The sequence below is a fragment of the Hordeum vulgare genome, chromosome 2H (assembly GCF_904849725.1).
Source record: "Hordeum vulgare subsp. vulgare chromosome 2H, MorexV3_pseudomolecules_assembly, whole genome shotgun sequence".
In the NCBI taxonomy this organism is placed as follows: domain Eukaryota; kingdom Viridiplantae; phylum Streptophyta; class Magnoliopsida; order Poales; family Poaceae; genus Hordeum; species Hordeum vulgare.
The window spans coordinates 119,649,596-119,721,684 of record NC_058519.1 but is presented as its reverse complement, the minus strand read 5'-3'; the positions used below and the strand labels follow the sequence as shown (position 1 = coordinate 119,721,684).

At 43.3% G+C, this 72,089-nt stretch overlaps 2 protein-coding genes across 2 annotated transcripts; one reads left to right on the top strand and one right to left on the bottom strand.

Annotated features, from left to right (window-relative positions):
- Positions 1–29,399: 29,399 nt before the first annotated feature.
- On the top strand, positions 29,400–32,558 carry LOC123425461 (vesicle transport protein GOT1-like). The gene is made up of 7 exons (XM_045109166.1): positions 29,400–29,525; positions 29,779–29,849; positions 31,218–31,309; positions 31,400–31,480; positions 31,576–31,673; positions 31,821–31,902; positions 32,109–32,558. Exons 2-7 carry the CDS (start codon positions 29,819–29,821, stop codon positions 32,145–32,147), a joined length of 423 nt encoding a protein of 140 aa, XP_044965101.1. The 5' UTR covers positions 29,400–29,525; positions 29,779–29,818; the 3' UTR covers positions 32,148–32,558.
- Positions 32,559–33,089: 531 nt separating this feature from the next.
- LOC123425460 (zinc finger and BTB domain-containing protein 4-like) lies at positions 33,090–34,789 on the bottom strand. The gene is made up of 2 exons (XM_045109165.1): positions 34,047–34,789; positions 33,090–33,460 (listed from the first exon to the last, which is right to left on the bottom strand). The coding sequence occupies exons 1-2, from the start codon at positions 34,692–34,694 to the stop codon at positions 33,374–33,376; spliced, it is 735 nt and encodes a 244-aa protein (XP_044965100.1). The 5' UTR covers positions 34,695–34,789; the 3' UTR covers positions 33,090–33,373.
- Between the last annotated feature and the right edge of the window lie 37,300 nt (positions 34,790–72,089).

The window sequence follows — 72,089 nt, the reverse complement described above, 5'->3', positions numbered from 1 at the left end:
TCTATGAAGGGTTTGTCAATCCCTTATAGATTGTTTGCAAAGTGAGAACTGAAAGCAAAAAAGTAAACAAAGCAAAGTAAAAGTAAAAGCGGAGATGATAATTTTGCGTAGACCCGGGGGCCGTAGTGTTCACTAGTGGCTTCTCTCATGAAAGCAAGTAGACGGTGGGTGAACGAATTACTGTCGAGCAATTGATAGAACCACGCAAAGTCATGACGTTATCTATGGCAATGATCATACATATAGGCATCACGTCCAAAACAAGTAGACCGATACTCTCTGCATCTACTACTATTACTCCACACGTCGACCGCTATGCAGCATGCATCTAGTGTATTGAGTTCATAAGAACAGAGTAACGCCTTAAGCAAGATGACATGATGTAGATGGGCAATCTCAAATCTATGATGAAAGCCCATCTTGTTACGCTTGATGGCAACAACACGATGTGTGCCTTGCTGCCCCTTCTGTCACTGGGAAAGGTCACCGCATGGTATGAACCCAAAACCAAGCACTTCTCCCATTGCAAGAATCATAGATCTAGTTGGCCAAACAAAACCCAAGACTCGGAGAGACTTACAAGGATATCAAATCATGCATATAAGAAATCAGCAAAGACTCAAATATAATTCATAGATAATCTGATCACAAATCCACAATTCATCGGATCTCGACAAACACACCGCCAAAGAGGATTACATCAGATAAATCTCCATGAAGATCATGGAGAACTATGTATTGAAGATCCAAGAGAGAGGAGAAGTCATCTAGCTACTAACTACGGACCCGTAGGTCTGAAGTACACTACTCACGAGTCATTGGAGAGGCAATGATGTTGATGTAGAAGCCCTCCAGCTCCAAAGTCCCCTCCGGCAGGGCACCGGGAAGGGTCTCCAGATGAGATCTCGCGGAAACAGAAGCTTGCGGCGGCGGAAAAGTGGTTTCGTGGACGCCCTTATTTTTTCTGGGATTTTAGGGAATATATAGGCCAAAGAGCTAGGGCAGGGGAGCTCCACAGAGGCCACAAGCCTGGTAGCCGCGGGCCCCCCTGGCCGCCGCTACACGGCTTGTGGGCTCCCTGTGGGCCTCCTGCCTTGGCCCTCAGGTCCCCCGATCTTCTTCTGTTCTGGAAAAATTCATTTCGGGGATTTTATTCCGTTTGGACTCCGTTCCAAAATCAGATCTGAAAAGAGTCAAAAACACAGAAAAAACAGGAACTGGCACTTGGCACTGAATTAATAAGTTAGTCCCCAAAAAGATATAAAAGGTATATAAAACATCCAAAGTTGACGAGATAACAACATGAAACCATCAAAAACTATAGATACGTTTGAGACGTATCAGAAACCAACCTCTAGAATGCCACCGCCAAGAAAACTGAGTTGGAGCAGTTTGTTGAGGACTTCAGTGTACAACTCTGCGAGAAGCTCCAAGGTGCGTCGAATGTTCTAATGTTTTTCCACGATCATTCTGAAGCCTTTGACTGACATTACTCATGCTTTGTTTTCTATCGAGTGTAGCCTTTGCTGCTGACACTGAGCAGGAGACATCCCAGATCGAGAAGGAGCTCGATCCCAAGAGAGGACTCCTGAAGGATAGCGCTGCCTTCTCTCTCCTCCGACTCGAGGAACGCGTCGGATATGTGGCTTCTTGTTTCAAGCTGCTTCAGTTGGCTGTTGGAGAGATCGACCAGGAGAAGGCGCCTGAAGACGCTCCTGTGAAGGATGCTCAAACCATCGCCAGCCGAGTGAAGGTCATCCCTGGTGAGCTCAAGTCATGGAAGAAGTCATCAGCGAGGGCCAGAGCCAACATTGCCCTCTCGCACGTCCACATCCATTGCAAGGGAGTGGACGAGGAGAAGTTGAAGAATCTTTGGGTCGTGAACCGCACGAGCGCCAAGTTTGAACACTTCATGGAGATGTTCATGTCGGCGGCCACACGGATCACGGAAGGCATCGACCTTGATACCTTCATCGAAGCGATGGAGAATTCGGCCTCCGGTTGAGACTCGGAGGAAAAAACATTTAAGTATGAATTTACCTTGGTATGCCGACTGGTTTGATGTAACCCCAAACTCCGAGCGGGCCCTGGGTCTGCTCTTTTGTTCACCAATCAGTTGAACTCCATCTATTTTATCTGCAATTGGTCTCGGATTACATCTGCTCTGATTTGCTTTTGTTTGGGGTTGTTTATACTCAGCCGAATGTGGGTTCGTGCTCTAGTCCCTGATACGTCTCAAACGTATCTATAATTTTTGATGGTTTCATGTTGTTATCTTGTCTTCTTTGGATGTTTTATGTACCTTTTATATCTTTTTTGGGACTAACTTATTAATTCAGTGCCAAGTGCCAGTTCCTGTTTTTTCTGTGTTTTTGACTCTTTTCAGATCTGATTTTGGAACGGAGTCCAAACGGAATAAAATCCCCGAAATAATTTTTTCTCGAACGAAAGAAGATCAGGGGTCTTGAGGGCCAAGCCACGAGAGCTACAGGGGGCCCACAAGCCCTGTAGCCGCCACCAGGGGCGGTGTCTAGCAGGCTTGTGGCCTCCCTGGCGCCCCCCTGACCTAGCTCCTTCGCATATATATTCCCTAAAATACAGAAAAAATCAGGGAATCCACAAAAACACTTTTCCGCCGCCGCAAGCTTCCGTTTACGCGAGATCTCATCTGGAGACCCTTCCCGGTGCCCTGCCGGAGGGGACTTTGGAGTTGGAGGGCTTCTACATCAACATCATCGCCCCTCCAATGACTCATGAGTAGTTCACTTCAGACCTACGGGTCCGTAGTTAGTAGCTAGATGGCTTCTTCTCTCTCTTGGGTCTTCAATACAAAGTTCTCCATGATCTTCATGGAGTTCTATCCGATGTAATCCTCTTTGGCGGTGTGTTTGTCGAGATCCGATGAATTGTGGATTTGTGATCAGATTATCTATGATATATATTTGAGTCTTTGCTGATTTCTTATATGCATGAATTGATATCCTTGTAAGTCTCTCCGAGTCTTGGGTTTTGTTTGGCCAACTAGATCTATGATTCTTGCAATGGGACAAGTGCTTGGTTTTGGGTTCTTACCGTGTGGTGACCTTTCCCAGTGACAGTAGGGGCAGCAAGGCACACATCGTGTAGTTGCCATCAAGGGTAACAAGGTGGCCTTTGTCGTAGATATGAGATTGTCCATCTACATCATGTCATCTTGCTTAAGGCGTTACTCTGTTCTTTTGGACTTAATACACTAGATGCATGTTGGATAGCGGTCGACGTGTGGAGTAATATTAGTAGATGCAGAAAGTATTGGTCTACTTGTTTTGGACGTGATGCCTATATATATAATCATTGCCATAGATTACGTCACGACTTTGCGCGGTTCTATCAATTGCTCGACAGTAATTTGTTGACCCACCGTCCACTTGCTTTCATGAGAGAAGCCACTAGTAAACACTATGGCCCCCGGGTCTATTCACACATATCGTTTCCACTTCGCTTTTACTTCGCTTTGTTACTTTGTTGCTTTCAGTTCTCACTTGGCAAACAAACTATAAGGGATTGACAACCCCTTCTTAGCGTTGGGAGCAATCTTTTTGTGTTTGTGTAGGCACTTGTGATACTCCTTCACTGGATCGATACCTTGGTTCTCAAAACTGAGGGAAATACTTACCACCACTGCGCTACATCACCCTTTCCGCTTCGAGGGAAAACCAACACAAGGCTCCAAGGCCGCGGGGAAATCCTTTGCATATTTGCCTAGGAAGTCCCTAAAGGCGTAGCCGTAGCAGAAGGATTCCTGGTGCCGTTGCTCAGGAGTATCAAGACAAGAACAGTCTCCCGTTAGCACGTGTTTCTGGCACCGTTGGAAGGTCTTTTGTTGCAGTAGCAATCCCCGAGTGTGGAGGTTATCCAGAATCGTGTATGTTTGTGACTTAGGCGAGAGCTGGTTCGCAGTTAAGCCTCTGAGTGTGGAGGTTGTCCTCACTCGGACCTGTTTCTCCCTTGGCGAAAGCGGAATTGTAGTTTGGGATGATTGTCCTATTCATCTTGGCGCTCGAATGGAGGTCTTGCCTCTCACTCGAAACCCCTTTGACTTAGGCGAAGGCTGGTTTGCGGCTAAGCCTCCGAGTGTGGGGGTTCCCACGATCACTCGGGGTAGGGTTCACCTTAGGCGAAGCAGGTTCGCTACCATGAAATGATCGGGATGTTCATCTTGGCGCTTGCATGGAGGTCTTGCCTACATTCGGAACCCCTCTAACTTAAGCTAAAATTGGTTCGCCGCTAATCCCCCGAGTGTGGAGGTTTCCTCAATCACTCGGGGTAGGGTTCACCTTAGGCAAAACAAGTTCGCTACCGAGATGATAGTTCTTGCAAACTCACTGATGGTCATGTCCATCAAGGTATCCGAACGAGGATCATGACTTCGTTCAGAACTATTTTGACACAGGTGAAAGCTGGTCTGCAGCTATGCCCCTGAGTGAAGAGGTCATCTTCACTCGAGGCAGGATTTTCCCTAGGAAAAAACAGAATCACTGCTAAGGAATGATTGTTCTGTTCATCTTGGCGTCCGAAGGGAGGTCTTGCCTCTCACTTGGAACCCCTTTGACTTTGGCGAAGGCTGGTTCGCGGCTAAGCCCCCGAGTGTGAGGATTCCCACGATCACTCGGGGTAGGGTTCACCTTAGGTGAAGCAGGTTCGCTACCAAGAAATGATCGTCTTGTTCATCTTGGCGCCCGAATGGAGGTCTTGCCTACATTCGGAACCCCTCTAACTTAGGAGAAAACTGGTTCGCTGCTAAGCCCCCGAGTGTGGAGGTTTCCTCAATCACTCGGGGTAGGGTTCAGCTTAGGCGAAACAGGTTCGCTACCAAGATGATAGTTCTTGTGAACTCGCTGATGGTCCTGTCCATCAAGGTATCCAAACGACGATCACGACTTCGTTCGGAACCATTTTGACTTAGGCGAAAGCTGGTCCACAGCTAAGCCCCCGAGTAAAGAGGTCATCTCCACTCGAGGTAGAATTTTCCCTAGGAGAAAACGGAATCACTGCGAAGGAATGATTGATTTGTTCATCTTGGTGTCCGAATGGAGGTCTTGCCTCTCACTCGGAACCCCTTTGACTTAGGTGAAGGCTGGTTCGTGGCAAAGCAGGGTTCACCTTAGGCGAAGTAGGTTCGCTACCAAGAAATGATCATCCTATTCATCTTGGATCCCGAATGGAGGTCTTGCCTACATTTGGAACCCCTCTAACTTAGGCAAAAACTGGTTCGCAGCTAAGCCCCCGAGTGTGGAGGTTTCCACGTTTACTCGGGGTAGGGTTCGCCTTAGGGGAAACAGGTTCTCTACCGAGATGATAGTTCTTGCGAACTCGCTGGTGGTCCTGTGCAATAAGGTATCCGAACGACGATCACGACTTTGTTCAGAACCATTTTGACTTAGGCAAAAGCTGGTCCGCAGCTAAGCCCCCGAGTGAAGATTTCGTGTTTGCTCGAGGCAGGATTTTCACCTTAAACAAAGACAGGTTCACGGTTAAGGTTTTATGCCCATTGAGGGTGTGTTTCATCGGAGTGAAGTATTCGAAGATAGTCAAAAAAAGTGAGCACTTTATTCTTCTATTCATTCGGATTCATTATAGGAATGAAGAAAGTTCTAAGTGTAGAACTTGTGGAGCAGGTCCGCGTTCCAAGCTCTCGGTTCCTCCGTGTCATTGTCGATGTTGTACAGTCAGTAAGCCCCATTGTGCAAAACTTTGGAGATGGCATATGGCCCTTGCCACGGAGGCGCCAGCTTGTGGGGTCTCTGTTGGTCCGGTCGGAGGACCAGATCCCCCTCTTGAAATGCTCGGGCCCTGAATTTTGTGTCATGGTAGCATCGAAGGTCCTGTTGGTATGCCATGGATCGGATGAGGGCTAGCTCCCTCTCTTCCTCTAGAAGATCAAGGTTATCTTGGTGCGTTGCTTCAGCTTTGGCTTCATTGTACTACTCCACTCGGGGGGAGTTGTGACGCAGGTCACTCGGCAGGACGTCTTCCGAGCCGTACACCAATAAGAAGGGAGTTCGCCCGGTGGAGCGATTTGGAGTCGTTCGCATACCCCACAAGACGGATGGCAACTCCTCGACCCAGGTGCCAGTGTCGTATTTGAGATCCCTCATCAGCCGGGGCTTTAGGCCCTAGAGTATCATGCCATTCATCCACTCGGCTTGTCCATTCGACTGCGGGTGTGCCATGGAGGCATAGTTAACCCGAGTGCCCTGGGAGTAGCAGAACTCGCGGAATTCATTCGAGTCGAAGTTGGACCCGTTGTCGGTGATGATATCGTGGGGGACTCCAAATCGGAAGATGATCTGCCGAATGAAAGTGACGGCGGTCGCCGAGTCCAAGCTTTTGATGGGCTTGGCCTGGACCCACTTGGTGAACTTATCCACCGCAACTAGCAGAATCCACTCGACCCGATGCACAGAGGACCGACCATGTCGAGGCCCGATACGTCGAATGCCCAAGTGAGTGGGATCGTCTTCAGCATGGATGCAGGCTTGTGCGACTGGTTTTTGTAGAACTGGCATCCGACGCACAAGTCCACCATGTCCTTTGCTGCCTGATTGGCGCGGGGCCAATAAAAACCCGCTCGGAAGGCCTTTTCCACCAAGGTCCGAGAGGACGCATGGTAGCCATAGGTTCCCGAGTGGATCTCGTGCAGCACTTGAAGCCCTTCCTCCGGAGAGTTGCACTTCTGGCTGACTCCTGTAGCACTACTTTTGTATAATTTGTCCCCGAGTACTTCGAAAGCATTAGACCACCAAACGATCTGGCGGGCTTCCTCCTCATCCTCAGGAAGCTCTTGCCAGAGCAAGTAAGCTAAGTAAGGTTCTGCCCACTCGGGAATGATGATCAGCATCTCGTGGATGAGGTCGACTACGACCGGGACATCAATCTCAGTCGGATTGAACGGACCGATTGCTTGTGGGAGCTCCTCGGTGAAAGGGTCCTCCTTAACCGATGGGCGCGTAGGTGCTCGAGGAACACGCCCTTTGGAACAATCCTTCGAGTGGACCCGATCTTCGCCAAGTCGTCAACTGCTTGGTTCTTGGCTCGGCGCACATGGTGTAGTTCCAATCCTTCAAATTTCTTCTCCAGCTTCCTAACCGTGCTACAGTAGGCTGTCATAGCTAGGCTTCGAATATCCCATTCCTTCATGACTTGGTTGATGACGAGATCCGAGTCACCATAAACCATCGATCGGCGGATTTCGAGTGAGATGGCCATGCAGAGCCCATATAGGAGGGCCTCGTACTCGGCCTCATTGTTGGACAAATTGAAGTGAATCTGGAGCACGTGGCTGGGGGGCGAGAACCACCCCAGCCCCCGAGACATGGAGCATCTTAGATCCATCAAAGAATATAGTCCAACGCTCGGGGACGACTGGAGCGGGCTTCTCTTGCTCTACCCACTCGGCGAGGAAATCTTCCAGGGCCTGAGACTTGATTGCTTTCTTGGCTTCAAACTTGACCTCCAGCAGTAGGAGTTCAATCGCCCCTTTGGCCACTCGGCCAGTAGCGTACTGATTGTGCAGAATTTCTGCTAGGGGAGTGTCGCTGATGACTATGACCTAATGATCTTGGAAGAAGTGGACCACCTTCTTCACGGTCAGGTAGATCCCATAAACTAGCTTTTGATAGTAGAAGTACCTTTGCTTTGAAGGGATCAACACTTCGGAAATGTAGTATATTGGTCTTTGTACCTTGTGAGCTTTGCCAGATTCTTTCGGCTCCACAGTGAGTACGGTACTAACCACTTGGCTAGTGGCAGCGATGTACACGAGCAAGGACTCCTGACTGCACGGAACAGCCAGCACCGGCTGGGTGGAAAGCAGGGCCTTGAGTTGGTCGAATGCGACCTGCGCCTCATCAGTCCACCCAAACCTGTCGGATTTCTTCATCAGTTGGTAGAGAGGCAAGTCCTTCTCATTGAGTCACAAGATAAACCGACTGAGGGCCTCTAGGCTGCCCGTAAGCTTTTGCAAATCATGAATGCGCTTCGGCCATCTCATCTGGACAATGGCTCTGATCTTGTCGGGGTTTGCATCGATCCCTCGCTCGGAAACGAGAAAATTGAGTAACATACCAACCGATACACCGAAGGTGCACTTGGCCGGGTTGAGCTTGATCCTGAAGCGTCGAAGGTTAGTGAAGGTTTCGGCGAGGTCAGCAAGAAGTTCGGAACCTTTCTTGGACTTGACCGTGATGTCGTCCATGTACGCTTCGACATTCTGACTGATTTGTCTCTGCAAACATTTTTGAATCATACGTTGGAATGTAGCCCCAGCATTTTTGAGACCGAATGGCATCGTGATGTAGCAAAAACACCCGAACAAGGTGATTAAAGCTGTTTTTATTTCATCCAGTCCATACATTCGGATCTGGTGGTACCCGGAGTACGCATCCAGGAACGACAAGCGTTCACATCGGGTAGTATAATCCATGATTTGATCTATGCGAGGCAAAGGGAAGTGATCCTTCGGGCAGGCCCGATTCAGGTGCTTGAAGTCAATACACATCCGGAGTGTATTGTTCTTCTTTGGCACCATGACCACATACGCCAACCACTCGAAGTGGTAGACCTCACGGATGAACTCGGTAGCTAGGAGCCGAGCGATCTCCTCGCCAATTTCCTTGCACTTCTCCATGGAGGAGCGGTGCAGGCGTTCCTTGACGGGCTTGATCTTTGGGTCCACACGAAGGCGATGCTTAGCCGGCTCCGTGGGGATCCCTCGCATGTCAGAAGGCTTCCATGCGAAGATGTCCTAGTTCTCATGGAGGAACTGGATGAGCTCGGCTTCCTATTTGTCGTCGAGTGAAGTGGAGATGTTTGTCGTAGATGCACTCGGATCGGTTGGGTGGATTTGAACCTGCTTCGTCTCGCTAGCCGACTGAAAAGCGGATTCAGGAGCTAGCCGCTTTGACTTGAGCAGATCTACAGCGTCCACTTCCTTCTTGTAACCATCCAGCTCGGCTGCCAGGCCTGCTCGTTGGCGATCTTAGAACCTTGCTCGAGGCACTATTCGGCAACCTTCCGATCGCCGGTCATTGCTACCTCTTGAGCTTGTGTTGGTTTTCCCTTGAAGAGCAAAGGGTGATGCAATGAAGTAGATAAGTATTTCCCTCAGTTTGTCGAGAACCAAGGTATCACCAGTAGGAGAAACAAGCAAGGCCTCAATAGTAGTACCTACACAAATAATCAAACACTTGCACCCAACGCTATAAAGGGGTTGTCAATCCCTTCATAGTCATTTCCAAGGATGAGATCTGATAGAGATAGATATAAAAGATTGCGGAAACAAAAGTAAATAAATTGTAGCAAAGTATTTTTGGTATTTTTGGTTTATAGATATGAAAATATAATATGGAAAATAGACCCGGGGGCCATAGGTTTCACTAGAGGCTTCTCTCATAAAGGAAAATAATAAGGTGGGTGAACAAATTACTGTCGAGCAATTGATAGAAAAGCGAATAATTATGAAGATATATAAGGCAATGATTATGCATATAGGCATCACGTCCGTGTCAAGTAGACCGAAACAATTCTGCATCTACTACTATTACTCCACACATCGACCGACCCCTGCCTGCATCTTGAGTATTAAGTTCATGAAGAAAAGAGTAACGCATTAAGTAAAATGACATGATGTAGAGGGATAAACTCAAGCAATATGATGAAAACCCCATATTTTTATCCTTGATGGCAACAATACAATACGTGCCTCGCTACCCCTACTTTGTCATTGGGTGAGGACACCGCAAGATTGAACCCAAAACTAAGCACTTCTCCTATTGCAAGAATTACCAATCTAGTTGGCCAAACGAAACCAATAATTTGAAGAGACTTGCAAAGATATGAAATCATGCATATAAGAATTCAGAAGAGACTCAAATAATATTCATAGATAATCTGAGCATAAACTTACAATTCATCGGATCTCGACAAACACACCGCGAAAGAGTATTACATCTCATAAATCTCCATGAAGATCATCAAGAACATGGTATTGAAGATCAAAGAGAGAGAAGAAGCCATCGATCTACTAGCTATGGACCCGTAGGTCTGTGGTGAACTACTCACACATCATTGAAAGGGCAATGGAGTTGATGTAGATGCCCTCCATGGTCAATTCCCTCTCTGGAAGATTACCGGAAAAGGCTCCCGGATTGGATCTCACGGGAACAGAGGCTCCCGATGGCGTAAAAGTATTTTCATGGCTCTTTTTGGCGATACGTGGATATTTGGGCATTTATAGGCCAAAGAATAGGGTTAGGAGACCTGTAGGAGGCCCAGAAACCAGGGGCGCGCCCTACAGGCTTGTGGCCTCCCGGCAGGTGCCCTGCCCCCTACTACAAGTCTCGTGGGTGTCTTATGGTCCAAGAAAAATCTTTCACGAGATTTTGTTCCGTTTGGACTCTGCTCAATATTCCTTATCTGCAATACTCAAAAACATGAAAAAAAAAGAAGCTGGCACAAGGCTCTAGATTAATAGGTTAGTCCCAAAAATAATATAAAACAACATATTAATGCATATAAAACATCCAAAATAGATAATATAATAGCATGGAACAATAAAAAATTATAGATACATTGGAGACGTATCAGTCGTCGTGATCATGCGCTTCGGACCTGGCATCTTAAGTTTAACATACAGTAACATGAGCGTGCCATGAAACGTGCGTAGGCGGGCCTTCCCGGGATGGTGTGATGGGCACTGCGAAAGTCGACCACCTGGAAGGTCAACCTCTCCTTGCGAAAAAAAATCTCATTGCCGAATACCACACTCAGAGTGATTTGACCGAGTGACTCGGCTTTCTTCCCGGGGATGACCCCATGGAGACACATGTTGCTCTTGCTAAGCCGGGACAACGGGATGTCCATGGCTTGGAGAGTGTCCATGTAGATGATGTTGAGGTTGTCGCCTTCGTCCATAAGTACTTTCCGCAGTCCGGACCCGCTGACTTCGGGGTCGACCACCAGTGCCTGCCTCCCACGGGTGGCTATCTTGGCCGAGTGGTCTGACTGATCGAAAGTGATGGGTATTTTTTCCCAGTCGAGGTACTTCGTGACAGCCGGAGCTGCCATGTTCACCTCCTGATTGATGGCTTTCAATCGGATCTTGCTCTCGACGTCGGCGAAGATCATGAGGGTCGCATGAATGTTAGGATACCCGGAGGCATCCATAGGGTCGTCCCCTCCTCTTTGTCTCGAGAGGCCTCTCCGCCCATCTCCGTCCGGAGTAGTCGGCATTCACGAGCCGTGTGCTTGGCAGGGATAGTTCCCCCTTCCTCGTCTTTGCGAGAATGGATTGGACATGGCTAGTCTAGCAGAGTGCTCTTCGACTCGGCTTTCTTCTTGTCAGACCAATCATTTTTCTTCTTGGATTTGTTTTGGCCCTGTCCTGGGGCAGCAGCTACTTCGGCTTTACCCGATGGGTCACCTTTTTGCTTTTGCTTCTTCCAAGCGTTGCCCGACTGAAGGGCCTCGCTGGCTCGGCCCTTGCCTCTGCGGAGGCGGTCTTCTTCCTCGCCATTCGCGTACCGATTGGCGATCTCCATGGCCCTATCGAGAGACAAGTCTCCCGATCGTCCAAACTTGAGGATAAGCTCTCCATACCGAGTGCCTGCTTTAAAAGCGCACACGTCCTGGTGCTTAGTGACGTTCTCAACGCTGTTGGGAGACTGGTCTGATACAACTCCAACGTATCTATAATTTTTGATGGTTCCATGCTATTATCTTGTCAAACTTTGGATGTTTTCTATGCCTTTTATATCTTTTTTGGACTAACTTATTAACTCAGTGCCAAGTGCCAGTTCCTATTTTTTCCGTGATTTTGACACTTTTCAGAGGAAGATTTTAAACGGTGTCCAAACGGAATAAAACTTCCAAAAAGATTTTGTCTAGAACAGAAGATACGCATGGGACGTGAGAACCAAGGCAGAGGCTACCACGGGACGCCACAAGCCCCCTAGGCCTGGCCAGGGGGCCGCGCCTAGCAGGCTTGTGGGCCCCCTGTGGCTCGTCTGCCCTACCTCTTCTGCCTATAAATTCCTGAAAAATCCAAAACTACGCAAAAGATCCACGATAATACTTTTCCGCCGCCGCAAGCTTCTGTCTCTGCAAGATCCCATCTGGGGCATGTTCTGGTGCCCTGCCGGAGGGGGGATTCGGATACGGGGGCTTCTTCATCAACACCATGACCTCTCCGATGATGCATGAGTAGTTCACCATAGACCTTCGGGTCCATAGCTAGTAGCTAGATGGCTTCTTCTCTCTCTTGGATCTTCAATACAAAGTTCTCCATGATCTTCATGGAGATCTATCCGATGTAATCTTCTTTTGCGGTGTGTTTGTCAAGATGTGATGAATTGTGGATTTATGATCAGATTATCTATGAATCTTATTTGAGTTTCTTCTGATCTCTTATATGCATGATTTCATATCCTTGTAATTCTCTCCGAGTTGTGGGTTTTGTTAGGCCAACTTGATCTATGATTCTTGCAATGGGAGAAGTGCTTGGTTTTGGGTTCATACCATGCGGTGACTTCACCCAGTGATAGAAGGGGTAGCGAGGCACGCATCATGTTGTTGCCATCAAGGGTAAAAATGTGGGGTTTACATCATTGGTTTGAGTTTATCCCTCTACATCATGTCATCTTGCTTAAGGTGTTACTCTGTTCATCATGAACTCAATACACTAGATGCATGTTGGATAGCGGTCAATGTGTGGAGTAATAGTAGTAGATGCAGAAAGTATCAGTCTACTTGTCTCAGACGTGATGCCTTTATGTATGATCATTGCCTTAGATATCGTCATGAATTTACGCGGTTCTATCAATTGCTCGACAGTAATTTGTTCACCCACCGTAATATTTGCTATTTTGAGAGAAGCCTATAGTGAACACTATGGCCCCCGAGTCTACTTCACATCATATTTTCAGCCTTACACTTTTACTTCGTTGCACTTTCCACCTTCAGATCTCACTTTGCAATCAATCTTGAAGGGATTGACAATCCATTATAGCGTTGGGTGCAATCTCGTTGTGTTTGTGCAGGTACTCTGGAGACTTGGCTTGATTCTCCTACTGGATTGACACCTTGGTTCTCAAACTGAGGGAAATACCTACTGCTCCTGTGCTGCATCACCCTTTCCTCTTCAAGGGAAAACCAACGCAAGCTCAAGAGGCAGTGATACGTCTCCAACGTATCTATAATTTTTTATGGTTCCATGCTATTATCTTGTCAAACTTTGGACGTTTTGTATGCCTTTTACATCTTTTTTGGGACTAACTTATTAACTCAGTGCCAAGTGCCAGTTCCTGTTTTTCCGTGTTTTTGACCCTTTTCAGAGGAGAATTTTAAACGGAGTCCAAACGGAATAAAATCTGCGGAATGATTTTTTTCCATAACAGAAGACACGCGGGAGACTTGAAAACCAAGGCAGGAGACCTCAGAGAAGGTCACAAGCCCACTAGGCCCGGCCTAGGGGGCGGGCCTAGCAGGCTTGTGAGATCCCCGTGGCTCCCTTGCCCTAGGTTTTTCGCCTATATATTCCCTAAAATCCCAGAAAAAATCAGGAGATCATCGAAAGTACTTTTCCGCCGCCGCAAGCTTCTGTCTCCGCAAGATCCCATCTGGGGCACGTTCTGGTGCCCTGCCGGAGGGGGGATTCTGATACGGAGGGCTTCTCCATCAACACCATGACCTCTCCGATGATGCGTGAGTAGTTCACATGGACCTACGGGCCATACCTAGTAGCTAGATGGCTTCTTCTCTCTCTTGGATCTTCAATACAAAGTTCTCCATGATCTTCAAGGAGATCTATCCGATGTGATCTTCTTTTGCGGTGTGTTTGTCGAGATCCGATGAATTGTGGATTTATGATAAGATTATCTATGAATCTTATTTGAGTTTCTTCTGATCTCTCGTATGCATGATTTCATATCCTTGTAATTCTCTTCGAGTTGTGGGTTTTGTTTGGCCAACTAGATCTATGATTCTTGCAATGGGAGAAGTGCTTGGTTTTGGGTTCATACCGTGCGGTGACCTCACCCAGTGACACAAGGGGTAGCGAGGCACGTATCGTGTTGTTGCCATCAAGGGTAAAAAGATGGGGTTTTCAATTGGTTTGAGATTATCCCTCTACATCATGTCATCTTGCTTAAGGCGTTACTCTGTTCGTCATGAACTCAATACACTAGATGCATGCTGGATAGCGGTTGATGTGTGGAGTAATAGTAGTAGATGCAGAAAGTATCGGTCTACTTGTCTCGGACGTGATGCCTATATGTATGATCATTGCCTTAGATATCGTCATGACTTTGCGCGGTTCTATCAATTGCTCGACAGTAATTTGTTCACCCACCGTAATACTTGCTATTTTGAGAGAAGCCTCTAGTGAACACTATGGCCCCCGGGTCTACTCCACATTATATTTTCAGCCTTACACTTTTTCTTCGTTGCACTTTCCGCCTTCAGATCTCACTTTGCAAACAATCTTGAAGGGATTGACAACCCCTTTATAGCGTTGGGTGCAAGCTCTTTTGTGTTTATGCAGGTACTCTGGACTTGACGAGATTCTCCTACTGGATTGATACCTTGGTTCTCAAAATGAGGGAAATACTTACTGCTCCTGTGCTGCATCGCCCTTTCCTCTTCAAGGGAAAAACCAACGCAAGCTCAAGAGACGTTAGAAGATCTCTATCGTCGTAGCAGGCAGCATAGTCCATCGCTGAATGTACTCTCGGGGAGTCTCGTTGGGCTTCTAGACGCAGTGTTGCAGCTCCGTCAGTCCGCCTGCGCGTTTGTACGTGCCCTCGAATGTCTTGATGAATACTTGGGTGAGGTCGCCCCAACTGTGGATGCTGCTGGAGGGTAGCTGGTTGAGCCATGCCCTCACGGACCCCTCCAACATGAGCGATGCTTCATCACAATGTAATAGTTTATGCCGCCGATCTAGACATCCACTCGGTAATCTTCCAACCAGATCTCTGGCTTTGACTCGCCATTGAATTTGCTGATCCCCGTGGCAAACCTATAGTTCGAGGGGATTTAGGCCTCTCGAATGTGTCGGCTGAAGCACTCGAGATCGGACACTCCCCGACCTGCTCGCGATCGATCGAGCACCTACTGCGTGATGATGGATCGAGCGTTGAACTCGGGGGCCCGGTAGTCACCGCCCTCGTGACCCAATCACCGATTGGGGCTTGATACGTCTTCAACGTATATATAATTTTTGATTGTTCCATGCTATTATATTATCAACTTGGGATGTCTTATATGCATTTATAAGCCATTTTATATAATTTTTGGGACTAACCTATTAACTCAGTTCCTAGTGCCAGTTTCTGTTTTTTCCGTGTTTTTGACCTTTTTCAAAAAAGAATATTAAACGGAGTCCAAACGGAATAAAACCTGCGGGATGATTTTTTTTCATAACAGAAGATACCCAGAAGACTTGAGAACCAAGGCACGAAGTATCGTGGGAGGTCACGAGCCCCCTAGGCGCGCCCTAGGGGGGCGCGCATAGCAGGCTCGTGGGCCCCCCTTGCCTCCTTTGCCCTACCTCTTTCGCCTATAAATTCCCAAAAATCCCGAAACCAACACGGAGAGCCACGAAAATACTTTTCCGCCGACGCAAGCTTCTGTCTCCACGAGATCCCATCTGGGGACCATTCTGGTGCCCTGCCGGAGGGGGATTCGGACACGGAGGGCTTCTTCATCAACACCATTGCCTCTCCGATGATGCGTGAGTAGTTCACCACAGACCTTCGGGTCCATAGCTAGTAGCTAGATGGCTTCTTCTCTCTCCTGGATCTTCAATACAAAGTTCTCCATGATCTTCATGGAGATCTATCTGATGTAACTTTCTTTTGCGGTGTGTTTGTCGAGATCCGATGAATTGTGGATTTATGATCAGATTATCTATGAATATTATTTGAGTCTCCTTTTATTTCTTATATGCATGATTTCGTATCCTTGTAATTCTCTTCGAGTTATGGGTTTCGTTTGGCCAACTTGATCTATAATTCTTGCAATGGGAGAAGTGTTTGGTTTTGGGTTCATACCGTGCGGTGTCCTCACCTAGTGACAGAAGGGGTAGCGAGGCACGCATCGTGTTGTTGCCATCAAGGGTAAAAAGATGGGGTTTATATCATATTGCGTGAATTTATCCCTCTACATCATGTCATCTTGCTTGAGGCATTACTCTGTTTGTTATGAACTTAAATACACTAGATGCATGTTGGATAGCGGTCGATGTGTGGAGTAATAGTAGTAGATGCAGAAAGTATCGGTCTACTTGTCTCGGTCGTGATGCCTATATGTATGATCATTGCCTTAGATATCATCATGACTTTGCGCGATTCTATCAATTGCTCGATAGTAATTCGTTCACCCACCGTAATACTTGCTATCATGAGAGAAGCCTCTAGTGAACACAATGGCCCCCGGGTCTATTTTACACATTATATATTCAGATCTACATACAAAAATACCAAAAATACCTTGCTGCACTTTTATTTATATTTACCTCTTATCACTAACAGATCTCACCTTGCAAGTAATCGTGAAGGGATTGACAACCCCTTTATCACGTTGGGTGCAAGTTTGTTTGTTTTTCCGCAGGTTCATTGGTGCCTCATCTTGATACTCCTACTGGATTAATACCTTGGTTCTCAAATTCAGAGAAATACTTATCTCTACTTTGTTGCATCACCCTTTCCTCTTCAAGGGAAAAACCAACACAAGCTCAAGAAGTAGCAAGAAGAATTTCTGGCGCCGTTGTTGGGGAGTATTCAAGTGAAACATATCTACCAAGTACCTATCGCAAACTCATCTCTTGCATGTACATTATTTGCCATTTGCCTCTCGTGTTCCACTCCCCCACTTCTAAAACGATTTTCCGAAAATACCAAAAATATTTTCCTTTTCATTCGCTCTTCTTCCGTTCGCCTTTTTGTTACTATGTTTGCTTGTGTTGCCATGTGCCTTCTATTTGCTTGCATCTTCGCTTGCTCTATTGATATGGATCCTCATCCACTTGCTAATCTTTTCAAAAGACCAAATTATGATGAACAATTTGCTAGTGAGTTGAGTGCACTTGACTATCTCTATGGAGTTCTGTTTGAAAATCATGAAGTTGAAAATTTTGATGAAGTGTTGAAAGAAGAAAATTGTAAAGTGGATCATGATATATGCTTGAAAACATGATTTCCATGTTGTTAGTATGAATTCTCTGAATATCTATGATGCTAATGATATGCAAAACCACAAGCTTGGGATGCTATGCTTGATGAAGATGATATTTTTTTGTTTCCCAAGTTTTGGTGATGACCCTTATGCTATAATTGATCATGAAAAGAATGCCTTGTGTGATAGTTATATTGTAAGATTCCTTCATGATGTTACTGAAAATAACTATGAGAGAGGAACATATGCTTTTACATATTGCAATAATATCAAGCTTCCTCTCTATGTGTTCAACGTTTTGAAGTTATGCTTGTTTTGCCTTCCTATGCTAGTTAATTCTTGTTCTCATAAATTGTTTGCTCACAAAATCCCTATGCATAGGAAGTGGGTTAGACTTAAACGTGTTTTTTGCCATTCATGATGCTCTTTTGCATATCTCAACTATTACCTTTTATGTGAGCATCATTGAAATCGTTAAGCCTAGCTAGGGGCATTAAACGATAGCGCTTGTTGGGAGGCAACCCAATGAATAAATTTATTTTTGCTTTTCACTTTCTGTTTTGTTGAGTCCACACCATCATGATTCTGTTATTATTGTGTTTTTTATTATTTAATTAGTGTTTTTGCCAAGTAGAACCTTTATGATTGGTTTTGGTGATAGTTGTTTAATCATGCTGAAAAAGACAGAAACTTTGTGCTCACGAAATTATTTTTAATTCCTATCCAAAAGAGCTTTTGAGTTGATTCTTTTTGCTCCTGATTGATATGCAAATTTACCTAATTGTCATAATTGTTCAGAATTTTTGGGATAGCAGAGATAGCAAAGGTATACGAAATATACATATTGCCAGAGACTGTTCTATTTTTGACAGATTCTGTTTTTGTTGTGTTGATTACTTATTTTGTTGAAACAATGGTTACTATCGGGGGGTACGAGCCATGGAGAAGTGATAATACAGTAATATAACATCAATCTAAATGGAAATTAAGTTTACTACAGCACCTAAAAAGTTGGTGGTTTGTTTTCCTATGCTAATGATATCACGAGTTTATGTTTAAGTTTTGTGTTGTGAAGTTTTCAAGTTTTGGGTGATGTTCTTATGGACAATGGAATAGAGAGTGGAAAGATCCTAAGCTTGGGGATGCCCAAGACATCCCAAGCCAAATTCAAGTACACCAAAAAGCCTAAGCTTGGGGATGCCCCGGGAAGGCATCCCCTCTTTCGTCTTCAATCCATCGGTAAGGTTACTTGGAGCTATATTTTTATTTACCACATGATATGTGTTTTTCTTGGAGCGTCGTGTATTATAGGAGTCTTTGCTTTTTTTTTATCACAATCATCCTTGCTGCACACCTTTTTGAGAGGGACATGCACTCATCGTGAATTTTTTAGAATACTCAATGAGCTTCACTTATATCTTTTGAGCTAGGCAATTTAGCTCCCATGAGCTTCACTTATATATTTTGATCTAGGTAATTTAGCTCCCATGAGCTTCACTTATATCTTTTGAGCTAGATAATTTTTCTCTAGTGCTTCACTTAAATCTTTTTAGAGCACGGCAGTGTCATATTTTGTAGAAATAAAAACTCTCGATCTTCACTTATATCATTTTAAGAGTGCTCTCTCTAAGTAACTTGGTAATTGGCATGTGCTATGAAATTAGTCCTAAATATGATAGGCATCCAAAGAGGATATAATAAAAACTTTCATATTCAAGTGCATTGATTAGTAAGAGAAGTTTGATTCCTCACAATTAGTTTTGAGATATGCATATGGTAATATTAGAGTTATGTTAGTAGGGTGTTGTGAATCTAGAAATACTTGCGTTGAGGTTAGTGATTCCCGTAGCATGCACGTATGGTGAACCGCTATGTTAGGAATTCGGAGCATAATTGATTTATTGATTGTCATCATTTGTGTGGTGGTCGTGATCGCGCGATGGTTAACACCTACCAACCCTTCCCCTAGGAGTATGTGTTTAGCACTTTGTTTTGATTACTAATAAAACTTTCACAATAAGTATATGAGTTATTCATGACTAATGTGAGTCCATGGTATAGATGCACTCTCACCTTCCATCGTTGCTAGCCTCTCTAGTGCCGCGCAACTTTCGCCGGTACACAAACCCACCATATACCTTCCTCAAAACAGCCACCATACCTACCTATTATGGCATTTTCATAGCCATTCCGAGATATATTTCCATGCAACTTCCATTGTTCCGTCTCATGACATGTGTCGTCATTTTCATTTTGCCATTCCATGATCGTAAGATAGCTAGCGAGATGTTTCAATGTCATACGCTAAGCTAGATCGTTCCACATCCCGGTACACTGCCGGAGGCATTTCATATAGAGTCATTATTGTTCTAAGTATTGAAGTTGTAAGTAAATAAAAGTGTGATGATCATCGTTATTAGAGCATTGTCCCATGTGAGGAAATAAAAAAAAAGGCCAAAGATGCCCACCAAAAAAAGAGAGAGAAAAATGAAATGAAAAAAAAGAGGCCAAAGAGCCCAAACCAAAAAAATGATGAGAGAAAAAGAGAGAAGGGACAATGCTACTATCTTTTTCCACACTTGTGCTTCAAACTAGCATCGTGTTCTTCATGATAAAGAGTCTCTTATTTTGTCACTTTCATATACTAGTGGGAATTTTCATTATATAACTTGGCTTGTATATTCCAATGATGGGCTTCCTCAAAATTGCCCTAGGTCTTCGTGAGCAAGCAAGTTGGGTGCACACCCACTAGTTTTCTTTTCGAGCTTTCATACACTTTTAGCTCTAGTGCATCCATTGCATGGCAATCCCTACTCATTCAAATTGATATCTATTGATGGGCATCTCCATAGCCCATTGATACGCCGAGTCAATGTAACCATCTCCTCCTTTTTTGCCTCACAACCTCCACCACACCCTATTCCACCTATAGTGCTATATCCATGGCTCACACTCATGTATTGCGTGAGAGTTGAAAAAGTTTGAGAAAGTAAGAGTGCGAAAACAATTACTTGGCCAATACCGGGGTTGTGCATGATTTAAATTCGTTGTGTGGGGATGATGGAGCATAGCCACACTATATGATTTTGTAGGGATAACTTTCTTTGGCCTTGTTATTTCAAAAGTTCATGATTACTTTGCTCGTATGCTTGAAGTATTATTGTTTTCATGTCAGTATTAAACTATTGTTTTGAATCTTATGGATCTGAACATTCATGCCACAATAAAGAAGTTACAGAGAACACATATGTTAGGTAGCATTCCACATCAAATTTTTGGTCTTTATCACTTCCCTACTCGAGGACGAGCAGAAGTTAAGCTTGGGGATGCTTGATACGTCTCCAACGTATCTATAATTTTTTATTGTTCCATGCTACTATATTATCAACTTGGGATGTCTTATATGCATTTATATGCCATTTTATATCATTTTTGGGACTAACCTATTAACTCGGTGCCTAGTGCCAGTTTCTGTTTTTTCCGTGTTTTTGACCTTTTTCAGAAAAGAATATTAAACGGAGTCCAAACGGAATAAAACTTGCGGGGTGATTTTTTCCATAACAGAAGATACCCAAAAGACTTGAGAACCAAGGCAGGGCGTCTCGTGGGAGGTCACGAGCTCCCTAGGCGCGCCCTTGGGGGGGCGCGCCTAGCAGGCTCGTGCGCCCCCCCCTTGCCTCCTTTGACCTACCTCTTTCGCCTATAAATTCCCAAAAATCCCGAAACCAACAGGGAGAGCCACGAAAATACTTTTCCGCCACCGCAAGCTTCTGTCTCCGCAAGATCCCATCTGGGGACCGTTCTGGTGCCCTGTCGGAGGGGGATTCGGACACGGAGGGCTTCTTCATCAACAACATTGCCTCTCCAATGATGCGTGAGTAGTTCACCATAGACCTTCGGGTCCATAGCTAGTAGCTAGATGGCTTCTTCTCTCTCTTGGATCTTCAATACAAAGTTCTCCATGATCTTCATGGAGATCTATCCGATGTAACTTTCTTTTGCGGTGTGTTTGTCGAGATCGGATGAATTGTGGATTTATGACCAGATTATCTATGAATATTATTTGAGTCTCCTCTGATTTCTTATATGCATGATTTCGTATCCTTGTAATTCTCTTCGAGTTATGGGTTTCGTTTGGCCAACTTGATCTATAATTCTTGCAATGGGAGAAGTGCTTGGTTTTGGGTTCATACCGTGCGGTGTCCTCACCTAGTGACAGAAGGGGTAGCGAGGCACGCATCGTGTTGTTGCCATCAAGGATAAAAAGATGGGGTTTATATCATATTGCATGAATTTATCCCTCTACATCATGTCATCTTGCTTAAGGCGTTACTCTGTTTGTTATGAACTTAAATACACTAGATGCATGCTGGATAGCGGTCGATGTGTGGAGTAATAGTAGTAGATGCAGAAAGTATTGGTCTACTTGTCTCGGACGTGATGCCTATATGTATGATCATTTCCTTAGATATCATCATGACTTTGCGTGATTCTATCAATTGCTCGACAGTAATTCGTTCACCCACCGTAATACTTGCTATCATGAGAGAAGCCTCTAGTGAACACTATGGCCCCCGGGTCTATTTTAAACATTATATATTCAGATCTACATACAAAAATACCAAAAATACCTTGCTTCACTTTTATTTATATTTACCGTTTATCACTATCAGATCTCACCTTGCAAGTAATCGTGAAGGGATTGACAACCCCTTTATCGCGTTGGGTGCAAGTTTGTTTGTTTTTGCGCAGGTTCATTGGTGCCTCATCTTGATACTCCTACTGGATTGATACCTTGGTTCTCAAACTGAGGGAAATACTTATCTCTACTTTGCTGCATCACCCTTTCCTCTTCAAGGGAAAAACCAACGCAAGCTCAAGAAGTAGCAAGAAGAATTTCTGGCGCCGTTGCCGGGGAGTATTCAAGTGAATCATATCTACCAAGTACCTATCGCAAACTCATCTCTTGCATTTACATTATTTGCCATTTGCCTCTCGTTTTCCACTCTCCCACTTCTAAAACGATTTTCTGAAAATACCAAAAAGATTTTCCTTTTTATTCGCTCTTCTTCCATTCGCCTTTTTGTTGCTATGTTTGCTTGTGTTGCCATGTGCCTTCTATTTGCTTGCATCTTCGCTTGCTCTATTGATATGGATCCTCATCTACTTGCTAATCTTTTCAAAAGACCAAATTATGATGAACAATTTTCTAGTGAGTTGAGTGCACTTGACTATCTCTATGGAGTTTTGTTTGAAAATCATGAATCTGAAAATTTTGATGAAGTGTTGAAAGAAGAAAATTATAAAGTGGATCATGATATCTGCTTGAATGAAAAACATGATTGCCATGTTGTTAGTATGAATTCTCTGAATATCTATGATGCTAATGATATGCAAAACCACAAGCTTAGGGATGCTATGCTTGATGAAGATGATATTTTTTGTTTCCCATGTTTTGGTGATGACACTTATGCTATAATTGATCATGAAACTAATTCTTTGTGTGATAGTTATACAATAAGATTCCTTCATGATGTTACTGAAAATTACTATGTGAGAGTGCTTTTACATATTGCAATAATATCAAGCTTCCTCTCTATGTGTTCAACGTTTTGAAGTTATGCTTGTTTTGCCTTCCTATGCTAGTTAATTCTTGTTCCCATAAATTGTTTGCTCACAAAATCCTTATGCATAGGAAGTGGGTTAGACTTAAACGTGTTTTTTGCCATTCATGATGCTCTTTTGCATATCTCAACTACTACTTTTTATGTGAGCATCACTGAAATTGTTAATCCTAGCTAGGGGAGTTAAACGATAGCGCTTGTTGGGAGGCAACCCAATGAATAAATTTATTTTTGCTTTTCACTTTCTGTTTTGTTGAGTCCACACCATCATGATTCTATTATGATTGTGTTTTTTATGTTTTAATTAGTGTTTGTGCCAAGTAGAACCTTTATGATTAGTTTTGGTGATAGTTGTTTAATCATGCTAAAAAAGATAGAAACTTTGTGCTCACGAAATTATTTTTAATTCCTATCCAGAAAGAGCTTTTGAGTTGATTCTTTTTGCTGCTGATTGATATGCCCTAATTGTCATAATTTTTTAGAATTTTTGGGATATGCAAATTGCCCTAATTGTCATAATTCCTATCCAGAAAGAGCTTTTGGGATAGCAGAATTGGTGTCGGCCATGAGAATCTCGGTTGCTGCCCCGCTGCTCTCATAGTCGGAGTTGCCGAATGACTCCTCGCTCGACGAAGGGAAGAGGCTAGCGGTGGGCTCATCAGAATTGAGCATGGCCACCTGTCCGGAGATGGCCTGGTTGGCCATAGCATGCTTGATCCATCACTGCTTCCGCAAGCGTCCAGAGTGCTTGCGGCGAACGGCAGCGGGTCGTGGTGATGCCGGATCAGGACTCCATGCGCTACCGTGCTGAAGTGTGACGAACCTCGTCTGGGGAGGGCATCGGTGTCCAGTGGCGCATCCTGCAGCCATGCCGAATCGTCGACGACGAAGTTGTGGGAACCGGAGGGGATCTTTCCGTCGATTATAATCATGATGGAGGAAGTGTGGAAAATCTCCAACTGCGCTGAATTCGCTATAAGCGCAGCCCCATGGTGGGCGCCAACTGTCGTGGGAATGATCCTGACAATAGTACCAGGGGTACAAACTGAGGGGCGAAGCTTAGCTAGGCACAGTGGATGCACTCGGATTTACGAGTTCAGGCCCCACTCGGAAATGGTAATAGCCCTACGTCTCAAGCTGCGAGGCTGGCATTTGCTTATGGGGGTGTAAAAGATTACAAGTGTTGAACCTTGAGCCGGTGCCCGGGGGTGACTTATATAGTGGCTGCCATGACCGGTCGAGCAACATTACAAGGCAATAAATGCTAATAACTAAGGAGTTACTAGAAACGATGGCTTTAATTGTCGCGTTACACGTAACGCGGTTCTTCATGGGCCTTCACACAGGTGTCTAAGTCCTCGGCCGTAATAGACCCTTCAATGTCCCTGCCTTGTTGTGGACCGAATGTTGGGAAGCGTCCGATTGCTGCAAAGCACACCGAGTGACCTCACATCACCGAGCGAGAGCATGAAGACCGAGTGAGGTTGAGATCATCACGATGACTTGTAGGACACTAGTGTCCTTACAGGTACTTAGGTGGGTCCTATGGAAACGGGTCCGTAGGCCTACCCCTTAAGTATAACCCCATCAATGGTGACCAAGCAAGCAAAGTAACAAGCAATACAAGCAAACTAGAGAGCGAAGATGCAATATAGTGACAAGCTAAGCAAGCAAAGATAAATATTTTTGTATTTTAACTTATTATGAGACAAACTAAATATACTAGCAAACAAAAAGAGGAACAAATGAATGGAATTTTTTGTGGAGTTACTTGGTAGTTGGTGATGATATTTTCTGGCAACGGTGCCAGAAATACTTCCTGATACTTGTGATGTGCGTTGGGTTTTCCGTGAAGAGGAACAGGTTATGAAAGCACAAAGTGAGTAAGTATTCCCGTCAGTTATGAAACCAAGGTTTATCAAACCAATTGGAATATCAACCACAACCGTTTCAGCGGTTGCACACAAAAGAACAAATAACTTGCACCCAACACGGGCAGGGTCTTCAATCCTCTTGTCTTGTTATTAGCAAGAAAGTGAGATGCCTAGATAATTGTAGATAGCAAGATAAAATAAAAACAAGTAAATTGAAGCAAGGTAATGAAGGTTTTATCAATATGTCGTGAGTAGACCCGGGGGGGCATATCTTTCCCTAATGGCATCTCTCATGGAGAAATAGCACACGGTGGGTAAACAAATTACTGTTGGGCAACTGATAGAAGAGAGGATAGTTATGTGATATTCACAGCAATGATCATGCGTATATAGGCATCACGTCCATAAACAAATAGGCCGACTCTTGCGTGCACATATTGCTATTACTCCACTCATCGACTGCTGTCCAGCATGAATCTAGAGTATTAAGTAAAACAGAGTAATGCATGGAGAACGATGACATGATGTAGACAAAGTAAACTCAAGCAATATGAATAAACCCCATCGTTTTATCCTTAGTAGAAGCAACACAAAGACGCATATTGTCCCCTGGTGTTACTCGGATATAGAAATTCGCCAGGTTGAACCTACCACAATGCACCTCTCTCACCGAAGAAATATCGATCTAGTTGGCCAAACTATTTAAATAGACCGGAGAGAAATACGAAGCTATCATAATCATGGACATCAGAATCATACAAGTATTCAGAGGTGACTCAAATATTTATCATGAATAATCTGAACATAAACGCACAATTCGTCGGATCCCAACAAATGTACTACATAAAAGGAATTACATCATATGGATCAAAGCAAAGATGTGATGATCATTGTATTGAAGATCAAAGAGAGAGAGAGAGAGAGATAAGCCATATAGGTAGTGACTATGGACCTGTAGGTCTGTGTTGAACTAATCACACGTCATCGTGAGGGCAACAAGGTTGATTAAGAGTCCCTCCGTGATCGATCCCCCCTCCGACACGGTGCCGAAACGAAGCTCCAGATGGCATCCCATCGGAACAGAGACTTGCGGGAGCATAAAAAGTGTGCCGAGACTCCCTCTAGTGTTTTTAGGGTAGATGAGAATTTATTAGAGAAAGAATCGAGTCGGGATGGCCACGAGGGAGGCACAAGCAATGAGCCCCCCCCCCCCGAGATAGCGCCATGTTAGCTTGTGGTCACCTTGTGTGGCATCCAGCCTTATTCTAATGCTCGTTGGTCTTCTTTTGCTTCAGAAAAATCACAAAAAGTTTCAGGGCAATTGGACCACGTTTGGTATGTAAAACCCGCAAAGTAAAAAACACTCACAAAACAACAACTAACACTAGGCACTGGGGTAATAGGTTAGTGCTCAAAAATAATATAAAATGGTAAATAACTACCCCAAAAGTATTCTAGAATTATAATATATCAGCATGGAACAATAAAAAAATATAGATACATTGCACACGTATCACATAACTATCCACTTTTCTGTCAATTGCACAACAGTAATTTGTTTACCCACCGTATGCTATTTTTCATGAGAGATGCCATTAGGGAAAGCTATGACCCCCAGGTCTATTCACAACATATTAATAAAACCTTCATTACCTTGCTGCCATTTACTTGTTTTTATTTTATCTAGCTATCTACAATTATCTACACACCTCACTTGCTTGCAAATAACAAGACAAGAGAATTGACAAGCCTCTTGCCCGCGTTGGGTGCAAGTTGCTTGTTCTTTTGTGTGCAGCCGCTGAAGATAGTTGTGGTTGATATTCCTATTAGTTCTATAAACCTTGGTTTCATAAATGAGGGAAATACTTACCCACATTGTGTTGCGATAACCCGTTCCTCTTCACACGAATCCCAATGCAGATCACAAGTATCATGGCACAATTTCTGTTTCAGCACGTGTAGCAATAGTATCATAATTAATTTCAGAAGTAACATCATCAAGTTCATGTGACATATCAGGACGATCAACAGGTGGTGGTGTAACAAGTTGGTTCAAAATAGTAGGTGAATCAAAAGCAGAGTTAGATGACAGTTCCTTACCTCCTCTCATGCGAGAGGGGATGATGTTAGTTCGATTATCTTTCAAATTCTTCATAGTGGCAATTGGATATCCTCAAGTCAACACAATAAATAAAGCTATACTCCCCAGCAACGGCACTAGAAAAAGTTCTTGATAACCTACAAGTATAGGGGATCGCGAGAGTCTTCACGGGTAGTATTTCACACTAATTTATTTATTCGATACAAGGGGAGCCAAAGAATATCTATTGGATGTAAAAATTGAGTTGTCAATTCAATCGCACCTGGGATACCACTCTGCACCAAGGATTTAGTAGCACAACAAAATATAGTAGTAACAGTAACAATAATAGCAGCAACTTTGGTAACAGTAGTAACGGTAACAGTTAAGTAGCAGGTGTGACAGCAGCAGCAACAGTAGTAACTTAGCAAGATTCAGTATATGTAAAGCATAGGCACGTGGATCGGTGATGGATAATGATCTAGATGACATTGATCATGTAACAGTTACACACTAGGGCAACACGGAACTAGTTCCAATTCATCAATATAATGTAGGCATGTATTCCGTATATAGTCATACATGCTTGCGATAAGAACTTGCATGACATCTTTTGTCCTACCCTCCCCTGGCAACGGGGTCCTATTGGAAACTAAGGGATATTAAGGCCTCCTTTTAACAGAGAACCAGAACAAAGCATTAACACATGATGAATACATTAACTCCTCAAACTACAACAGTCATCGGAAAGAATCCCAATTATTGTCATCTTGGGGTATGCGGATCAAGACACATAATAGGTAACTACAACTTGCAAGATATGATCCAAATCACTCTCATATTCATGAAAACATAATAGGTTCAGATCTAAAATCATGGCACTGAGGCCCTAGTGACAAGCATTAAGCATAACAAAGTCATAGTGACATCAATCTCACAACATAGTGGATACCAGGGATCAAGCCCAACCAAACTTAACTCGATTACATGATCTATCTCATCCAATCCCACCATCGTCTAACAAGCCTACAAAGGAATTACTCACTCCCAGTGGTGAGCATCATGACGGTACTGATGAAGAAGGGTTGGTGATGACGATGACGATGAATCCCCCTCTCGAGAGCCCCAAACAAACTACAAATCAGCCCTTTGGAGGAAGAACAGGAGGTGGCGGCGGCTTCGTCTCGTGAAACGCAATGAAAACTTCTCTCTGGATTTTCTTCTTCGAAGATGTGATTTTTTACGACTGGAATTAGGGCCAGAGGAGCCACGTGGGCCCCACAAGCCATCAGGGTGCGACCTAGCGGGCGCCCTATTGGCTTGTGCCCCCTTGGCACACCTCCTTTGACAAGTCTTCGCTCCATAATTCCTTATAAATGCCATAAATAATGCATAAAAAGTTTTGTCCAATTTGAAAAACTTTTATTTTTGCAGAAAAATAACATCAAGGTAGTTCTGCTGAAAACAACATTAGTCCGGGTTAGTTTCATTCAAATCATGTAAATTAAAGGTCAAAACCAGAACAAAAGTGTTTGAAAAAGTAGATACATTAGAGACGTATGAGTAATTTCCTAATGGTTTTGGTGATGTGTCAACAATCATATAAAGTACCATAGAGAAGCGAAGGCGGGAGCATCCCGTTTATCTTCAAACTTGTTGAATCTTGCAACCAACAATAGCTATCTAGAGATATGTGGAGCTTATTGAGAAATTGGGATCCAAAAAATGTTACAATGGAGTCGGGCACATTGGAAGCTATTCAAGCATGTGGTGGATCGACTGAGATTTGGACTTCCTATACGACTATCTTAGCCGAAAGGTTTTAGAAAGCGGCTAGAACCGCTTTAGTCCTTTTTATTTATTGCCCTTGGGATAGAAATAGAGTGGTGCACAATTTAGCTGGATTCTCCTATCATTCGAATTCTAAGGGTTTCTTTTTTATTCAAAGGACTCTCAAATGAAATATTTCCTATGCGGGTTGTTTGATTTGTAGGATTGCAAATTATAGGAAATTGTCCTTAGGATTCATAGAAAACTTTTCATCCACTCCAAACCTCTTTGAAAGAATCTTATGTATTTCCTATGCACAACACAACCAAGCACGTTTACAATCTTGTAGTACGAGTAGTAATTAAGGTGACATCTCACTATGTTCTTAAAAATATATTGTTGTGTTTCGCAATTCTTGCAGATAAAAGATGCACTAAAATGTTTTGGGATGAAGATCCCCTAGTTTACTTTTATTTTCAAAAATATTGTTAATCGTTTGAGCCTTAATAAAGTGCATTGATGGTAATGGTATTCAGTAAAAAAACAATCTTGTTAGGACATTCCACTTGTACCATCCCCATTGGCCGGATGGCCTCATCGCCCTAAACCCTCGAGCCGAAGAGACGTGCTACTTCAAGGGCAAGCAAGTCCAGCCCGCCACGCGCACCCAGCCACCGCGGGCCCTCCTCTGCTCAGCGCCGCACGAGCCCAACGGCCGTTTTGAACCGGCCATGGCCGTCCGATCGCACCCTCGGCCGCTCGCGCCGACCGATCCGACGGCACGGGCTCGCGTCCGACCCCGCAAATAAGAACGGAGAAGGGCTTCTTCTCCGCGACAACCGTTCCGTTCATTCGCACCCCCGGCCTGAAGCCCCGAACCGACTCTCGTCTCTCGCCACTCGCCGCTCCCCCCCTCGACTTCGCCGTCTCCGGCCGGCGCCGCGCTCTTCGGGGCGTTCGACAGAGGTGCGTGCGCGTGCTTCTGCTTACCCCCTGATCACTCGCTCGCGGGAGCGCGAGATCCCCTCTCCTCCATTCCGCGTGCGTTTCCCGAGGTTTCTCGGTGTGCGTGCGAGTTGATTTGGTCGATTCCGTTGCGGCGCGGCGCGTGTCTGGTTTCCGGCCGGGTTTGGGTTTTGGTACATTGTTTCGTGGAGTCCTGATGCTGCAGCGCCTTGATCCTCTGACATGGTTCTTCTGTCCTTCGTTGCTGTTGCAGGCGGTCGCTGCTCGCGCGCGTGTGGCGGCGGGCGGGCGCGATGGTTTCCTTCGACATGAATGACCGCAAGAGTACGTGACTCCACAACCGCCCCCCTCCCCCTTCCTTCTCCCTCTCTCCTTCTAGCGCGATTCGTGTGTCGTTCGTTGCGAGATTGGGAGGTGTTTGCTCTCTCGCCAGTCTCGTAAATTATTCGTCTCGCACTTGGCCCCGTCTGCTGCTCTGGTGTCGAAAGCCGTAGGGGATTGAGATGGTTGTTTTGTTTTCTGTAGCTACAACTGATCCAATGGTGATTCGCGCCTTGGTTGCTACGAATTCTGCTCCGTATTTTACAGTCCGATGGGTTTACTGTCAAAGTTAGCAGTATTGGTTTGGTGTGTAGAATCTCGCCGAAATTCAGCGATGTTTTATCTCAGGGTTTGATTAGTGTGAATTATTCGCTGTTGGTATGATGTCGTTGCGTTAATTCTTTTGGTCCACTGTTTACATGTGGCAAAACTATTCTTCTATCATTGCTTCTGGGTAGGATTAGAAGTGTGTGATTTCTAATGTTTCATGTTTGGCAGACAGATGTGTAGAAAATTAACTAGCGATTATGAGTATGACATCTGTTCAGAATAAGAACCACTCATGCTATTCGGTATTTTACTGCTTGGTCATTGGTTGGTGTACACATTTTCAGGTAGTAATAATCAGGAGGCACCATCTAATAGTTGCTAACTGCTAAATATAGCAGTTGGTGTACAAATTCTTCTATGCTTAATTTTACAGTCCGATGGGTTCACTGTGCAAGTTAACAGTATTGGTTTGGTGTGTTGAATCTGTCCCAAATTCAGCGATGTCTTGTCTCAGGGTTTGCTTAGTGTAAATTATTTGCCGTTAGTATGATCATGATGTCGTTGCATAAATGTTTTTGGTCCACTATTTGAATGTGGCAAACTATTCCTCTCTCATTGCCTCTGTGTAGGATTAGATCAGTGTGATTTCTAATGTTTGTCAAACAGATGTGTACAAAATTAACTTGGGCTTAGGTGCATGGCATCTGTTCAGAATAAGAACCACTCGTGGTGTTCGGTGTTTTCCTGTTTGGTCATTCGTTGTTGAACAAGTTGTCAGGAAGATATAATCAGTAGATGCTAAATGCTCAGTATGACTGTAATCGGCTGTCTAAGTGACACTTCCCTTTCACGTCTTGTACAATGCACCTGTTCCTCTGAACTCTTGCTCAAACTACAAATAATTTCTAAGTATGGCTGTATTTTGGAGCGTCTAATTTAATCAAGTGACACTTGTCTTGGACTGCACCTCTGAGCTCTTGCTCAAACTACAAGTAGTTTCTAAGTATGGCTGTATTTTGGGGCGTCTAACTTAACCAACTGACACTTGTCTTGTACTGCATCTCTGAACTCTTGCTCAAGTTGTTTCATATTTTCCAACAGAGATTGGGCTGGGCTTGACTGGGTTTGGAGTTCTCTTCTCGTTTCTTGGGATCCTCATGCTGTTTGACAAGGGGTTCTTGGCAATGGGGAATGTAAGAATCATCCTCCTGGTTTACTTATACTTCGCTGCAAGCCTGCAACCGATTCCTTTCTAATTACCATCATGTATATCATGTTGTCAGATTCTCTTCGTATCTGGTGTTTCACTAACCATTGGGCTGAAGTCAACCGTACAGTTCTTCACCAAGCCTAAGAATCACAAGGTCATATACACGTAACAAAGCAAGCTCGGTCATACATACAAACTGTTCAGTTCCGGTTCAGTTATGAGCTAACAAAGATTCACCTGAATGTGCAGGGTTCGATTGCTTTCGGGATTGGACTTTTCCTCGTCCTCATTGGTTGGCCTGTCTTTGGAATGATGGCGGAGTCGTATGGCTTTGCCGCGCTGTTCAGGTTCGTAAATCCTGTGTTGTGCATTTATATGGTCATCTTATGTCTGGTTTTCGGTGTGCAGTAAGAAATGGTAGAAGCCTTTGGGTCTAATGCTGCTGAATTTTATATGGTCATCTTATATCTGACTGCTACTGAATTTTTTCACAGCGGCTTCTGGCCCACTGCTGCTGTTTACCTGCAAAAGAACCCCACCGTCGGTTGGATTTTCCAACACCCTTATGTGACTTCGGTAAGATAATATGTAACCCTTGTTCTTTGTGGCTTTGCTATTGCCGAGGTGCCTAAATTTTCTTCCAAGTCTAACCCAATTTCGTCACCACTTCGTTTATATGGAGATATTTTTGTGAGAGATTATTTACATGGAGATTGATGAACCATATGACTAGATCTCAACTCCCATTATTCTTACTACTGTTTCCTACTCCAATTTCGCAGTTGCTCACCCGGTTCAGAGGAAGACGAGTCCCCGTGTGATCGCCGTGCTGTCGAAACATTCCCAAAGGATGCCAGATCGCTCTGTATAAAGTAGACGGACATGTGTTCTCTTGCTCGTTTGTTGATTCCTTGGTTCTGCTGGATGTGAATCTTGCTGCGCTGCTACCAGTGGATTTTCCACAGATCTCTAGACTCTGCCAAGAATACCTTTTGTACAAAGCATTCGTTAGTACCACTTGTTAATGAGACAAAGAGCTGAGCTCTTTTCTGAATGATGGTAAGTCTGAGAGAATGGTGAATTGGTTCGTGCATAGTAGTATTTCCCACTGATTCGACTCCTCGAGCAAGCCATTTCTTGCTTGGTTTTTGTAATAACGAATTATACATTTCTTGCTTATGAACAACTGATCCATCAGGTTCATAATTGAAAATAGAAATTATTCATATGTAGGACCTGAGTCCAGCATTAATTTGAACATTTTTTCAACAAATTTATAACTGATATGTTATCACTTATCTATTTGCAAATCTTAACAACAAAGGGGGGTTACCAGAGCTGATGTTTGCAGATCTCCAAGTACACAAACATCAGATATACTCCCTCCGTCCCAAAATAAGTGTCTTAAGCTTAACTTCGACCATTGTTTTTGTACATGGACACCTTACAAACTGTGTGTCAACTTTCAAATTTGAAGCTGCTGCTGTTTATAAGGTAACGAAAAAAAGAAGCAGCGAGGCATATATCTGTTCTTTATTTTTATTTTCTTCTCCAGTACATAACCAGTATCAATCCGTTCCCTCCGAAAATGAGCGGCCTGGTCATATGAATCACTAGACAGGTTCATTTATGGGCGCTTAAACTGTACTTGTTAAGATCAAAGAAAATCAGCATAGTACTAAAGTTAAATTCAAGGTTCAGCAGATCCTTCAAGATCATAAATGAAAATAGAAATTATTCATATATACGACCTGAGACCAGCATAATTTGAACATCTTTTCCACAAATTATAACTGATATGTTATCACACATGTATTTACAAATCTTAACAACAAAGAGAGAGGGGGGGGGGGGGGGGTCCAGAGCTGATGTGTTGCAGTTCTCTGATTACACAAACATCAGATATATGCAAGATCATGCAACTGAGCTATAATTACTCGATTATACTACACGGTCCTGCAGTACTTGCTGATGAAAACATTCTGCAACTACCTAACCAAATGCTACACAGTATTACAACCAAACCTCATCTACAGTGAAGCAGCGGTTACGAGTTTCTCATAATTTTAATTGCTTCGCTACCACCTCTGATGTCACTCAGTAAAGCAATTTGATGCAGAAGTTGCGCTATCCTCTGCAACAAGAAAAAAAAAAGAATATAATGAGGGAAACATCGAAAAATGATCAAATGCGTAGTAGCGCCAAACTGCCTAATGCATTTCTAAACCTTATTCACAAGACTCGATAGTAGCAACCGTAGATGAGAGAAATACAGACAGTTAGTTGGTAGAGTATGTTTAAACTGAAGGCTATGAGAAAGGTACATCAATTATAACAAGATAAAGGCTAAGATGGAGATGTATAGTTCATTTGGAACATGTGAAACATGGCAAAAACACTACCTAAACGAAGACCTCTAATCATCCATGACAGACATACCAATTGTCAAAAGACACTCAAAGGAAGTGAATAAATACAGTATTTGTTCATCTCCCAGTCATCCCCAACATCAACTATTGTAAGAACAAATATAGAAACAGCTTCTCAAGGGTTCATTCATACATCATCAGCTTCCCAAATTATCAATTGTTTGAATGTCAGTAATACCAATAATGATACTATACTAAGATGACAATGAATCAATTCAACTTAAGTTGGAGATCTGCCGAACACAGAGATGACATTCACGTCATGACCAAAGGCTGTCGAGATCTACAAACCTTATCCTTCTCCTGCGAGAGCATGACGAGGAGGTCCCTCTCCCTCCTGTCTCGCCGGCGCACGTACAACAGCGCGCCAACCACAACGGCCGCCGCCGCGGCCGACCAGACGGCCGGCCTCACCCCGGGACATCCGCACTCTCCGTGCACGAGCACGGCCCCTGACCCGGACGCCCACGCGCGCCTCGCCGCCGCGCGGCACCTCCCCCACCCCCACAGCCACTCCTCCTCGTCATCAGTCTCCTCCTCCTCGTCATCAGTCTCCTCCTCCTCCTCCTTCTCTTCCTTGGTCGCGGCCTCCTCGGCCTCCGCCTCGAGGCCCAGGCCCTCGTGGAGGCGTGGTGGGAAGATGGCGCAGTCGTCGAGGCCGCCGTCGATGGGGGAAGCGGCGGCAACGGGTACGGTTGGGTGGACGAGTTCCCATGCGTCGGAGGCGGGGGCGGGCGGGGAGGAGGAGGTCATGGAGGTGAGGGAGGAGGAGGAGAGCGAGAGGGTTAGCGTCTTGGGCTTGAGGAGGAGGTGCGGGTTCGTGGAGGGGAGGAGGAGAGGGTGGAGCGCGGAGTAGGGCGACGCCGGAGCAGACATGGGGTTCCCGAGCTGGAATTGTGGCGGCGGCGGCGGCGACGGCTGCGGGAGCCTCTCGTCCATGGCCACTGCTGCCGCTGCAGCCACTGGGCTTGATTTTTGCCCTTTTGCCTTTGAGATGTTGTCGAGAAAAGAAAAAAATGTGTGTTTTCATGTGGTGCTTGAGGTCGATGGTGACTCCTGGTTTGGATTTACGGATGGCTTGTATACAATGCAATCAATGCGAGGTGATTAAATAGGTGTTTGAAAACAGAAATCGAGTTTTGTTTAACCATGAGGGTGTTGGGATACGTTTTAGTCTCATGACTAAGAGTAATGAGACTAAGAGGGTGTTTGGATACGTTTTAGTCCCATGACTAAAAGTAATGAGACTAAAACTTGCTAGCCTCACCCATGTTTGGATCCAAGTACTAAAGAGACTAAAATCAAGTTAATGAGCATTTATTATCCTCCAAACCCTCCAATCCAGAACTTGCATGAGGAGTTAAATGAGGAGAGAGAGGACTAATGCACATTTTAGTAGGGGTACCCCTGACTAAAAGATTTTAGTCTCAAGACTAGTTTTAGCCTCTCTTTAGTCAGGGGTGCTTGGAACTTTAGCCTTAAAGAAATTAGTTTTAGTCAGACTAATTTTAGTCTCTTGGATCTGAGCACCCTCTAAAACTTGCTAGCCCCATTCATGCTTGGATCCAAATACTAAAGAGACTAAAATCAGAGGGTGCTTGGATCCATGGGACTAAAGCTAGTCTGACTAAAACTAGTCTCTTTGAGAGGCTAAAGTTCCAATCACCCCTAACTAAAGTGGGACTAAAACTAGTCTAGAGACTAAAATCTTTTAGTCACATGAACCCCTACTAAAATTCGTTTTAGTCCTCTCTCTCCTCAATTAATCTCTCCTCATTTTACTCTGTCATTTAATATCTCTCCTCGTCTATTCCCCTGCCTCGAGGGCTCTTTCCCCTTCTGCGGGTCGTGCTGCCTCCGCCTCTGCAGGACGCCTCCACCTCTGCAGCGGGTCGTGCCGCCTCCCCCTCTGCAGGACGCCGCTGGCTCGGCTACGGCCGCGCCTCCACCTCCGCAGGATGCCGCCGGCTCGGCCGCCGCCGCGCCTCCGCCTTCGCAGTACGCCGCCGCACCTCCACCTCCACAGGACGCCGCCGCCCCTCCACCTCTGCTGGTCGCCGTCGGCTCGGCCTACCGCCGCCCTTCCGCCCCCGCACCAGGTCAGTCCTGTGTCGCTCGATTTTTCTTCAGTTTCTGTGTTTGTTCTTTCATTAAGCAGATGAGAGCATTGTCTCAGATCACCTGGTGCTGCGGCAGAGGCCATGGACGGCGCCCCGTTCGATTTCTTGTCTCAAACAGAGTCATCTGGTGTTGCGGCGGAGTCCATGGACGGCGAAGGGTGGGGCTTGACGCCCCCTCATCTCCGGCGTGATAGTTCCGGGAGAGGAGTTGGCGGGAGGAGTTGGCTGTTATTGTGGTAGAATTAGGGGAGAGGGAACATAATAAATGCTCGTTAATTGATTTTAGTCTCTTTAGTATTTTGGATCCAAGCATGGGTGAGACTAGCAAGTTTTAGTCCTACTAATTTTAGTCATGGGACTAAAACGTATCCAAGCACCCTCTCAAGTTAATGAGCATTTATTATCCTTTAAACTCTCCAATCCAGAACTTGCCTCAGGAGTTAAATGAGGAGAGAGAGGACTAATGCATATTTTAATAGGGGTACCCCTGACTAAAAGATTTTAGCCTCAAGACTAGTTTTAGCCTCTCTTTAGTCACGGGTGCTTGGAACTTTAGCCTCTTAAAGAGAGTAGTTTTAGTCAGACTAGTTTTAGTCCCCTGGATCCAAGCATCCTCTAATTTGCTTATTTCTGTAGCAGAGTTGTAAGCACTTGTCTAGACACCTTGCTTTTAATTTTGCTCTCGAGTCTCGACTCACAGTAGATTTTTGTGTGTGTGTGTGTTTATGGGAAACGTTGTGCTCCATCCGGCGGATCGCACGCGTGCGTTCGTCGTCTCGTCCGTGCGACGAGTGTTCTATTTGGACTCATGTAGTTTTTTATTCTGCAACTTAACGCTTGTTGCAGATTGCGTCCCGCAACAAGTCCTATGTTACAGGATCTGAAATCTAAAACCCCTTGAGGGCAGACGCCTCTCGCTCATGCAACGCTTGTATTATGTACGCTCACCTCGCTTGCATTTGTGCAACTTAGCGCTTGTTGAAAATTTCTGCAACATGATCCTTGTTGCAGAAAATATTCTATAACAAATTCTATTGCAAAAAAAATATACGGACGTTTTCGCAACATGCTCTTTTGCTGCAAAAAAATTACAACATAATCTATGTTGCAAAAGACCCGTCAGTCATTTTTTAACCCGTCAGTCGGACGACGTAGCAGCATGCTTGTTTCCGCAACTGGAGCGTTATTTCAGGATTTTGTGTGGTGGACGGAGGCGACCGAGTTGGTGATCGGACGGTGCACGCGTATGCATTGGACGGCTAAAAGGGTGATGGGTGGTTACTACAAATCCATCGGTGGATGCCTAGCAGTCCCTTTTTTATATTACCTTCGTCCGAAAATACTTATCATAAAAATAGATTTATTTAAATATATTTTAATTTTAAATACATTCATTTATATTTATTTATGTGATAAATAATTCCGAACGGAGGAACTAGTTTCCACATTGGATATTCATTAGTAAAGAAAACCGTTTAGTCCATTCGAATTCGAGGCGAGGCCGGCCATTGGGTCTTGACTACGCCTAGGCGGAGTGCAGGTGCAAGGGATGGACCAGTCGTCGACACTGAATAAGTGAAATGTATTTCGAAGTCTTGCTTCCATATCACTAGTCAAGGATGATTAGAGTGACTTTATATTTTGAACTTCTAGAGCTGACATGAAAAAAGAGGGTGGTAAACCTGTAAGAGATGTGAAGTGTTTTTGTTAGAGCATATTTCTTCATATGTGGTTTTGGTAATTAATAACAATCCCTATGGACTAATGGTTGCCTTAAGTCATATTTATAGGATTTGTCCATAGACACTTCTTGAAGTCCATCTGTTGGGTTCAAGGAGTTTATATGATGACCAAGGTGGTATTCAAGGTATTATCCAAAGAATGGTCATAGAGACACAAGGTTGATCAAGAACGTGAGACAAAGAGTAAATCAAGATGATCAACACACAAAGCGTACAAGATGTACTGAGAGGGATCAAGTGATCCCATGGTACGGTAAGCATTGTCCATTACGTGTTTGTGTACTAACCCATGGTCTTCATGAGAATCCTATGTGGGGTTATGTGTGTTTTCATGGGCTTGCGTCTAGAGGAAGATCTCATACAACCCATGAAGGATGACGTCAAGTGGTGATCGTCATCAAGATTGCGGCGTGCAAGTTCAAGTGGATTAGCACGAAGATATCATGCTTGGAGTTTGCCGTCCATTGTGGTGGCAATGGACTTGTGAAGATATGCTGAAGAGAGGCTCACCCATGTTGTGTATGGGGGAGCAATCGACTAGTCTTCATCAAGCCAATGCAATCAAGAAGGTGGTCCATCTTGAGGAAGCCAAGATCATCGTCATCTAGGTCAAGAGGACGAGGTGCAAGGTATAGGTTTGCCCTTGATAGGTTTTCTGTTTTAGGATAGATTGTTGTAATGTCAAGGGGGCTCTCAAGTGAGTAGCTTGATCGTATCGTTCGTTGAGAGCTCAAACCGTTTGCATCCTTGCATCATACTTCTTGGTTCTTGTTGGGTGTTTCTCTTTGTGAGTTTTAGAGCTTATGGTCATCTTCATGATAAGCTCGAGTTCATAAAAAACGGAGTCCATATGCATATTCTATGACGTTTTCGATGTTGGGAGTTTTTACCGATCTTATTCGAAGAAGGGTTCTCACCATTTTCTTATGGTACTTTTATCACTTGCTTCTTATTGATATTTCTATCAAGATTGTGTTAGCCCATGTCATTAGCTTTCCAACAAACTTGGTTTCATTGAATTCGGAGTCTGTATGCGAAAGTTGGAGGAGTTTCAGTATCTAGAGGTAGTACCGCCAGGGCTAGAGGTAGTACCGCCAGGGCCTAGAGGTAGTACCTCCAAGGCTAGAGGTAGTACCGCCACGGTCTAGAGGTAGTACCGCCAGGTTCTAGAGGTAGTACCGCCAGGGTCTAGAGGTAGTACCGCGAGGGCTAGCGGTAGTACCGCTGTGCTCGGGCTGTAAGTGGGGGTAACGGTCTGATTTGTTCCCCCACTGTATAAAGGGGGTCTTCTTCCCCCTTGGGCTTTTCTTATCCGTTGAGCTCGTGTTCTTCCCCCATTGTTGACCTTCTTAGAGCTTGCTAACTCTCAATCCCTCCAATGATTTTTGCTAGTTCTTGAGGGAAAAAGAGAGAGGAGATCTAGATCCACATCTCCACCAATCACTTTCTCCTCTATGTGAGGGGAACCCCTTGGATCTAGATCTTGGAGTTCTTTGTGAGCTCCTTGTTCTTCCTATCATATTTCTCCATAGATTTTGTTATTGTGGAGGGATTTGAGTGTGAGGGACTTGACCACTTCGTGTGTTCTTTCCATTGCATTAGTTGCATCGGTTTGAGTGATCCACGGTGAGACGTGGAAGTGAGAAGTTGAGAAGCTTATTACCCTTTGGTACTTAGTACTCTAGAGATTGTTCTTCGTGGATGCTTTGGCATCCTAGAAGCTTGGTGGTGTCTCGGAGCTCAATCATTGTGGTGTAAAGCTCCGGGCAAGCGTCGGGGTCTCCAATTAGGTTGTGGAGATTGCCCCGAGCAATTTGTACGGGTACCGGTGACCGCCCCCAAGGGTTTCCATTTGTACGGGTTCGGTGACTGCCCTCAAGGGTCCCTTAATGGAATCACGGCATCTTGCATTGTGCGAGGGCGTGAGGAGATTACGGTGGCCTTAGTGGCATCTTGAGGAGCATTGTGCCTCCACACCGCTCCAACGGAGATTAGCATCCGCAAGGGTGTGAACTTCGGGATACATCATCGTCTCCGCGTGCCTCGGTTATCTCTTACCCGAACCCTTTACTTATGCACTTTACTTTGTGATAGCCATATTGTTTATTGTCATATATCTTGCTATCACTTAGTTGTTTATCTTTCTTAGCATAAGTTGTTGGTGCACATAGGTGAGCCTAGTTGTTTTAGGTTTTGTGCTTGACAAATTAAACGTTAGTTTTATTCCGCATTTGTTCAAGCCTAAACCGTAATTATTTTAAAGCACGTATTCACCCCCCCCCTCTAGGCGACATCCACGTCCTTTCAGTTGGTATCAGATCTAGGTCTCTCTTTATTAGGTTTAACCACCTAGAGAGTAAGGATGTCGACTAGGGGTTTAGGATTCACTAACACTCTTAGTTTCGATGGCACACATTTTGATGTTTGGGAAATTCGCATGCTTAATCACTTTCGGGTCTTGGACCCAAACTTAGAGAGAATTGTAGATATCGGTTTTTCTCCTCCAAAGGATTCTCAAAATATATCTTTAGAGGATGATAAAAACTCTTATCTCGATGCTCAAGCTTCTAATGTGCTTTTTGATGCTTTGAGCAATGTAGTTATATTTCAACTCATGCCATTCCGGGATACTCATGAGTTGTGGACAAAGCTTCAAGATAAATATGGTACGTCCAAGATTTGTGGGAATGATTGTTCTCCCTCCACCTCCGGTCCTGTGGTCTTCTCAAATTCATCTACTTCACCTACATGTGGTTTGCCACAAGGTAATGATATGGTGAGTAGTGGTGATCATTGCAATGATGATAGTGGGTTTATTGTTGATGATCCTTCATCACTATATTATTGCAATGCTTCATCTTTGGGCATTAACACTTCGAGCACTCTAAATGTTTTACATGCTTGTGTTGATAGTCCTTGCATATCATGTAAAAACTGCTTGACTAAATCTCATGATGATATGCTTCCTATATCTAGTTGCCATGATAAAAATGTATATATTTCCTCGAGTTGTTGTGCTAACAATGTAGAGGAAATTCATCACTCCATGGAACAAATGTGGCCTTGAATGATGCTTCAAGGGATCCTACATCATCATCTGTTGTTACTCACTTTTGTCTTATGGCTAAGGCTTCAAAGGTATCTCCTACTTTGAATCCCAATGTATCCCATGATGATGATGTTGATGATAATGAGGATGAGAATAATGATGAAGAGAGTGATATTATTTCATCCTTAAAAATTAAGGGTGAAATGATTTTAAATCTCTTTATAAGAATAAACTTGCTTGTTCCAGCTTCTTGGAAATCATGTCTATTGCCACTGAGGGCAAGAAATACACTGAGGAGTTGGAAGCTCATCTCGAGGAGCATGAGGCCACCATTGAGACAATGGAAGGTCATGAGCGTGATTACGCTACCGAGATCGCGGAGCTATCTCAAGCTCTTGAAAATGAACAAACCACTAAGGAATCTCTTGAGGAAACCTTTGTTATAGAATTATCTAGATTAAAGGAATCCCATGATAGAGCTCTCGAGGTGGCTAATGATTTTAGAACTAAAAATGATAAGCTTGTAGTTGCACATGCTAAACTTGTTGAGTACTATGAGCACCTTGAAAATGGCTCAAGGGCTATTAAGAGTTCGCTCATCGAACTCACCGAGTCTCATGCTCAACTTGAAGCTTCATATGCTAAAGAGCTTGCCAAGTTGCCTTCTCCTCTTATTGTTAATAATGATGCTTGTGCTACTAACTCTACTTCTTGTGAAGCTTACATTTTAAAGGAGAATGTTGAGCTAAGGGCTCAACTTGAGTTCTATCTAGCAATTATGGGAAATTGGAAGAAAGTCATGTAATGCTCACAATCTCTCATGATGATCTTCTAGTATCCCATAATGTGATAAAATTAGCTCATGAGGCTATTACTACCAAGGTAACATCGAGTGAGCCTCATGTGGACATTAGCACTACTTCTAGCCAAAATGCTATGTTGCCATGTGCTAGTCCTCGTAATTCATCTACTCATAATGTTGCTACATCTTGTGATGAATTACTTTCCATGCCTTGTTGCTCTAACAATGAAGCTTATACTTCCTCTAGTACTTGTGTTGATATTAACCATGTAGAGGAAATCAAATAGCTCAAGGCCAAAGTCACTTCCTTGAAGAAAGACTTGGAAAAGAGTCATGAAGGAATGTCCACACTCAACAATGTCTTGTGTGGGCAAAAATACCCAAATGACAAAGATGGACTTGGATTCAACTCCAACAAAAAGAATAAGTCCAAAAGCTTCAATAAGAAGGGCCAAGAACAAGTCAAGAATTAGGCCAAGATTATTTGCTTCAAGTGCAAAATTGAAGGGCACCATGTTAGATCTTGCCCACTAAAGAAGAAGCCCCAAAGTCACAAGCAACAAGGGAAGCGGCCACATGTTCAATCACATACTCAACTACAAGTTGAAGAAAGGCCCCTTCCCAAGAAGACCCAAGCCAACACTCCCCATGTTGAGAAATCAATAGGGAATAAATTAAAGGGTAGATGTTGCTACTTATGTCGTGAGAAGGGTCACTTCGCTTCTTCTTGCACGAGAGGTAATTTATCCAACCCAATCATTATTGATGATATCTATTCTCTTGGGAAGTACAAGGTTGGCAATGTGTTTGCCAAGTTTGTTGGTACTCAAAGTGGTGTCAAGAAAAGTACCATTTGGGTTGCCAAGCCTATTGTGACTAACCTCTTAGGACCCAACGTGGTTGGGGACCAACAAGCTCAAACTTGATCAATAGGTGAATGTGGAGGAAATTAGAGACTTGGATACATAATGAAGAATTAAGGGGTCTTCATCATTCATATTATCTCAAGCCAAGTCATTTGGATTATCAAGTTTCTATCTTATATCCAATGTGCCTCCTTACGGTAACTTGTACTTAAACTATTTACATTGTTAGTTGCTTACCCCTTTGCATGTTGTGGTTTTGTACCTTGCATGTGTTTGTATATGTTGTGCTTCCAACTTGCTTATCTTGAGTAATCGAGTATGTGTATGTTGGTTTGCATATCATGTACATGTGAGTCTTGTATTGAGCCTTTTTGCATCTTGTTTGTACCTTTGTTGGCTCTTGTGAGAGACTAATGGATTATCCCATTGTGGGGGAGTGATGTGCTTTGCATACCTTACAATCCTATAAATGTGTATACATGGGGAATACCACTTAGTATTGATATTTCAAGATTATCTAATTTCTATGTGGTAAGTCTTACTCATGAGAAATTCAAATTCTATATGGTCCATTAATTATCTCTTGTTGGTTTTAATTTGCCACTTGTTAATATTGTTGGGTTATCACATTATGGGGGAGTAATATGCTATGTGCATATTACAAGCCTAGAAAATGTGTACATTTGAGGTAGTGCCACTTAGTGTTGATATTGTAAATTATCTTGTTCCTAGGTGGCATGTTAGCTCTACAATTGTCATTTGATTGCGTTTTATGGGTAAAGATGATCTTGGATATATTTGCGATCTACCAATGAGTATCATTTCCAAAATACTTCTTCTCCTTGAGAATTGGTATTACCATCATGTGGTAGGAATTGCTAATCGTCTTTACATTGGATTTTGTGTTTTGTTTTTCTTCCTTGCCTCTTGTGGATCTATTTTAACATGTCTAGTGTTTTTATAGATATAGAGAAAGTGATGATCCCATCTTGTGCATTTTGTATTTAAATGCAAATTCTATATAATGCACGTCCCTTGGGGGAGCTATCCTATTTTCTTTAGAACACTCTCTTTATTCGCCCATCATAAAATCTTTTGATCCCCATCAAGTGTGTGTTGATGGGAGCAAGTCTTGCTCTTTATGATGCTTTGTGCCATCATGAAAATTTGTCGAGGGTTTGGTTTATTGGAACCTAGCTCTCTTTTGGAAATTAGATACCTCGTGTTTGTTTTCCTTCAATTGGTATCTTGTTTCCTTTTATTTGGCATGTGTCGATGGATATCTCATTCCTTGAGGTATCTTTTAATTGATATCCTTCAAGTGATAGTTTTCCGTTTGGGATCTTATTATCACTTGATACCTTGTCTTTTGCTGACTTATCAACTTTGTGTTGAGTTGATTATTGAGAGTCTTGAGCATGCATATCTACTATATATAGATTCTTTTGCATGCTTTCTTTCCTTGACCCAATATATAGGGGAAACTCCACCTTGTCATAAATTGGCTAAACCGTGCATGAAATTCAATCTCATATCTTTATGCACATATTTATGTGGAGTTTGTCCTATGTATTGTTGGTTTTCTAACTCTTTGGTCCCAATGAGTTTGGGCACCATTTTGTTTGTTTGTTGTTCTAGGAATAATTGGAGATGCATTGGATGATCGGCTCACCTACAAGGAAGGTGTTGACACCGTGTGCTTAATGGAGCCAAGTTAGGATGATCAACGAACAACTATCTACTACATCAATCCAATGTTGTCTCGGTAACAAGTATCTACTTCATGCATTCATTTCTACTCCCTCCGTTTCTAAATATAAGTCTTTTAAGAGATTTCACTAGTGGTCTATATACGGAGCAAAATGAGTGAATCTATATTCTAATGTATGTCTATATACATCTGTATGTAATCCACTAGTGAAATCTCCAAAAAGACTTATATTTAAGAACGGAGGGACTAGCAAAGGCCCAAACTTGTCTTTTCTTGGATAGGTTGCATCATGGCATGAATCTCTTGATTCGTTCTTGTAGTACTTGTTTCCTTTCTCAAAGCATCCGAACGATGATGTCTTATTGCTAGTTGGGATGTTTTTTATGTTCGTATGTTGGAAGCTCATATTGTATAATAAGAAAATATTAGGCCATGTGTTATGCTTTCAAGCAAAGATCTTATTGATATATTTACGACTTCCTTTTGGATATCTTGTTTGTTCCCTCTTGTAACCATTTCGTGTGTACATCCTTCTTTGTGGATATATATATCATCATGATTGTCTTCTACTTAGAATCTTTTACACATGAGAGAAGTTACATCTCTAATTGATATCCTCTTTTCTTTCACGTCCACTGTTGCATTTATTTTTCAGTTTTGGTGGCTTCGTGAAAGGATTTGTCTTGAGTGCGTATCTTATTTTCCTACATCTTGATGCACTCTTTGGTCGTGAAGATTATTTTTCCTCATGCTTGTCTTGATGAGGGTTTTGCCATTTCGATTGGTATCCCTCCTCTTGACAAGGTTCTTATTTCCTATCTTCACCATGGGTTATCACAAGCGTTGGTTCTTACTTTGTTTATTAGTAAGCTTGTGAACTCATTTTCTAGTATGTGTGTGTGGGAATGATATGTCTTGCACCTTGTTTCTCATTTCATCAAGACTATGTTGATGAGTAATGCTCATCCTTATCTTAGTCTTCTCAAGTGCTTTGCCATGACTCATGCACATTATTTTGGTTGAGCCTATTCTTAAGTTGCTTCTTTTACATGTTGCTCAACCATTTGTTTTATGCAAGTGGTGTGCTTATTGTCTCATCTATCTTATTGCACTCGTTGTGTTTTTTTATTAATTTTGGGGGAGCAACGATCCTATTTTGTGCACTTGTATCAAATACAAAAATCTCTTATTAGTGCACAAATCATGGGGAGCTTCTCTAGTTTTGATAAAACACTCCGTTGCCTTTATCATAATATCTTTTATTCATGTGGTTCGAAGGACCATATGATTGTTTGTTCCATCTGGTATCTTTTGATTGCTTGCCTCTATTTTTTGTATTCTTTGTGGCATACAATTCTTTAATTTGCAATCTTTGGGTCCTCGATATAGTTCGTTTTCCTCCAACTTCTTATCATTATATATGTGTATTTCTCTGCACTCATTTGTTGAGAAGTACACACTTTTTGGAGGACCGCCTACTATATTGGCTTTCTAAACTTTTCGTCCATTTTGACAATCGATGCCAATGGGGGAGAAGTTTAGAGAGTTTACTTTGGATATGTTTAGAGGGTTTTGCTTTTATTGCGTAAGCATTTACTTCGTGCACGCATGCATTATTGCTTTATATTTGTGCGCTTGGTTATGCTTACTTCCTTGTATAAACTCTCTTGAAGTGGTTGTCATCAATTACCAAAATGGGGGAGACTGTTAGAGCATATTTCTTCATATGTGGTTTTGGTAATTAATGACAATCCCTATGGACTAATGGTTGCCTTAAGTTATATTTATAGGATTTGTCCATAGACACTTCTTGAAGTCCATCTGTTGGGTTCAAGGAGTTTATATGATGACCAAGGTGGTATTCAAGGTATTATCCAAAGAATGGTCATAGAGACACAAGGTTGATCAAGAACGTGAGACAAAGAGTAAATCAAGATGATCAACACACAAAGCGTACAAGATGTACCGAGAGGGATAAAGTGATCCCGTGGTATGGTAAGCATTGTCCATTACGTGTTTGTGTACTAACCCATGGTCTTCGTGACAATTCTATTTGGGGTTAGGTGTGTTTTCATGGGCTTGCATCTAAAGGAAGATCTCATAGGACCCATGAAGGATGACGTCAAGTGGTGATCGTCATCAAGATTGCGGCGTGCAAGTTCAAGTGGATTAGCACGAAGATATCATGCTTGGAGTTTGTCGTCCATTGTGGTGGCAATGGACATATGAAGATATGATGAAGAGAGGCTCACCCATGTTGTGTATGGGGGAGCAATCGACTAGTCTTCATCAAGCCAATGCAATCAAGAAGGTGGTCCATCTTGAGGAAGCCAAGATCATCGTCATCTAGGTCAAGAGGACGAGGTGCAAGGTATAGGTTTGCCCTTGATTGGTTTTCTGTTTTAGGATAGATTGTCGTACTGTCAAGGGGGCTCTCAAGTGAGTAGCTTGATCGTATCTATCGTTGAGAGCTCAAACCATTTGCATCCTTGCATCATACTTCTTGGTTCTTGTTGGGTGTTTCTCTTTGTGAGTTTTAGAGCTTATGGTCATCTTCATGACAAGCTCGAATTCATCGAAAACGGAGTCCATATGCATCTTCTATGATGTTTTCGATGTGGGGAGTTTTTACCGGTCTTATTCAAAGAAGGGTTCTCACCATTTTATTATGGTACTTTTCTCACTTGCTTATTATTAATATTTCTATCAATATTGTTTTAGCCCATGTCGTTAGCTTTCCAACAAACTTGGTTTCATTGAATTCGGAGTCTGTATGCGAAAGTTAGAGCAGTTTCAGTATCTAGAGGTAGTACCGCCACGGGCTAGAGGTAGTACCGCCAGGGCTAGAGGTAGTACCGCCAGGGTCTAGAGGTAGTACCGCCAGGGCTAGAGGTAGTACCTCCACGGTCTAGAGGTAGTACCGCCAGGGCTAGAGGTAGTACCGCCAGGGTCTAGAGGTAGTATCGCCAGGGGCTAGCGGTAGTACCGCCAGGGTCTAGAGGTAGTATCGCCAGGGGCTAGCGGTAGTACCACTATGCTCGGGCTATAAGTGGGGGTAACGGTCTGATTTCTTCCCCCACTATATAAAGGGGGTCTTCTTCCCCCTTGGGCTTTTCTTATCCGTTGAGCTCGTGTTCTTCCCCCATTGTTGACCTTCTTAGAGCTTGCTAACTCTCAATCCCTCCTATGATTCTTGCTAGTTCTTGAGGGAAAAGAGAGAGGATATCTAGATCCACATCTCCAGCAATCACTTTCTCCTCTATGTGAGGGGAACCCCTTGTATCTAGATCTTGGAGTTCTTTGTGAGCTCCTTGTTCTTCCTATCATATTTCTCCATAGCTTTTGTTGTTGTGGAGGGATTTGAGTGTGAGGGACTTGACCACTTCGTGTGTTCTTGCCATTGCATTAGTTGCATCGGTTTGACTCCTCCACGGTGATACGTGGAAGTGAGAAGTTGAGAAGCTTATTACCCTTTGGTACTTAGTATCCTAGAGATTGTTCTTCGTGGATGCTTTGGCGTCCTAGAAGCTTGGTGGTGTCTCGGAGCTCAATCATTGTGGTGTAAAGCTCCAGGCAAGCGCCGGGGTCTCCAATTAGGTTGTGGAGATTGCCCCGAGCAATTTGTACAGGTACCGGTGACCGCCCCAAGGGTTGCCATTTGTACGGGTTCGGTGACCGCCCTCAAGGGTCCCTTAATGGAATCACGGCATCTTGCATTGTGCGAGGGCATGAGGAGATTACGGTGGCCTTAGTGGCATCTTGAGGAGCATTGTGCCTCCACACCGCTCCAACGGAGATTAGCATCCGCAAGGGTGTGAACTTCGGGATACATCATCGTCTCCGCGTGCCTTGGTTATCTCTTACCCGAACCCTTTACTTATGCACTTTACTTTGTGATAGCCATATTGTTTATTGTCATATATCTTGCTATCACTTAGTTGTTTATCTTGCTTAGCATAAGTTGTTGGTGCACATAGGTGAGCCTAGTTGTTTTAGGTTTTGTGCTTGACAAATTAAACGTTAGTTTTATTCCGCATTTGTTCAAGCCTAAACCGTAATTATTTTAAAGCGCCTATTCACCCCCCCTCTAGGCGACATCCACGTCCTTTCAGTTTTCAATGAGGGAAATGCACGATTTGGTGGTTTCCAGCTTTTGAGGAAGGGAAAATCTTACCTTCTGTCAGTCGATCTCGCGCCCACGTCTGTCGGTTCCGTGTTTGTCGATCATCTTTTGATCCAATGGTCGATAGCATCCGCACCCACGCGCATGTGTCTGTAGCTCAGCTGCTGTTTCATAAACGCTTTCTGCAACACATCGCTTATTGCAGGACTGTGTGGTGGTTAGGACGAAGCCGGCGACTGGGTGGTCGACGGTGGCTAGGAAACCATGGCAGACTAGTCGCGTTGTTGATGACGATGAGGATTCCAGTCGGATCGCGCCGGCTCCGACGAGATGACGTGCGGGTAAGAGGTGGGGACGTCCGGGAGCGTACATGGGCTCGTCTCGGCAAGGTCGGACGGGGTTGGAGGCGAGCTTTGTAGTTTTGATGCTCACCGATGGCGCGATGTTGCTACTCCCTCACCGCGGTGTATTTTTTCTGACAACATCCTCTGTGTTGCAAGAATGATTTTGCAACATCACTAATGTTGCAAAACTTTTATCCGTCGATACCTTTGTTTGAAAAAAAATCTACAACAATACCTTTCTTGCAAAATGAATCTGCAACACAACCTCTATTGTACAAAAAATCTGTAACACAACCTCTATTGCATAAATATTATGCAACACAATCTATGTTATAAATGTTTTTGCAACAAAGTCGTTGTTGTGGGAATATGCAACACAATCCTTGTTATAAATATTTCTGCAACAAGGTCGTTGTTGTGGGAATTGATGAGTCGGAGGGGACAAGCAGGGCGTGGCAGAAGATTGATCGAACGCTGCCCGCGCGTAGATCCAATTGCCATCGAGATGGTGGACGTATAGCACACATCGATCGGTGAACGCGTCGTAGTCCCCTTTGAGAAATTGAGAGCGAATAATAAGAACTACTCAAAATTAATGTATGGATGCCTTTTGTGGAAGAGTAGCGGGCTTATGGGACAGTTCTTTTGCTGGCTTAAAAAATAAGCCACATCCTCCCTAGATTTCCTCATAAGTGGCCTTCCTCATTCAATAGGGCTTCTAAAAGTTATGGGATAATTAATTTAGAAGCCTTGAGAAATTTAGGAAGTGGCTTATTTTTTAAGCTGGAGAGATGCAATTTATTTTTTTAAGCCAGAGAGAGGCAACTTATTTTGTGAGCCGCATGAAAAACCTGCACCATAGTCCTACTTGCAAATATGGTCGTTGAGACTGTTGGAAATGTGCCCAAGAGGCAATAATAAATTGGTTATTATCATATTTACTTGTTCATGATAAGTGTTTATTATTCATGCTAGAATTGTATTGATCATAAAATTAAATGCATGTGTGGATACATAAACAACACAGTGTCCCTAGTGGGCCTCTACTAGGCTAGACCAGTGATTAAAGATGGCTAAAGTTTCCTAAGCATAGACATGAGTTGTTATTTGATAACGAGATTACATCATTAGGATAATGATGTGATGTACAAGACCCAACCATAAGCTTAGCATATGATCGTGACAAAGTTTAATTGCTACAACTTTCTTAATGTCAAATATATGGTCCTTAGACCATGAGATCGTGCAACTCCCTGACACCGGAGGAATACTTAGTGTGCATCCAAACATCACTTGTAACTAGGTAATCATGAAGATGCTCTATAGGTATCTCCGAAGGTGTTTGTTGAGTTGTCATGGATCGAGACTACGATTTGTCACTTCGTGTGGGGACTGATATCTCTAGGCCCTCTCAGTAATACAACATCGTTGAGATCTTGCAAGCAAAGTGACTAATGAGTTTAGTCAAGGGATCTTGTGTTGCAGAACAAGTAAAGAGACTTGTCGGTAAAGAGATTGAACTAGGTATGGAGATACTGATGATCGAATCTCGGGCAAGTAACATATCGTCAGACAAAGGGAATTGCATACAGGATTAACCGAATCCTCGACATCATGGTTCAACCAAAAAATAACTTTGTGGAATATTCTTAGAGCATATTTCTCCATGCATGGTTTTGGTAATTGATGACAATCCCTATGGACTAATGGTTGCCTTGAGGTATATTCGAAGGATTTTTCCATAGACACTTCTTGACGTCCATCTGTTGGTTTCAAGGAGTTTATATGGTGACCAAGGTGGTATTCAAGGTTTTATCCAAATATTGGTCATAGAGAAGATAAGATACAAGGTTGATCAAGACTAAGTCAAAGAGTGAATCAAGTTGATCAACACACAAAGCGTACAAGATGTACCGAGAGGGACCAAGTGATCGCATGGTATGGTAAGCATTGTCCGCTGCGCTTTGTTACTAACCCATGGTCTACGTGAGAGTTCTATGTGGCATTAGGTATGATTCCATGGGCTTGCGTCAGGAGGAAGATCTCATATGACCGATGGAGGATGACATCAAGTGGTGATCGTCATCAATATTGCAGTCTATAAGTTCAAGTGGAGCATCACGAAGAGATCATGCTTGAAGCTTTTCGTCCATTGTGGACTTGTGAAGATTGACAAAGAGTGGCTCACCCATAGTGGAGTATGGGGGAGAAATCAACTAGTCTCCATCGAGCCAACGCAATCAAGAAAGGTGGTCCATCTTGAGGAAGTCAAGATCGTAATCATATTGCTAAAGTGGACTATGTGCAAGGTATAGGTTTGCCCTTGATATGTGTTCTATTTTACCGGTCTCATGGTGTTAGTTGGGAGACCGCGTTATTGGATCCATAGTCGTACTATCAAGGGGGGCCTCTCAAGTGACTAGCTTGATCGTATCATTGCTGAGAGATCAAACCATTTGCATCCCTGCATCATATTTCTTTGTTTTTGTTTGGTGTTTCTCTTTCTAAGTTTTAGAGCTTATGTTCATCTTCTTGAAAAGCTTGAGTTATTCGAAAACGGAGTCCATATGCATCTTCTATGATGTTTTCCATGTTGGAGTTTTTGTCGGTTCTTCATTCATAGAGGTTTCACATCGCTATATCTTTGGCATTTCTATACTGTTGTTGTTGGATATCTCTTGTCGTCCTGAATCCAACAAGCTTGAGTTTGCTCAATTCGGAGCTCGTTTGCACAAGTTATAGCAGTTCTGGTGTTCATGCCTTCATGTGTTGCTTCCATTCTAGTCCGGAAAGATCCCAGCTGTAGTACTGCTCCCAGCAGTGGTACTACCTCTTGTATGTGATAGTACCACCCTGGTGAGCGGTAGTACTGCTCTCGAGCGGTAGTACCCGTGGCCAGTGCTGCTGGTTGTGCCGCTCCCCAGGGGTCTCGAACTTTTTTTTGTCGGACTAGGCGGTTTGTGGTTGGCAGTTCAGCACAGTAGTACCGCTCACTAGCGATAGTACCGCTTGTTACTACCAGGCCACTTCTGCCCATGTTTTCTCGGGTGGAATCCTTAGTGGATCATGAGCGATAGTAGGAGGCAGTACTACCACTTGTGTGCGGTAGTACCGCTCCAGCGGAACTACCACTTGCGTGCCTACCCTGTGATCTACAGCTCCGTCGCCCCAACGGTAGTATCGCTCCCAACAGTGGTACTACCTATTATGGGCGGTAGTACCGCTCTCTGGAGCGGTAGTACTGCTTGTGTGTGGGTTGAGTGGGTAACGATTGGATTTAACTTCCTATAAAAGGTGTTCTTCTTCCCCATTGAACCCTATCCTTTGAGCTCGTGTTTGCCCCCCACCGTTGACATTCTTCGAGCTTGCTAAATCTCAATCCCCCAATGATTCTTGCTAGTTCTTGAAGGAAAAGAGGGAGGAGACCTACATCTACGTTTCCACCAATCACTTTCTCCTCTATGTGAGGGGAACCCCTTGGATCTAGATCTTGGAGTTCTTTTGTGAGATCCTTGTTCTTCCTCTCATATTCCTCCAAAGCTTTTGTTGTTGTGGAGGGATTTGAGTGTGAGGGACTTGACCACTTCGTGTGTTCTTGCCATTGTATTAGTTGCATCGGTTTGAGTTCTTCATAGTGATACATGGAAGTGAAGTTTGATAAGCTTATTACTCTTGGGTCCTTGGTACCCTAGAGCTTGTTCATCTTGGGTTCTTTGGTGTCCTAGAAGCTTAGTGGTGCCCCGAAGCTCAATCATTGTGGTGTAAAGCTCCGGGCAAGCGTCGGTGTCTCCAATTAGGTTGTGGAGAACGCCCCGAGCAATTTGTAGGGGTACCGGTGACCGCCCCCAAGGGTTGCCAAAGTGTACGGGTTAGGTGACCGCCCCCAAGGGTTGCCATTTGTACATGTTAGGTGACCGCCATCAATGGTATCTTAGTGGAATCACGACATCTTGCATTGTGCGAGGGAGTGAGGAGATTACGTTGACCCTAGTGGCTTCTTGGGGAACATTGTTCCTCCACACCACTCCAAATGGAGATTTGCATCCGCAAGGGTGTGAACTTCGGGATACATCATCGTCTGTGCGTGCCTCAATTGTCTCTTACCGGAGCCCTTTACTTATGCACTTTACTTTGTGATAGCCATCTTGATTCTTGTTATATATCTTGCTATAACTTACTTGTTTATCTTGCTTAGCATAAGTTGTTTGTTCACATAGGTGAGCCTACTTGTTCTAGGTTTTGTGCTTGACATATTGCTAGCTTTATTCTGCATTTGTTTAAGCCTAAAATGTAATTATTTTAAAGCGCATATTCACCCCCCTCTAGGCTGTTGGGGAACGTTGCATGGGAAACAAAAAAACTTCTTTGCACAAACACAATCTATCCATGGTGATGACCATCTATGAGAGGAGAGATTGAATCTACATACCCTTGTAGATCGGTAAGCAGAAACGTTCAAGAACGCGGTTGATGTAGTGGTACGTCTTCGCCATCCAATCACGAACCGTCCCACGATCTCCCGATCAAGTTCCAAACGGACGGCACCTCTGTGTTCAACACACGTACAGCTTGGTGATGCCTTCACCTCCTCGATCCAGCGAGCAATGGTGAAGTAGTAGCCCGAGTCCTCCAGAAGTACGACGTCGTGATGTGGTGTTGGTGGTGACAGCTCAGCATGGCTTCACTATGGGGTGTTTGGAGAAGAGAACTACAAGGGAGAGGAGGTGCAGCGCCACAGCAAGATTGTCGTGTGGATTCTCTCTCTCTACCTCTCTACATATAGGGGGAAGGGAGAGGGGAGGGCGCCCTAGGGTTTCCCCTAGGGGGCGGCGGCAAAGGGAGGGGCGGTGGCTAGGGTTGGATGGCCCCTCCCACTTGGGTGCCTTGCCACCCAAGTTGGGCTGGCGGCGCCCCAAGGAGGAGCCCCCCCCTTCGGTCGAAGTGGGTTGGGGTGAGGGGCTGCTCCCAGCCCCTGGTGGGCTGTGGTGCCCCCTCTCCTTGGCCCATGAGGCCCCCCACCAATTGTCGAGGCCTCTCGAAACCCCTTTTGGCACTCCATTATTCCCTCGGTACACCCCGGAACACTCCTGGACTCCGATGACCTTCATCCTATATATCAATCTTCACCTCTGGACTATTCCAGGGTTCCTTGTCACGTCCGAGATCTCATCCGGGACTCCGAACAACCTTCGTTCACCAACACCATGACTTAATTATGCTCATATCGTCACCGAACCTTAAGTGTGTAGACCCTGCGGGTTCGAGAACTGTGCAGACATGACCGAGACACTCTCCTGTCAATAACCAATTGCGGGACCTGGATGCCCATATTGGTTCCTACATATTCTAAGAAGGTCTTTTATCGGTTGAACCTCAATGTCAAGGATTCAATCAATCCCTCACGCTACTCCCTTTGTCCATCGATATGTTACTTGCATGAGATTCGATTGTCGGTATCTCCATACCTAGCTCAACCTCGTTACCGTCAAGTCTCTTTACTCGTTCTGTAATACAAAATACCATGACCAACTCCTTAGTCACATTGCTTTCAAGCTGCTCACTGTGATGTTGTATTACCGAGTGGGCCTAGAGATACCTCTCTGTCATACGGAGTGACAAATCCCAGTCTCGATTCAGGCCAACGCAACACACACCCTCGGAGATACCTGTAGAACACCTTTATAGTCACCCAGTTACGTTGTGACGTTTGATACACACAAGCATTCCTCCGGTGTCCGGGAGTTGTATGATTTCATGGTCATAGGAACAGATACTTGACATGCAGAAAACAGTAGTAGTAAACTCACACGCTCATATGCTATGTTTATAGTTTGGGGCTTGTCCATCACATCATTATCCTAATGATCTGATCCCGTTATCAAATGGCAACTCATGTCTATGGTCAGAAACCTTAACCATCTTTGATCAACGAGCTAGTCCATTAGAGGCTTACTAGGGACAGTGTGTTGTCTATGTATCCACACATGTATTTGAGTTTCCAATCAATACAATTCTAGCATGGATAATAAACGATTATCTTGAACAAGGAAATATAATAATAAATATTTTATCATTTCCTCTAGGGCATATTTCCTACAGTCTCCCACTTGCGCTAGAGTCAATAATCTAGCTCACATCACTATGTGATTTACATTGTAATGAATCTAACACCCATACAGTTCTTGTGTTTATCATGTTTCGCTCGTGGAAGAGGCTTTGTCAACGGGTCTGCAACATTGAGATCCATGTGCACTTTGCAAATATTTATGTTCCCCCTTGATGTAATCGCGGATGGAATTGAAGCGTCGCTTTATGTGCCTGGTCCTCTTGTGAAGCATCGGTTCCTTGGCTAAAACAATGGCACTAGTGTTGTCACATAACAGTCATTGGATCCAGTGCACTCGGCACAACTCCAAGATCTGTCATGAACTCCTTCATCCTAACACCTCCTTTAGCCGCCTCCGAGGCAGCTATGTACTCCGCTTCGCATGTAGAATCAGCTACCACGCTTTGCTTGGAACGACACCAGCTTACCGCACCCCCATTGAGAATATATACGTATCCGGTTTGCGACTTAGAGTCATCCACATCAATGTCTAAGCTTGCATCGACGTAACCTTCTACGACGAGCTCTTGATCACCTCCATACATGAGAAAATTTTCCTTAGTCCTTTTCAAGTACATCAGAATATTCTTGATCGCTATCCAGTGTTCCATTCCTGGATCACTTTGAAACATTCCCGTCATGCTTATGGCAAGGATGACATCAGGTCTTGTGCACAAGGGGAGACACTCACCTTTTCTCTATCTTCTGCAGTCACTGGGCATTGAGTCTTACTCAATTTCACACCTTGTAACACACGCAAGAACCCTTTCTTGGACTGGTCCATTTTGAACTTCTTCAAAACTTTGTCAAGGTATGTGCTGTGTGAAAGTCCTATTAAGCGTCTTGATCTATCTCTATAGATCTTGATGCCTAATATGTAAGCAGCTTCTCCTAGGTCCTTCATTGAAAAACTCTTGTTCAAATAATCTTTTACGCTTCCCAGAAATACTATATTGTTTCCAATCAACAATATGTCATCCACATATAATATTAGAAACGCTATAGAGCTCCCACTCACTTTCTTGTAAATGCAAGCTTCTCCATAAACTTGTATAAACCCAAACTCCTTGATCACATCATCAAAACACTCATTCCAACTCCGAGATTCTTGCACCAGCCCATAAATCGATCGCTGGAGCTTGCACACTTTGCTAGCATTCTCTGGATCGACAAAACCTTCCGGTTGCACCATATACAACTCTGCCAAATTTCATAATCGAAAAATGCAGCTATTCCTACCATGATTCTAATGGACTTAAGCATCGCTACGGGTGAGAAAGTCTCATCGTAGTAAACTCCTTGAACTTGTGAAAAACGCTTTGCCACAAGTCGAGCTTTATGGACGGTCATATTGTCGTCGGTGTCCATCTTCTTGTTAAAGATCCATTTATTTTGAATGGCCTTTCGCCCTTCAGGTAATTCTTCCAAAGTCCACACTTTGTTTTCATACATGGATCCTATCTCGGATTTCATGACCTCTAACCATTTGTTAGAATCTGGGCCCACCATCACTTTTCCATAGCTCGTAGGTTCGTCGTTGTCCAACAACATGACTGTTAAGACAGGGTTACCATACCACTCAGGAGCGGTGCGTGCCCTTGTCGACCTACGAGGTTCGATAGCAACTTGATCTGAAGCTTCATGATCATTATCATTGGCTACCTCTTCAATTGACGTAGGATCCATAGAAACAACTTTTTGTGCTGCACTACTCTCTGGTTGAAGCAAAGGTTCTACAACCTCATCAAGTTCTATCTTCCTCCCACTGAATTCTTTTGAGAGAAACTCTTTCTCAAGAAATGTTCCATTTTTAGCGACAAACACTTTGCCTTCGGATCTGAGATACAAGGTGTACTCAACTGTCTCTTTTGGGTATCCTATGAAGACGCGTTTCTCCGCTTTGGGTTCCATCTTTTCAGGTTGAAGCTTTTTGACATAAGCATCACATCCCAAACTTTAAGAAACAACAACTTTTGCTTCTTGCCAAAACACAGTTCATATGGCATCATCTCAATGGATTTTGATGGTGCCCTATTTAAAGTGAATGCAACTGTCTCTAATGCATAACCCCAAAATGATAACGACAAATCGGCATGAGACATCATAGAACGCACTATATCCGATAAAGTACGATTACGACGTTCGGACACACCATTGAGCCGTGGTGTTCCAGGCGGTGTCAAGTGTGAAACAATTCCACATTGTCTTAAGTGGGTGCCAAACTCATAACTTCGATATTCTCCTCCTCGATCAGATCGTAGGAATTTGATCTTGTTATGACGATTCTCCACTTCACTGTGAAATTTCTTGAACTTTTCAAACATTTCAGACTTGTGTTTCATTAAGTAAATATAACCATACCGACTTTAGTCACGGATGAAGGTGTGAAAATAAGGATATCCACCGCGCGCCTGAATGCTCATCGGACCGCACACATGAGTGTGTATGATTTCCAACAAGTCACTTGCTCGCTCCATTGTTCCGGAGAACGGAGTTTTGGTCATCTTGCCCATGAGGCATGGTTCATATGTGTCAAGTGATTCAAAATCAAGTGACTCAAAAAGTACATCAACATGGAGTTTCTTCATGCGCTTTACACCAATATGACCCAAGCGGAGTGTCACAAGAAAGTGGTACTATCGTTATCAACTCTACATCTTTTGGCATCAATTTTATGAACATGTGTGTCATTACTATCGAGATTCAATTGAAACAAACCCCTTGCATTGGGTTCATGACCATAAAAATATTACTCATATAAATAGAACAAGCATTATTCTCTGATTTAAATGAGTAATCATCTCGCAATAAATAAGATCCAGATATAATGTTCATGCTTAACACAGGCACTGAATAACAATTATTTAGGTTCATCACTAATCCCGATGATAACTGAAGTGAGAGTGTGCTCACGGTGATTGCATCAACCTTGGAACCATTTCCCATGTGCATCGTCACTTCATCCTTCGCCAACCCCCGTCTATTTCGATGTTCCTGTTTTGAGTTGCAAATGTGAGCAACCAAACCAATATCAAATATCCAGACACTATAGTGAGAGTTGGTGAGGTACACATCACTAACATGTGTATATCATATATGTGCACTTGGGGCAGTTCCACTTTCTAGTGACCAGTACCCTTGCAATGATAGCACTTAGTTTATGGCTTGGGCCCAGCCTTGGGTTTCTTCACGGGAGGGGCAACAACTTTGCCGCTCTTCTTGAATTACCTTTATTTCCCTTGCCATTTTTCTTGAAACTGGTGGTCTTATTGACCATCAATACTTGATGTTCCTTCTCGTTTTCTGATTCATCGAATTTCAGCATCACAAACAGCTCGACGACTGATTTATTCATCCCTTGCATGTTGTAGTTCAACACAAAGCTTTTGTAGCTAGGTGGTAGTGATTGAAGAACTTTGTCGGTGATTTCCTTTGGTGGGAGAACAATTCCCAACTCAGTGAGACGGTTGGCATACCGAGACATTCTGAGTACATGCTCACTGACATACCCTTTCTCCTCTATCTTCCAAGCATAGAACTTATCGGAGGTCTCATACCTCTTGATTCGGGCATTCTTCTCAAAGATAAACTTCAATTCCTAGAACATCTCATATGCTCCATGACGTTCAAAACGTCTTTGAAGTCCAGGTTCTAAGCCATACAAGATCGCACGTTGTACTACGAGTAGTCATCCAAACGCGACTAACAGATGTTCATAACGTCTTTAGCCACCGGGAAGAGGGGTGCATCAAGGATATAGCACTTTTGGGAAACTGTGAGGACAAGCCTTAGATTACGGGCCCAGTCAACAAAGTTGCTCCCATCATCTTTCAGCTTAGATTTCTCTAGGAACGCATTAAAATTCAAGGGTGCTACTGCGCGAGCCATTGATCTACAACATAAATTTGCAAAGATTACTTAGACTATTGTTCAAGATAATGAGTTTAGTTAATGATATTACTAAAAAAACTCCCACCCAAATCGACATCCCTATAGTCATTTGAGTGACACATGATCCAAATCCACCAACCCAAGTCTGATCATCACGTGAGATGAGTTGGTTTCAATGGTGAACATCTTCATGTTGATCATACCAACTATATGACTCATGTTCGACCTTTTGGTTGTTGGAAATACGCCCTAGAGGCAATGATAAATAGTTATTATTATATTTCCTGTTTAAAGTTAATCGTTTATTATCCATGATATAATTGTATTGAATGAAAACATAGATACATGTGTGGATACATAGACAAAACAATGTCCCTAACAAGCCTCTAGATGGCTAGCCAGTTGATCAATGATAGTCAAGTTTTTCTGACTATATGCAAGTGTTGTCACTTGATAACTCGATCACATCATTAGGAGAATCATGTGATGGACTAGACCCAAACTATGAACGTAGCATATTGATCGTGTCGTTTTATTGCTATTGTTTTCTGCGTGGCAAGTACTTGTTTCTATGACCATGAGATCATATAACTCACTGGCACCGGAGGAATACCTTGTGTGCATCAAATGTCACAACGTAACTGGGTGACTATAAATGTGTTATACAGGTATCTTCGAAGGTGTCCGTTGAGTTAGTATGGATCAAAACTGGGATTTGTCACTCCGTGTGACGGAAAGGTATCTCGGGGCCCACTCGGTAATACAACATCACACACAAGCCTTGCAAGCAGTGTAGGTCACGGGATCTTGTATTACAGAACGATTATAGAGACTTGCCGGTAACGAGATTGAAATAGGTATGCGGATACCGACGATCAAATCTCGGGCAAGTAACATACCGAAGGACAAAGGGAATGACATACGGGATTATATGAATCCTTGACACTGAGGTTCAACCGATAAGATCTTCGGAGAATATGTAGGATCCAATATGGGCATCCAGGTCCCGCTATTGGATATTGACCGAGGAGTGCCTCGGGGCATGTTTACATAGTTCTCGAACCCGCAGGGTCTGCACACTTAAGGTTCGATGATGTTTTAGTATAGTTGAGTTATATGTGTGGTTACCGAATGTTGTTCGGAGTCCCGGATGAGATCACGGACGTCACGAGGGTTTCCGGAATGGTCCGAAAACGAAGATTGATATATAGGATGGTTTCATTTGGTCACCGGAAAGTTTCGGGCAATTCTGGCAGTGTACCGGGAGTGACGAATGGGTTCCGGGAGTTCACCGGGAGGGGCCCACCCACTCGGGAGTGAGACCAAGGCACTAGGTTGGCGCCACATGTCCTTATTGGGATGGTGGAGTCAGCCCAAGGGGCTCATGGCGCCACATAAGAAAACACCAAAGGAAAATAAAATAAAAAAAGGGAAAGAGGGAGGTGGGAAGGAAGAGGAGGACTCCTCCTTCCCAAACCGAATTGGAGGAGGAGTCCTCCTCCTCCCCTTGGCCGGCGCACCTTGAGGGCTTGTCCCTCAAGGTTAGCCCTCCGCCCCCCTCCTATATATAGTGGTGTTTTAGGCCTGATTTGAGACAACTTTTGCCACGTGCAACTCAACCCTAGACCACACAGTTCTACCTCTAGATCAGATTTCTGCGGAGCTCGGGCGAAGCCCTGCAGGTGTAGATCATCACCACCATAGGAGCGCCGTCACGCTGCCGGAGAACTCATCTACTTCTCCGTCTTGCTTGCTGGATCAAGGAGGCCGAGATCATCGTCGAGCTGTACTTGTGCTGAACGCGGAGGTGTCGTCCGTTCGGCGCTAGATCGGTACAGGTCGTGGGACGGATCGCGGGACAGTTCGTGGGACGGTTCGACGGACGTGAAGACGTTCCACTACATCAACCGCGTTTCTTAACGCTTCCTACTGTGCGATCTACAAGGGTACATAGATCCAAATCTCCTCTCGTAGATGGACATCACCATGAGAGGTCTTCATGTGCATAGGAAATTTTGTGTCTCCCATGCAACGTTCCCCAACAGTGGCATCATGAGCCAGGTTCATGCGTAGATGTTATCTCGAGTAGAACACAAAAGGTTTTGTGGACGGTGATATTCGATTTGCTGCCCTCCTTAGTCTTTTCTCGATTCGGCGGTATTATTGGATTCAAGCGGCCCGGATCGACATAACTCGTACGCTTACGAGAGACTAGTTTCATCGATTGACATGCAACCTCGTTGCATAAAGATGACTAGCGGGTGTCGGTTTCTTCAACTTTAGTTGAATTGGTTTTGACTGAGGCGGTCCTTGGAGAGGTTAAATAACAATTTGCACATCTCCGTTGTGGGTTTTGCGTAAGTAAGATGCGATCATACTAGATACCCATAGCAGCCACGTAAAACATGCAACAACAAATTAGAGGACGTCTAACTTGTTTTTGCAGGGTATGCTTGTGATATGATATGGCCAATGACGTGATGTGATATATTGGATGTATGATATGATCATGTTGTAATAGTTAATATCGACTTGCACGTCGATGCTACGGCAACCGGCAGGAGCCATAGGGTTGTCTTTAAACTAACGTTTGTGTTTGCAGATGCGTTTACTATATTGCTAGGTCGTAGCTTTAGTAGTAATAGCATAAGTAGCACGGCAACCTCGATGGCGACACGTTGATGGAGATCATGGTGTGGCACCGGTGACAAGAAGATCATGCCGGTGCTTTGGTGATGGAGATCAAGACGCACAAGATGATGGCCATATCATGTCACTTATGAATTGCATGTGATGTTAATCCTTTTATGCACCTTATTTTTCTTAGAACGACGGTAGCATTATACGGTGATGTCTCACTAAAATTTCAAGATGAAATTGTGTTCTCCCCGACTGTGCACCGTTGCTATAGTTCGTCGTTTCGAGACTCCACGTGATGATCGGGTGTGATAGACTCAACATTCACATACAACGGGTGCAAAACAGTTGCACGTGCGGAACACTCGGGTTAAGCTTGACGAGCCTAGCATGTGCAGACATGGCCTCGGAACAGATGAGACCGAAAGGTCAAGCATCAATCGTATAGTTGATATGATTAGCATAGAGATGCTTACCACTGAAACAATTCTCAACTCACGTGATGATCGGACTTGAGTTAGTGAATTTGGATCATGTACCACTCAAATGACTAGAGAGATGTACTTTTGGAGTGGGAGTTTAGCAAGTCATTTGATTAATTAAACTCTAATTATCTTGAACATAGTCTAAGTCCACTTTGAAATATTTGCGTTGTAGATCAATGGCTCACGCGACAGTCACCCTGAATTTTAATATGTTCCTAGAGAAAGCTAAGTTGAAAGATGATGGAAGCAACTTTGTAGACTCGGCTCGTAATCTTAAGTTGCTCCTGCAAGCTGGGAAGAAGGATTATGTCCTTAATGCTGCGCTAGGAGATGAACCACCCGCTACGGCTGACCAAGATGTTAAGAACGCTTGGTTAACACGTAAGGAGGACTTCTCAGTAGTTCAATGTGCAGTCTTGTATGGCTTAGAGCCGGGACTTCAACGTCGCTTTGAGCATCATGGAGCATATGAGATGTTCCAAGAGTTGAAGTTTATCTTTCAGAAGAACGCCCAGATCGAGAGGTATGAGACCTCCGATAAATTCTATGCTTGCAAGATGGAGGAGAATTAGTGTGTCAGTGAACATGTGCTCAAAATGTCTGGGTACTCAAACCGTCTAGCTGAGCTGGGGATAGAACTCCCGCAAGAGGCTATGACTGACAGAAATCTTCAATCACTGCCAACAAGCTACAAGAGCTTTGTGTTGAACTATAACATGCAAGGGGTGAACAAGTCACCCAGCGAGTTATTCGCGATGCTGAAAGTCGCACAGTCAGAACTCCGTAAAGAGCATCAAGTGTTGATGGTGAATAAGACCACTAGTTTCAAGAGAAACGACTAAGGCAAGAAGGGTAATTCCAAGAAGGGCGGCAAGCTTGTTGCCAATCCGACGAAGAAACCCAAGGCTGGACCTAAGCCTGAAACGGAGTGTTATTATTGCAAGGGACTAGGTCACTGGAAGCGCAACTGCCCCAAGTATCTGGCTGATAAGAAGGCGGCCAAGGAAAAATCAGGTATATTCGATATACATGTTATTGATGTGTAATTAACCAACTCTCGTAGTAGTGCCTGGGTATTCGATACCGGTTCTGTTGCTCATATTTGCAACTTGAAACAAGAACTGCGGAATAAACGAAGGTTGGTGAAAGATGAAGTGACGATGCGCGTGGGAAATGGTTCCAAGGTTGATGCAATCGCCGTCGGCAAAGTTTCACTTCAGTTACCATCAGGATTAGTTACGAACTTAAATAATTGTTATTTAGTGCCTGCTTTAAGCATGAACATTATATCTGGATCTTGTTTATTGCGAGACGGTTACTCGTTTAAGTCAAAGAATAATGGTTGTTCTATTTCTATGAGTAATATCTTTTATTGTCATGCACCCAATGTGAGAGGATTGTTCATATTGAATCTTGATAGCGATGATACACATATACATAACATTGAGACCAAAAGAGTTAAAGTTAACAATCATAGCGCCATGTTTTTATGGCATTGCCGCTTAGGTCATATTGGTGTAAAGCGCATGAAGAAACTCCATTCTGATGGACTTTTAGAGTCACTTGACTTTGATTCACTTGACACGTGCGAACCATGCCTCATGGTCAAGATGACTAAGAATCCGTTCTTCGGAACAATGGAGCATGCAAGTGACTTGTTGGAGATCATACATACCGATGTGTGCGGTCCGATGAGTGTGGAGGCGCGTGGGTGTGTCTAAAACAGAACAGTCTGTAATGATATAGTTAAGTACCATACTTCTGTAACTTGAAAATTTATAAAACATTAGTACAACCTGGGGAATTTGTATAGCAATAGTTCGTAAAAATTTCAGATTAAAAATACATTACAGTAAAATCAGAGAAATTCTACACTAGACGCTAAAGTTTCTGTTTTTGCACCGCATCAATTCTACTATTATGCAAGTCATCCCAAAGGCTTTACTTTCAGAAACACTAATTTAAACACAAAAACACAATTATTACAAAGGCAACAATCATGTAATGACACGCAAACAGAAAGTAAAAAAACAACTATATAAATATAACTATTGGGTTGCCTCCCAACTAGCGATATTATTTTACGCCCCTAGCTAGGCATGATGCATATGATCAAGTTTTCTCATCTTTGGTCATAAGGGTTCCAATACCCTTTACAATTTTGCTACCCCTAGCGCAAAGGACTTCAAGTTTTTGTTCAATGGTATCAAGTCTCCTATTTTGTAGCATAACGTTTCCATGGATTATAGAAATAGAGTTGAACACCCGCGTAAAGTTAGACTAAATACTAATTCTAGCCTCTATGATTAACTCAGTTGGGTGGTGGCACACTAGTATAGTAGGTTCAATGGTTACTATTTTGGGTTGTCCAAATATGTTTTTCATCTTTCCATAAGCATCAAAAGCATTATTTCCAAGAAAATCTTTCTCAAACATAGAATCAAGGACTCGCCTATTCGATAGAGATAAGTCAACATAGAAACTTCAGAGGAGTAAATTAATATGACTTTTGGGTTTAGCTCTCATTTGTATTTCGAACAACCAATCCCAAGCCTCTTTTAGAGACTCACTGATAAATTGGTTACAGTAAAAGATTGAAGAACCCTCTCCAAAGTAAGGAGGGGAAGGCATGTCCGGAGAGGAACTAGCCATAGCGACAAGCAAACAAGTAAACTAGCAAGTAAAGCGAGCAAAGAAGTAAAGTAGCAACTAGCAAAGATAAATATTTTTGGTTTTTACGAACCAAGAAAATTAGTTAAGCAAATAAAAAGAAGAACAAGTGAATGATAATTTGTGTGAAGTTACTTGATAGTAGGTTGATGATACTCCCCCGCAACAATGCCACAAATCCTTCCTCATACTTGTGATTTGCATTGGGTTTTCCGTGAAGAGGAACGGGTGATGTAGCACAATATAGGTAAGTATTTCCCTTGGTAGAGAACCAAGGTTTATAGAACAAATAGGAGTAACAACCAACCCCCGTCTTCAACGGCTACACACAAAAGAGCAAACACTTGCACCCAACGAGGGCAAGATGGTTGTCAATCCCCTTGTGTTAGAGCATATATCTCCATATGTGGTTTTGGTAATTGATGACAATTCCTATGGGCTAATGGTTTCCTTAAGTTATATTTATAGGATTTGTCCATAAGCACTTCTTGAAGTCCATCTGTTGGGTTCAAGGAGTTTATATGATGACCAAGATGGTATTCAAGGTATTATCCAAAGAATGGTCATAGAGACACTAGGTTGATCAAGATCTCAGACAAAGAGTAAATCAAGATGATCAACACACAAAGCGTATAAGATGTACCGAGAGGGATCAAGTGATCCCATGGTATGGTAAGCATTGTCCATTACGTGTTTGTGTACTAACCCATGGTCTTTGTGAGAGTCCTATGTGGGGGTTAGGTGTGCTTCCATGGGCTTGCGTCAAAAGGAAGATCTCATACAACTCATGAAGGAAGACGTCAAGTGGTGATCGTCATCAAAATTGTGGTGTGCAAGTTCAAGTGGATCAACACGAATATATCATTGAAACTATTGTTAATGATCATGTGTTGATAAGGACAAGCTCATGTGCTAACAAGGACAAGATCAAGATAAGCATTCCTGAGCACTACATGCTTGATTCTTGTGGATGTTCACATGGTGGACAAATGAAGATGAATACATAAGCTAGGATTTCCACATTGTGTATGGGAGAGCTACTTGAAGACTTCATCATGTCTTGCTTTCAACTTGAGCCAAGAAGGAACAACAACATCAAGCTCAAGTGAAAGGGCTAACTCAAAGGTATCAGTTCCTTTGACGTTAGTTGTGCGGAGTGATGATCAGCGAATAAAAGTATACACTCAAGTATGGATCATCAGTACCCCTTTTATGATTCTTGAGTCTTTAGGGATCCCGCACTATTAAGAGGGGATCACAGGTTTTGCGATGAACTTGCTCAAACTACATCTCCACTGTTCTGCTCTTACCACATCTCCACTGCTCTGCTGTTATCAGAAAACAGGACCAATGCCTCGGACATCCGGCCTCCTCCGGACGTCCGAGGCCCGGACATCCGGCCTCCTCCGGACGTCCGACCAGCTTCGGAAATCCGGAACTATGCACCAGAGAAACTTGAGTTCTATAACTCGGATTTCCGGCTCCCTCCGGACATCCGAGCGCCGGACGTCCGACCAGCTTCGGAAATCCGGAGCCCTGCACCAGAAGAACATAAGCTCTATAACTCGGATTTCCGGCTCCCTCCGGACGTCCGAGGCCCGGACGTCCGTCCCCTTTCGGAAATCCGGAACCTCCCACCAGAAGAAGTTGAGTCGAATAACTCAGATTTCCGGTCTTCTCCGGACGTCCGGTCGCTGTTAAATTCATAGTACTTTCAGTGATATCTACAGGCCTTGGACGACCGACCCGTGTCGGACGTCCGACCCCTCGCGAACGCCCGGACTTCCGGAAACTGTCGGACGTCCGGACCATGTGTGACTTAAAGTGTCCCCAACGGCTGTTTTTATCTCCCCACTATAAATACCCCCCTCCCACTTCGTGAGAGGGTTGTCCAATACAGCCTTATCCTCATAAGAACACACTTCTACCTCACACACATTTGCTCACACCAAATCTTAGATCCCAAGAGCATTTGTGAGCCCCTTTGTGAGTTGTTCCAATCAAAAGATAGATCGTCTCCCTCTCCTCCTCTCAACCCAAGCTATTTGAGATTTGAGCAAGTTTTGAGCATTCCCCGTGATCTTGTTACTCTTGGAGGTTGGATACTCCTAGGCAGTAGGAGTTCTTCGGAGAGGAATCAATCCGTGTGATTACCCCCTGGAAAAGTTGGTGAGGGTTTGGAAGCCACCTCAAAGGCTTACCACTAGTGGTTGAGAAACGCCTTCGTGGTGTTATCTCAAAGGGAGAATAGGGTGAGCCTTCATGGCGTTGGTGTGCCTTCGTGGTAACATCCACCTCTCTAACGGTGACTAGCTTCCCTCCAAGGAAGTGAACATCGGGATACATCTTCGTCTCAGTGACCTTGGTTATCCTTAACCCTAACTCCTCACTTGTGGTTTACTTGTGTTAACTTGAGCATACATACATTGCATATTGTTTGTGCTCATTATATTGTGTTGGCTATTTCTTGTACAAGATTAATCATTCAAGCATACCCTCTATATCCACACGTTCATACTTGCAGCCTTTGATATATCGTGTGATATAGTGTGATCTAGTATCTTGTGTTGTTCACCTACTTGTCGTGTGATATATCTCAAGTAAGTTTATGTAACTTACTTGTGCTTGTTAGTAACTGTATTGTGTCCATCTTGGTAGATCGTGTTGTTGATACACGTTGCAGTGCCTAGTGCATTTAGGATTTATGCTTGACAAGTACCCTCTCAGTTTATTTCCGCATTAGTTTCAAGCCAAATCCGAAGAAGTTTTTAAATAGCCTATTCACCCCCCTCTAGGCGTCATCCAGGTCTTTTCAATTGGTATCAGAGCTAGGTCTCTCTTTAATTAGGTTTCACGACCTAGAGAGTATCGATGTCGACTATTGGATTAGTGCACAATGGCATCTTTGACTTTGATGGCACAAATTATACCCTATGGAGAATTCGTATGCTTCATCACTTTCGGGCCATGGGCCCAAATACTTTAAGAATTGTTCTTGTAGGGTTTGCCGACAAAAAGGATGATGCATCTTCGTCTACTAATGAGATGTATCTTGATTGTGAGGCTTTTCTTGCCATTCATCGAACCATAAGTCCTGAAGTGTTTAAGTCTATCTCGACTTGCAAGTCAGCTCATGAAGTTTGGACTAAACTTGAAGATATATATGGTGGGTCCAATCTTGATGAAGACGATATTATGATGAAGGAGTTGGTGCATGAGCTCTTCACTCTTTTCGATCTTAAAGAGTCCACGACTACTTGCATATCCGATTGCTTGCACACCTCAGCATCTTCAATCTCACAAGTTAATGACGTGGTGAGTGAAGAAATATATGTTGATGAAAATGTCATAGCCTCTATGGACACGAGCATATCTAGCACCACACATAGTGTAAATTATTGTGCTCATAGGTCATGCATTTCACCTAAAGATCCCTCGACAAATGTCTGTGGTGATATGCCTGCTTCCTCGTGTCCTCTTGATCAAAATATCTTGTTTCTCCCTAGTTGCTCTATGACTAATCATTTAGGGGAAATCAAGAAATATGAAGTACCTTTGACTAATGAAGAATCTGATTCACCAAAAGAATCATCATCAACTCCTCCAGTTCACATGTGCCTCATGGCAAGAGGTAATAATGAGGTATCATCTTCCCTGTGCAATAACAATGATATTTGCGATGAGGATGATGATGATGATTTGACCGAAAATATCTATGTGATCAGTAAAATTCTTCATAAAGCTAAAAATAACGCTCTTCAAAGATTCCAAGATGTTCTTGCTTACTTTGAAAATTGTAATGATTCACTTAATCATGAACAAGCTAAAAGTGAACAACTTGAACATGAACTTGAGAAGAGTCATCAAGCATGTAGAGACTTAAGATCTTCAAAAGGAGAGATTGAAGTTGCTCATGATAAACTTAAAAAGGATTTTGAGGTCCTTCTCCTTGAATGCAATAATGTCAAGGGAGAGCTCATCAAAACCTCTAAGATCTATGAGGAGCTTCAATCTACTCATGAGAAGTCTCTATTTGCTACTTACTCCTCTCATATTGTTGATGATACTTGTACATCTAACTCTACCTCATTTCAAGTATCAACATTGAAGGAGAATATTGAGCTACGTGCTCAACTTGATTTACTAACTAGCAATTATGGGAAGTTGGAAGAAAACCATGTAATGCTCACAAGCTCTCATGCCGATCTTCTAACTTCCTATAATGTGGAAAAGTTAGCTCATGAGGCTATCATCACCAAGGTAACATCAAATAATCCTCATGTGGACAATGTCACTACTTCTAGTCAAAGTACTATATTTCCATGTGTTAGTCCTCGTAATTCGTCTACTCATAATGTTGCTACCTCGTGTGATGAATTACTTTCCTTGCCTTGTTGCTCTAACAATGAAACTTACACTTCCTCTAGTATTTGCATTAAGACTAACCATGCAGAGGAAATCGAAGAGCTCAAGGCCCAAGTCACTTCTTTGAAGAAAGACTTGGAACAGTGTCATGAAGGGATGTCCACACTCAACAATGTCCTGTGTGAGCAAACATCTCCGAATGACAAAAATGACGTTGGAGTAAACTCAAACAAGAACAAGAGTGGCCTAGAACGAGTTAAGAATTCGGCCAAAATCATTTGCTTCAAGTGCAAAGTTAAAGGGCACCATGTTAGATCTTGCCCTTTGAAGACCAAGTCTCAAAGTCACAAGCAACAAGGGAAGCGGCCACAAACTCAATCACACACTCAGCTACAAGTTGAAGGAAGGCCTCTTCCCAATAAGACCCAAGCCAACACTCCCCAAGGTGAGAAATCAACTGGGAAGAAAACAAAGGGTAGATGTTGCTACTTATGTCGTGAGAAGGGTCACGTCGCTTCGTCTTGCACGAGAGGTAACTTATCCAACCCAATCACTATTGATGATATCTATTCCCTTGGGAAGGATAAGGTTGGCAATGTGTTTGCCAAGTTTGTTGGTACTCAAAATGGTGTCAAGAAAAGAACCATTTGGGTTGCCAAGCCTATTGTGATTAATCTCTTAGGACCCAACGTAGTTGGGTACCAACAAGCTCAAACTTGATCAATAGGTGACTATGGAGGACATTAGAGACTTGGATACATACTGAAGAATTAAGGGGTCTTCATCATTCATATTATCTCAAGCCAAGTCATTTGGATTATCGAGTTTCTATCTTATATCCAATGTGCCTCCTTACGGTAACTTATACTTAAACTGTTTACATTGTTAGGTGCTCGCCCCTTTGCATGTTGTGGTTTTGTACCTTGCATGCGTTTGTATATGTTGTGCTTCCAACTTGCTTATCTTGAGTAATCGAGTATGGGTATGATGGTTTTCTTATCATGTACATGTGAGTCTTGTATTGAGCCTTTTTGCATCTTGTTTATTTTTTTGTTGGCTCTTGTGAGAGATTAATGGATTATCCCATTGTGGGGGAGTGATGTGCTTTGCACACCTCACAATCCTATAAATGTGTATACATGGGGAATACCACTTAGTTTTGATACTTCAAGATTATCTAGTTTCTATGTGGTATGTCTTACTCACGAGAAATTCAAATTCTATATGGTCCATTAAGTATCTCTTGTTGGTTTTAATTTGCCACTTGTTAATGTTGTTGGTTTATCACATTATGGGGGAGTAATATGCTATGTGCATATTACAAACCTAGAAAATGTGTACATTTGACGTGTTGCCACTTAGTGTTGATATTGTAAATTATCTTGTTCCTAGGTGGCATGTTACTCTACAAGTGTCATTTGTTTGCGTTTTATGGATAAAGATGATCTTGGATATATTTGTGATCTACCAATGAGTATCACTTCGAAAATACTTCTTGTCCTTGATAATTGGTATTCCCATCATGTGATAGGAATTGCTAATTACATTGGATTTTGTGTTTCGTTTGTCTTCCTTGCCTCTTATGAATCTATTTTAACATGTCTAGTGTTTTTATAGATATAGAGAAAGTGATGATCCCATCGTGTGCGTTTTGTATTCAAATGCAAATTGTATATAATGCACGTCCCTTGGGGGAGCTATCCTATTTTCTTTAGAACACTCTCTTTATTCACCCATCATAAAATCTTTTGATCCCCATCAATTGTGTGTTGATGGGAGGCAAGTCTTGCTCTTTATGATGCTTTGTGCCATCATGAAAATTTGTCGAGGGCTTGGTTTGTTGGAACCTAGCTCTCTTTTGGAAACTAGATACCTCGTGTTTGTTTTCCTTCAATTGGTTTCTTGTTGCCTTCTATTTGGCATGTGTCAATGGATATCTCATTCATTGAGGTATCTTTTAATTGATATCCTTCAAGTGATAGTTATTTTTGTTTTAGGATCTTATTATCACTTGATACTTTGTCTTTTGGTGACTTATCAACTTTGTGTTGAGTTGATTCTTGAGAGTCTTGAGCATGCGTATCTAGCTACTACATACAACTTCTTTTGCTTGCTTTCCTTCTTTGACCCAATATATAGGGGAAACTCCACCTTGTCATAAATTGGCTAAACTGTGCATGAAATTCAAATTCATATCTATATGCACATATGTATGTGGAGTTTGTCCTATGTATTGCTGGTTTTCTAACTCTTTGGTCCCAATGAGTTTGGGCACCATTTTGTTTGTTTTGCTATTCCAGGAACAACTGGAGATGCATTGGATGCTCGGCTCACCTATAAGGAAGGTGTTGAGACCATGTGATTATTGGAGCCAAGTTAGGATGATCAAAGAACAACTATCTACTACATCAATCCAATGTTGTCTCGGTAACAAGTATCCACTTCATGCATTCTTTTCTTGCAACCTGTCTTTTCTTTTCCAGGTTGCATCATAGCATGAATCTCTTGATTCGTTCTTGTAGTACTTGTTTGCTTTCTCAAAGCATCCGAACGATGATGTCTTACTACTAGTTGGGATGTCTTTGATGTTCGTATGTTGGAAGTTCATATTATACAATAAGAAAATATTAGGCCATGTGCTATGCTTCCAAGCAAAAGATCTCATTGATATATTTATGACTTCCTTTTTGGATATCTAGTTTGTTCCTTCTTGTAACCATCTTGTGTGTATATCCTTCTTTGTGGATATATATCATCATGATTGTCTTCTACTTAGAATCTTTTACACATAATTGATATCCTCTTTTCTTTCACGTCCATCGTTACATTCCTTTTTTAGTTTTTGGTGGCTTCGTGAAAAGATTTGTTTTGAGTGCGTATCTTATTTTCCTACATCTTGATGCACTCTTTGGCCGTGAAGATTATTTTTCCTCATGCTTGTCTTGATGAGGGTTTTGCCATTTCAATTAGTATCCTCCTCTTGATAAGGTTCTTACTTCCTATCTTCACAATGGGTTGCCACAAGCGTTGGTTCTTATTTTGTTTATTAGTAAGCTTGTGAACCCATTTTCTAGTATGTGTGTGTGGGAATGATATGTCTTGCACTTTGTATCCCATTTCATCAAGACTATGTTGATGAGTAATGCTCATCCTTATCTTAGTCTTCTCAAGTGCTTTTCCATGACTCACACACATTACTTTGGTTGAGCCTATTCTTAAGTTGCTTCTTTTACATGTTGCTAAACCATTTGTTTTGTGCAATCGATATGCTTATTGTCCCATCTATCTTCTTGCACTCGTTGTGTGTTTTTATTAATTTTGGGGAGCAACGATCCTATTTTGTGCACCTGTATCAAATACAAAAATCTCGTATTAGTGCACAAATCATGGGGAGCTTCTCTAGTTTTTGATAAAACACTCTGT

Coding starts and splice junctions, on each gene's coding strand:
- LOC123425461 (XM_045109166.1), top strand. CDS start 29,819: ATGGTTTCCTTCGACATGAATGACCGCAAGA. Junction 31,481..31,575: donor CCAAGCCTAAGAATCACAAG/GTCATATACACG, acceptor CTGAATGTGCAG/GGTTCGATTGCTTTCGGGAT. Junction 31,674..31,820: donor GGCTTTGCCGCGCTGTTCAG/GTTCGTAAATCC, acceptor ATTTTTTCACAG/CGGCTTCTGGCCCACTGCTG.
- LOC123425460 (XM_045109165.1), bottom strand. CDS start 34,694: ATGGACGAGAGGCTCCCGCAGCCGTCGCCGCCGCCGCCGCCACAATTC. Junction 33,461..34,046: donor TCTCGCAGGAGAAGGATAAG/GTTTGTAGATCT, acceptor TTCTTGTTGCAG/AGGATAGCGCAACTTCTGCA.